The sequence below is a fragment of the Oryx dammah genome, unplaced genomic scaffold (assembly GCF_014754425.2).
Source record: "Oryx dammah isolate SB20612 unplaced genomic scaffold, SCBI_Odam_1.1 HiC_scaffold_4, whole genome shotgun sequence".
Lineage (NCBI taxonomy): Eukaryota > Metazoa > Chordata > Mammalia > Artiodactyla > Bovidae > Oryx > Oryx dammah.
This window is the reverse complement of record NW_024070188.1, coordinates 76384137-76456225: the sequence shown is the minus strand read 5'-3', so window position 1 is coordinate 76456225 and position 72089 is coordinate 76384137. Positions and strand designations below refer to the sequence as shown.

The 72089-nt window shown below is 39.3% G+C and overlaps 1 protein-coding gene and 1 pseudogene across 1 annotated transcript; one reads left to right on the top strand and one right to left on the bottom strand.

Moving 5' to 3' along the window:
- Positions 1–33930: 33930 nt before the first annotated feature.
- LOC120862629 (vasoactive intestinal peptide) lies at positions 33931–42886 on the bottom strand. The gene is made up of 7 exons (XM_040238714.1): positions 42609–42886; positions 41311–41425; positions 39409–39531; positions 38378–38482; positions 37490–37621; positions 36586–36674; positions 33931–34783 (listed from the first exon to the last, which is right to left on the bottom strand). Exons 2-6 carry the CDS (start codon positions 41415–41417, stop codon positions 36629–36631), a joined length of 513 nt encoding a protein of 170 aa, XP_040094648.1. The 5' UTR covers positions 41418–41425; positions 42609–42886; the 3' UTR covers positions 33931–34783; positions 36586–36628.
- Positions 42887–58300: 15414 nt separating this feature from the next.
- On the top strand, positions 58301–59214 carry LOC120862627 (annotated as a pseudogene).
- The last annotated feature ends 12875 nt before the right edge of the window (positions 59215–72089 follow it).

Here is a 72089-nt window from a genome sequence, read left to right as displayed (position 1 = left end):
GCTCATGTTTTTTTTTCTATACTGATGCCTTCTTCAAGGCATCAGTAGCATTTATTAAAATCCATCCAGTTCTACAGCCTTGAGTTACTTCTCTCTTGAAGTTCTCAAATGCTAGAGACATTTGACCAACTAGTGTACAGACTTCCATCTACTTCCTACCCCATTTCACCATTGGTGGAAGTATTAGCAACCCCTCTGCTATAGCATGATAGCACTCTCAAAGTCTGCCTTCCACCAGGAACAATGCCCTGATGGCCATCTGGCCAGGGCTTGCTCTGCATCCAGAATTCCATTCTTAGAGCCTGCTTCCCAGGTTCGCTTCTGATACTAGTTATCTTTGGTAGAGTTTCTTCAAATCAAACCTCGTGAGAGGGATTCTTGTGAGGGTGATGTGCCAAGGAGAGCTCTAGGAGAAGGGGGTGAGGAAAGCAGAATGGGAAGAAAGCTAAACAATGTGGTCAGCTTGGCAGAAAATGGACCTCAGTCTATCTGCTCTCATGAAGGGCTCTAACATAGAAATGATAACCCAGCATTTGCTGATCCTTAACACAAAGAAAGTGGCTTTTTGTCTTCTTGGATCAATCAGTCATTAACCTCTGACCTCTATCAGAGGTCATTAACCTCTATTTCAGAGGTAAATCAGTCATTAACATCTGAAATACCAAAGGAACATTTCATGCAAAGATGGGTACAAGGAAGAACAGAAATGGTATGGACCTAACAGAAGCAGAAGATATTAAGAAGAGGTGGCAAGCATACACAGAAGAACTGTACAAAAAAGATCTTCATGACCCAGATAATCATGCTGGTGTGATCACTCAGCTAGAGCAAGACATCCTGGATGCGAAGTCAACTGGGCCTTAGGAAGCATCACTATGAACAAAGCTAATGGAGGTGATGGAATTCCAGGGGAGCTATTTCAAATCCTAAAAGATGATGCTGTGAAAGTGCTGCACTCAATATGCCAGCAAATTTGGAAAACTCAGCAGTGGCTACAGGACTGGAAAATGTCAGTTCTAATCCCAATCCCAAAGAAAGGCAGTGATCAAACTACTGCACAATTGCACTCATCTCACATGCTAGCAAAGTAATGCTCAAAATTCTCCAAGCCAGGCTTCAGCAATACATGAACTGTGAACTTCCAAGCTGGATTTTAAAAAGGCAAAGGAACCAGATATCAAATTTCCAACATCTGTTGGATCAGAGAAAAAGCAAAAGAGTTCCAGAAAACATCCACATCTGCTTTATTGATTACACCAAAGCCTTAGACTGTGTATCACAACAAACTTTGGAAAGTTCTTCAAGAGATGGGAATACCAGGCCACCTTACTTGCCTCCTGAGAAATCTGTATGCAGGTCAAAAAGCAGCAGTTAGAACTGGATGTGGAACAACAGACTGGTTCCAAATAGGAAAAGGAGTACATCAAGGCTGTATATTGTCACCCTGCTTATTTAACTTATATTCAGAGTACATCATGAGAAATGCTGAGATGGATGAAGCAAAAACTGGAATCAAGATTGCCAAAAGAGATATCAATAACCTTAGATATGCAGATGACACCACCCTTATGGTAGAAAGTGAAGAGGAACTGAAGACCCTCTTGATGAAAGTGGAAGAGGAGAGTGAAAAAGTTGGTTTAAAACTCAACATTCAGAAAACTAAGATCATAGCATCTGGTACCATCACTTCATGGCAAATAGATGGGGAAGCAATGGAAACAATGACAGATTTTATTTTCTTGGGCTCCAAAATCACTGTAGATGGTGACTGAAGCCATGAAATAAAAAGAGGCTTGCCCCTTGGGAGAAAAGCTATGACCAACCTAAATAGCACATTAGAAAGCAGAGACATTACTTTGTCAACAAAGGCCTATGTAGTCAAAGCTATGGTTTTGTGTGAGGGTTGGACTATACAGAAAGCTGATCACCTAAAATTGATGCTTTTGAACTGTGGTGTTGGAGAAGACTCTTGAGAGTCCCTTGGACAAGCAAGGAAATCAAACCAGTCAGTCCTAAAGGAAATTAGTCCTGAATATTCATTGGAAGGACTGTTGCTGAAACTGAAGCTCCAATACTTTGGCCACCTGATGCAAAGAAGTGATTCATTGGAAAAGACACTGACGCTGGGAAAGATTGAAGGCAGGAGGAGAAGGGGATGACAGAGGATGAGATGGTTGGATGGTATCACTGACTTGATGGACATGAGTTTTAGCAAGCTTGAGGAGTTGGTGATGGACAGGGAAGCCTGCTGTCCTTGCTGCAGTCCATGGGGTTGCAAAGAGTTGGACATGACTGGACTGAACCTCTGACTTTCCTTTAAGAACTGGACTTTAACAGGCAGCACCCATTCAACCAAGGGCAATTAGCAGACAAAAGATACAACCATAAGGTCAGAAGTCAGCCCTCACAGTGCCTGGGCAATGGGTGACTGTGGTGATCTGGGTGGGTCCCTGTAACATTTGTACCGATTCCACATTGCCAACACCAGGCTACTTCAATCTTCCTTGATTTCCCCCAGCTCATAACTCCCTCACACCTACAGTTCGTTCTTCACAGGGGATTGAATTGGGGCATTCCAATGTGCTTATCAATAATTTTCAGAGAAGGCAATGGCACCCCACTCCAGTATTCTTGCTTGGAAAATCCCATGGATGGAGGAGCCTGGTGGGCTGCAGTCCATGGGATTGCGAAGTCGGACACGACTGAGCAACTTCACTTTCACTTTTCACTCTCATGCATTGGAGAAGGAAATGGCAACCCACTCCAGTGTTCTTGCCTGGAGAATCCCAGGGACGGGGGAGCCTGGTGGGCTGCCGTCTCTGGGGTCACACAGAGTTGGACATGACTGAAGCGACTTAGCAGCAGCAGCAGCAGTAGCATCAATAATTTTATATATGATAATTTGTCTGCCCAACTCTATGTCTTGGCACTTGAAAGATAAGAGTTGATTTTTCTCATGCTTTAAGTCACGGTGTTGGACTCTTGCCTGAAAATAATAAGCACGAGGTGATTAGTGGAGTTGCAGTCTATGGAGTATTAGTTACTATTAATACTATACTTCTAAGTTTATAATAAATACTTTACCGATCAAAGACCAACAGAAACTGAGTGAAATTGAAAAAATTGAAAATTAAAAATCAATAGGAAAATAAGAAAGAATAATAGAAATTCTCTATTGATAGTGAAAGTGAAAGTTGCTCAGTCATGTCCAACTCTTTGCAACCCCATGGACTATACAGACTATGGAATTCTCTAGGCCAGAATACTGGAGTGGATAGCTGCTCCCTTCTCCAGGGGACCTTCCCAGCCCCTGGATTGAACCTAGGTCTCCCGCATTACAGGCAGATTCTTTATCAGTTGAGCCACAAAGAACAATCAATAATTTCAGGCAGAAGTTAAAACATTTGAACAACTGACACAGAAAACCATCTGGCGTTCTCCACTAGGTAAACTGTGAGAGAGAAAGAATTTGAGATTTTACATTTTAAAAAAATCTAAAAATGTCATAAGGACTTCCCTGGTGGTCCAGTGGTTAAGAATTGGCTTTGCAAGGCGAGACACAGGTTGGATCTTTGATAGGTCCCACATACCACAGCATAGATCTTAGAGCCACAGCTAAGACCTAGCACAGCCAAATAAATAAAGAAACAAATATTAAACAAAAATAAACACATGGTACATTTTATAATTGCTTAAGTTTGCTTAGTACAAGCATAAAATGGATTGTTTTTCTTGCAGTGAACAAAAGATAGGAAAGTAATCAGAAGTGATTAATTATATTTTCATAGAAAGCAAATAAACTGGATGATGATCTAGAATATATGAGGCAATTGGGATAGAGAATGGAATGTTCCAGAAGACTCAGACTGACACACCTGGAAACTAAAAGCAGTGGCTATTATGCAATACCATAGAAAAGGAAAGATTCCAAATACAATCACGTAATTCATGAGTGTTTCCCACCTGACCTTTTAAACAGCTAAATATTTTAGACAGTGACACAAATCTTTAGTGAGACTCAAATGCATTATTTAGGTGGGCAGGTGTTTGTTTCTGTAATCATTTCAAAACCTTTCAGTGTACAATCAAAGAAAACATGTTTAGTTCACAAAGAACAGTTTTAATTACTGTGACCACAGTATAATGACATAAAGTTTTATTTAATTATTGTTTCTCCAAGGCCCAGCTCCCACAGATTTCTGTCTGTCCTCTAGACAAGAAATGTAAGTGAAAATAGCAAGTGTCATTTTATTTAAGTATCTCTAAGATAGTGGGCAAAGAAACAGCACCCCTTTTAAAACCACAAAGCAAAACAACACTGTCGGTAAAATTACACACCATGTTGGCAAAGTACACAGCATAGCTTCAATAATGTAGGTCCCAGGAGATCAGAAGAGCCATCTTCGACACATGAAGAGCTAAGCTGCATGGGAGAGGTCAGCTTCAGGAGGCAGTGGGACCCATCACCCCCAAGGTACCACCCTACTTTGAAAGGATTGAGCGGTGATCACATAGGAGATATTTTCCAGGATTTCCAAGAAAATGCTGGAGGCAAGACTCTGCACACAATCTTTAGAGATCCAGAGATTTCATAGGTAGAGAGTACACCATTTAAGATTTTCTGCTTGGGAACTACATACCGCAACTCGTGTGATTCAACAGAAAAGAAACACACTGGAGCAATCAGCACAGGGGTGGGGGGGTTGGAGGCCCCCATATTCAAGGGGAAACAGGATATCTGAGCAAGAACCAGTGTAGCTGTGGGCACCTATAGATAGATAGTCCGGTCTCAGAACTGCTGCCTCTATAGTTTTCAACTCTACCTTCAAGCCTCTTCTCAATCTGTTAGTGACATAAATTCCAGGAAAAACAACTCATTAGTCTAATGTCAGTCACTTGCTCAGTCTTTGGCTGAGGAACAGCCATGTATCTTGACTGACAGACTGCAGTTAGTAAGACAATAAAATAGACTGTGTTCAATGGAGTAAAGATAATTCTCCCAAAGGGAAATCAGAGTGTTGTTCTAATATCAGGCATATTTTGGTGTGTGAGAGAGGAAAGGTGTTAGAATCACTGAAGTTTAGTTGATTATTTGTACACATAAATTGAAATGGGAGACCAAGGGAAAATAGTGATAGATTAGAGTCTGCAGTGACCAAAGAAAGGGGAAGGAGGTCAATGTCAAAGAGGAGAGGAGAGGAAAGGCAAAACAAATTGTAAGTGGAAGAAAAAGATAGAACTAGAAACCAATTTTATAAGCTCCTGAATGCAAATGTGATGTCTTTGAGGACAGAGACTGTTTTATTTATATTTATTTTCACAGTTTACCACCCACCCTGCCAATTATATAGTAGATGGATGTTCTACAAAGGTTTGCTGAATTAATGGTGAACCAGTGAGTAAGGATTGAATATATGAGCAAATGGATGGACAGATGGACAAATCGAAGACTGGTGGAATAATACTGTTAATTTGGAAAAATCAAATAATCTGCCAATAGACACAGACAGGTATTAAGCTAGGTTGCTCCTGTTAGAACAGAGATTCAATAATTCAGGTAAGGCCATTAGGTGAGCTTCCAGGCTTCTTATGACCCACAACTAAATTCCAAAAAATTCTGTAGGTTCAATTCTCTGCATTCAGAAAGCACATTTGGTCAGTCTCAAACAACCTGTGTTGTGGAAAGTTCATGATTTTCATGCCACAGCTTTGAAAAATGGCCCAAAACACACTTGAAATCCTTTCATTTTCTAAAATCATCAACACTTGGTGTCTAGCTACTCTGTTTGTTGTTTTCCCCAGGAGGTTTTCTAGAATGAGAGCTAGAATGACCGTATCAGTTCAGTTCAGTCCCTCAGTCATGTCCCACTCTTTGTGACTCTATGGACTGCAGCACGCCAGTATTCCCTGTCCATCACCAACTCCTGGAGCTTAATCAAACTCATGTCCATTGAGTCGGTGATGCCATCCAACCATCTCATCCTCTGTAATCCCCTTCTCCTCCTGCCTTCAATCTTTCCCAGCGTCACTCCAAATCTTTGTTGTGATGAGACAAAGAACCGAGGAACATACACTCGCGTGACACCAGCATTGTGGTCTTTCCCAATGAGTCAGTTCTTTAAATCAGGTAGCTAAAGTATTGGAGCTTCAGCATCAGTCCTTCCAATGAATGCTTAGGACTGATTTCCTTTAGAATTGACTGGTTGGATCTCCTTGAAGTTCAAGTCAAGCGTCTTCTCCAACACCACAGTTCAAAAGCATCAATTCTTTGGTGCTTAGCTTTCTTTATAGTCCAACTCTCACATCCATGCATGACTACTGCAAAAAGCATAACTTTGTCTAGGCAGAATTTTGTTGGCAAAGTAATGTCTCTGCTTTTTAATATGCTGTCTATGATCAACCTAGCTTTTCTTCCAAGGAGCAAGCATCTTTTAATTTCATAGCTGCAGTCACTATCTGCAGTGATTTTGGAGCCCAGGTAAATAAAGTCTTCTACTGTTTCCACTGTTTCCCCATCTATTTGCCATGAAATGATGGGACTGGATGCCATGATCTTAATTTTCTGAATGTTGAGTTTTAAACCAACTTTTTCACTCTCCTCTTGCACTTTCATCAAGAGGCTCTTTAGTTCTTCTTCACTTTCTGCCATAGGGTGGTGTCATCTGCATATCTGAGGTTATTGATATTTCTCCCAGCAACCTTGATTCCAGTTTTTGCTTCATCCATCCCAGCATTTCACATGATGTACCCTGCATAGAAGTTAAATAAGCAGGGTGACAATATACAGCCTTGACATACTCCTTTCCCGATTTGAAACCAGTCTATGTTCCGTGTCTAGTTCTAACTGTTGCTTCTTGACCTGGATACAGATTTCTCAGGAGGCAGGTGAGGAGGTCTGATATTCCCATCTTTTGAAGAATTTTCCACAGTTTGTTGTGATCCACACAGTCAAAGGCTTTGGCGTAGTCAATAAAGCAGAAGCAGATGTTTTTCTGGCGCTCTCTTGCTTTTTGGATGAACGTTTTCAAATTGTACCTGAATCTCGATTGAAAATGGGAAATAATAAGTTGATCCAACTCCACAGAAATCTTGATAAAATTGCCACAATTCAGCAAGGATCATGATTATATATTAAAGGTTCTAGACTTCCTATTTCAGGAAAGGAAAAGGGAAAGACTGTGTTTCTCTGATGGTTTAGATGGTAAAGAATCTGCCTGCAATTCAGGAGACCTGGGTTCAAACCCTGGATTGGGAAGATCTCCTGGAGGAGAAGATGGCAACCCACTTGAGTATTCTTGCCTGGAAAATCCTATGGACAGAAGAGCCTGGTGGGCTACAGTGCATAGAGTCATAAAAAGTCAGCCACAGCTGAGCTACAATTCTTTCACTTTTCTCAGTAACCTAATCCCATGTAATCAAAATCTGGGGAGTGAGTTTATATGAGTTTTAGTCTTGGAGCATAGTTTTGCTTGTTAACTTATGGACATTTTTATCTCTTCCTCAGCTTGTGGTGCTTACTTAATGTGATATTTTCAGACAGACAAGCTAGAAGTTTGGTATGTTTTCAACAGAATGTACGTAATCTTTTTTTAGTATCCAGTTGTAAATATTCTTTCACTTGTATTCAGGAAAGTTTTACATCTGACTTTTAAGTAAGGTTAAGGGGAATACTGTGAGCATTAAGATCACAGTAAACAAAACGATAATGATAAAAAAGCTACTATTACTGCATGCCCATTATATGCCAGGCGCTGTGCTCAGTGCTCTATGTAAGGACTGAGGCTCTGCAAAACTTTCAATTCTTGAGGCTCCTATGTTCCAAGCATCAGTCTGTAATCTCGAAAAGGTGACATTGAATAATTGCTCCAAATATTTGTATTTCTCTGTACTATTGCAGGCTTTGGTTCAGCACATGGTACGGGTCACATGTATACCATTACAAGAACCTCACAATGCTTTTCAAAAATATAACTTGAAATCATCTTCTTGACCTGAAGTAATGGACTAGGCTTAACATTTCAGTATTGGTAATCTGCCTTTTAGGAGTGTCAGAAAGCCAGATCATATAGATGCAACAGGATGGTAGAGAAGCCTCAGAGCCAAAGTGGAAAATGGAAACTAGAGGAGAAAGTCTGACTGTGACTTTTATGCAAAAGGTCACATCCCTGGTTAGGAATTTAACTTTGCCACGTGTGTGATAATAATTCAGCCTTTTAAGGCTGACATTACTCTCTCTCTCTCTGATTTGTTTTTGTTGTATATGCTGTAGCATACAGGGAACTGTTTGTATGTATAAAATTTGCATATCTATATGTATAAAATCTGTGTCTCCTGCAGTGGAAGTTTTAACCACTGGACTGCCAAGGAAGTCCCTCTATCTATTAGTGAGACGTTTTGGAGAAGTTTTATAAGAGAGGAAAGCAAGTTAAAGGGCATCCTGTTGCTAGAGAGACAGAGAAGTTGGTTCTAGGTGTGGATGCTCCAAACTGCACCTCTGGATAACAGATGAAGCCGCAGAACATGGGGGATTCTTTGTTATGGGTCTTGGCATTCTTCGGCCACATTAAATCCTTAACAAGACTAGTCCATTACTTCATGGAGCGACCACTCTTAATGCTGCTCACAGGCCTCTGTCTCATTTCCTCTCGGGCTGTGTTTGCTCTGACAATGTCTTCTGCAGCCACCTTAGACTTGTTTTCTTCTCCTTTTATTCCTCTTTTCCAGCCCTCCTCCAGCTCTATTCTCAGAGCCTTTCCAGTGGTCCATGATTCATCCTAGTTTTCTGTGCTCTCTGAGTCTTACTTGTCTTTCTGGTCTCAGCTCAAATTTCACATATGGAGGGAATTCTTCTTTGCCACCGAGACTATGTGCAATCCCCCTGTTACAGATTCCTAGAGCGCAATATGTCTTTATGGATAGAAATTGCCTTACTTATAACTTACATTTATATCAGTGATTATCTCTTGTCTGTTTTCTCCCTGTACCTCAAGCCCATGTTCCCCATTCTCTACACAGGCTCAAGGCATAGGATAGGTATTTGAGGAAAAATTGTTCAGTAAATGAATGATCAATTACATGTCTCTCAGAAGGGTGATTTCTTGGCTTCCCCTGTGGCTCAGATGGTAAAGAATCTGCCTGTAATGAGGGAGACCTGGATTTGATCCCTCAGTTGGGAAGATCCCCCAGAGAAGGGCGTGGCAACCCACTCCAGTATTCTTACCTGGATAATCCCCATGGACAGAGGTGCCTGGTGGTCTATGGTCCACTGTGTCTCAATCAAAAAATGGGCCAAAGAACTAAACAGACATTTCTCCAAAGAAGACATACAGATGGCTAACAAATACATGAATAGATGCTCAACATCACTCATCAGAGAAATGCAAATCAAAACCACAATGAGGTACCATTTCATGCCAGTCAGAATGGCTGCAATCCAAAAGTCTACAAGCAATAAATGCTGGAGAGGGTGTGGAGAAAAGGGAACCCTCTTACACTGTTGGTGGGAATGCAAACTAGTACAGCCACTATGGAGAACAGTGTGGAGATTCCTTAAAAAACTGGAAATAGAACTGCCATAAGGCAGTTCATAAGACCCAGGAATCCCACTGCTGGGCATACACACCAAGGAAACCAGAATTGAAAGAGACACGTGTACCCCAATGTTCATCACAGTACTATTTATAATAGCCAGGACTTGGAAGCCACCTAGATGTCCATCAGCAGACAAATAGATAAGAAAGCTGTGGTACATATACACAATGGAGGATTACTCAGCCATTAAAAAGAATACATTTGAATCAGTTCTAATCAGGTGGATGAAACTGGAGCCGATTATACAGAGTGAAGTAAGCCAGAAAGAAAAACACCAATACAGTATACTAACGCATATATACGGAATTTAGAAAGATGGTAACGATAACCCTGTATGCGAGACAGCAAAAGAGATACAGATGTATAGAACAGTCTTTTGGACTCTGTGGGAGAGGGAGAGGGTGAGATGATTTGGGAGAATGGCATTGAAACATGTATACTATCATATAAGAAACGAATCGCCAGTCCAGGTTCGATGCATGATACTGGATGCTGGGGGCTGGTGCACTGGGATGACCCAGAGGGGTGGCACAGGGAGGGAGGAGGGAGGGGAGTTCAGGATGGGGAACACGTGTACACCCATGGCGGATTCATGTTGATGTATGGCAAAAGCAATGCAATATTGTTAAGTAATTAGCCTCCGATTAAAATAAATAAATTTAAATTTAAAAAAAAAGAATTGGACATGACTGAGTGACTAAGGACAAGCACAGCACACAAAACAGTGAAGAGAAATGAAGAGACATGAGGGCTTTATGTAAATTACTTGTGATTACTAACTGACCAAGACAACCTTCATGTTTTTTCAGTATGACTAAATTTTAGACAGATTTCTTCCTGACTGTGCGCTCTAAAACTCCCTTTCCTCAGTTTTCATTTCAAATTACCTATTTTGCCTTCTGCCTCCACCACTTTAAAATGTAGACAGATCTTTTAGCCTCTGACCAGTTTTACAACCCAGGAATGGGTTTAAACCCAAAGTTCAATAAGGACCTGGGAGTCATTCCTTTGCAATGCCATCATGGAAGGGCACAGTGCCTCAGTTTCCTAATCTCAGTGGAAAACTAGGAGCCAAACTTTGATGAGCATCTATTAGCAAACGTAGATGGCCTACTTACATTGATCAGTCTCCTAAAGTCCTGCAGTCTTTTTCCGCCAGCTCACTACAGCGCTCAAGACTCTCCCACCTTCTGTTTCCGCAGAGTTCAGTCTCTCTCCCCTATTGCCATGGTCTTAAATAAAGTTTCCCAGGCCTGTTTAATTCTATTTTGTGCAGTTTTTCTTTGACATGATATGATTGAGCATCCGTTTGGCAGGATCATTGGCAGAAGATAATATTCTACTTTGAATCCCAAAAGAATGATTGTGTGCCATTAGCTTTGTAGACTTTCTATGACCAAAGCTGAGAAGTTGGCCAAACTACCTTCCATCCACCCCTTGAACATGAAAGATCTTCAAATGCTAGGGTTGTTTAAGGGATGGCTTTGCCTATAAAAAGACAAACAAAAGATTAATTCACTAAACTTACATCTAAAAATACAATGTTCTGATTTTTAAAAATGTTTTACTCCCTTAGATATTTTGGGGTTTAGCTGTGTCCTACTACCTACGGCCTTTCCTTGTTCTCCAAATGCCTTTATACTGCTTGGAATTTTAACATCTATAACTAATTTCACTGAAATGTTTTTACTAAATGGGTCAATCACTTAGTCCATCTTAATGAAATGTTAAATTGCTTGTCTTCATTGGAGCATATCTTTCAAAATGGCTTGGTTAGCAGGACAAATCTAATGCTTGACTCATCCTTGTTAGATAACTGGATGCTGGAAGTGCTTTTTAAAAATGGGAAGCCAGATCTTCCAAGAGAAGGAAAAGTCTTTTAGGAAAGTTTTAACTGTAGAAATCAGGAAGTTTGGGCAGAGAATTGAAGCACTGGATGTGGGCAATCAGACAGATTCGTGGAAGGGCTAAGTAGGTGGGTGGTTTGCATTAAAGACATTTACTAATACGTGTATTTTGCTCCTTTCGTCCCTTCCCTTCCTTTCTTCTTTCTTTTCTCTCACAAGGGTATTTACTGAACAACTATGCCAGATACTTTTCTAGGCCCTGGGGATACAAAAGTGAACAAAACAGATTAAACAAGGAATTCTACTATCATAGAGCTTACATTTTAATGTAACAATCCTTTCTTTTCTAGAATATGGTTTCAGAGACAGAATCAAATCTTTTCGTGGGTCTGACAATTCAATTTAATTCCCAGGAATGAGTTTAAACCCAGGATTTAGTAAGGACCTGGGAGCCCTTCCTTTGAAATGTAATCATGGAGGGAAACAGTGGCTCAATTTCCCAGTCTCTGTGCAAAGGTAGGAGTCCAGCAGATCTTCCCAACTCAAGGATTGAACCTGTGTCTCCTATGTTTCCTGCACCGCAGGCACATTCTTTACTGCTGAGCCACTGGGATGATTTAATTTAGTTCCAGACCAAATGAAAAACAAATGACGTCAGTATATCAGCTCAGTGCTGGGCCTGAAGACTTCCATTAAATTTCCCCAGATTTTATTTAAGCATTCATTATCACTCATGAAGACATATCTCTAAATCCTAGGGATGAATTAAGAGAGTATATTAAAAAATAGGATAATGTTTCAGATCATGGGATTTTAAGTAAAGTTCAAAATTACCCCTATTACATTCTGCCCTGTGACCCAGAAGAGAAAGAGTGTCCCTACTAGGGCAACTCTATGAAGAACCTAACATTCAATTGCTTCACAATTTAAATTGTGGTTTCAGCTTGGCTTGTGCTGCCTACTGAAAATAAAAACCATCCCAAGAGCATCCTATTTTCTTATCTTCTTGGGCTCTGTACCATATCTCAATTGTACATGAATTACATGAAGCCTTCCTACAGTAATTCAACTAAAATCACATAAGTTCCTAACATTAAATTTTTATGTTGGAAACATAATTGTTCGCTGGCGTGGAGAGTGTATTGGAAATTTTAGTGAGTGCATTGCTAGGCATGAATGTAATTAACCAATTCCATGAGCATTTGAGAGTATAATTACTTATGATCTTCAACATTTATTCTCCTCTTAGGGATCATTATGTTTTCCTTTGTGAGCAACTTTATAACTTGTGTATCTGTAAAGGACTGAAGATATTCAAGTAAGTTTATACTTAATTCCATTCAAAATATCTATATTATATTCATTCTCACCTTTACAAAGATACAAATGAGGATTATGTGAAACTAGTCACCAGAAAAAAAAAATTAAGTATAAACATTTAAAAATAAGTTTGACTTCAAATGATACATGATAGTTTTACAAGCATAAACTATAAAATATATATGTTACATAAAATGTAAAAATACTAACTTTTCTATAGGTAATTGTTACTGTTATTCATTCACTAATTAGCTACTTATTTTTTTTTAATATTTTAGAATGTATTGATTTTGGGGCTAAGCACTGTGCATTCCCCAAAGAAAATCTCCTTTTCGAACAGGAAAGATAACATAATTTGTATGCAGCCAGAAGAGGAGATTAATGAATATATGTGGAATCTAGGAAAATAGCACAGATGAACCTATTTGTAGGGCTGGAATTGAGACGCAAACATAGAGAATGGATGTGTGGACACACTGTAGGGGGAGAAGGGGCGAGATAATTAGGGAGATTGGGGTTGATTCACGTGCACTGTTATATATAAAATAGATGGCTAGTAGGAACCTGCTGTGTAGTGCAGGGAGCTTGACTTGGTGCTCCGTGATGACCTAGAGAGGTAGAAAAGGCGCAAGGGGAAGGGAGGGCCAAGAGGGAGGGGATATATGTATGCATGTAGCAGATTCACATCGTTGTACAGCAGAAACTAAAACATTGTAACGCAACTATACCCCAATTTTTTAAAGTAGATTTAAATATACAAGGATTCTAAGGGAGTAAAGTTAAAGAGTATCTGAACTTAACATGTATCATTATTAGTTCTTTCCAGCTGAAACTATTGCAAATACTGCTGCTATACATTCATGTACAAATGTGTAGCGGGACATGTATAAGAGCTTATTGTTATTGTCTTTTTTGTTCTAAGGCCTACAATATGAAGTTGAATAAAACAATGATTTTGAACATCTCGAATATGTTCCTAATTTTAAAAGAGGTTATTCTAATGCTTTCCCATTGAGAATGATGTAGCGTAGGCTTGGGGTTATAACCTTTACCAAGTTACATGTTTCTATTTTGCTAAATTTTTTAAAATCATAAATAGGTACTGGAACTTATCAGATGTTTATAGTTGCCTCTTATCATATGGTTTTAGCTGCTTTAACTTGTTAATGTGATGAATAGCATCCTTAGGTTAATATTAAAACATTCTTACATTTCTGGGATAAACCCAGCTTAATTGATTTGTGTTATCTTCTTAAACCCAAATGAATGTATTTTGCTAATATTTGGTTTGGGATTTTTCATCTGTATTCATGAATGACATGGCTTATAGTGTTCCCTTTTCCATATGTGTTGTTTTTGCTTTTGCTTTTTTTTTTAATCGAGTTTTGTTATCAAAAGCTATGACTTCATAGAATAAGTTTAATAGTGGATCATTTTTAAATTTTCTGGAAATTGGTTTAAGATTGGACTGATCTGTCTCTTGAAACTTTGATTGAATTCAAATATATAAGACACTGGGTCTGGGGTTTCCTTTATGAAATTATGTTTGTCTTACTCATCTGGGCTTGCCACAACAAATACCATAGAACAGGTGGCTTAAACAACAGAAATGTGTTTCATTACAGTTCTCTAGACTAGAAACCCGAATCAACTGGCCACATGTCCAGTGAGCACCTGGCTTGTACATGACCTTCTTGTTGGGTCCTCACATGGCAGGGAAAAGAGAGAGCAATCTTTCTGTATTCCTTCTTAAAAGGTCACTAATCCCATCATGAAGCCACCAAACCTCACAACCCCATGTAACCCTAGTTTCCTCTGAAGGATCCCATCCCCAAATATCACCACACTGGGAACTAGGGCTTAAACATATGAATTTGAATGTGACACACTCAGTCCACAGCAATGTTAACTTTTAAAAAATTTTATTTAATAGTTGCAAAGGTTATTTATTCTTCTAATCCTACCTAAATATATTTTGATAAAATCATATTTTTGTAGAAGTGTGTCCATTGCGCTTATAATTTCTAATTTATTGACATAGAAGTTACTCTCCCTATTTTATTCTTTTATTTTTAATCACTTTTCTATATACAATTTATCCTTTTCATGCCTAAAATTTTGTATGTGACTTTGATCTTATTTCTTCTTTTCTGGATTAGCACAACTAGAGGTTTCTTAACATTTCATTAATATTTTCAAATAACAAGAAAGATTACACAGCTCTTATAGACCTTTATTATTTTCTTATTTTCTACTTTATTGATTTCTGCTACTGCCTTTATTTTTTTCCCAATATAGTTTATTCTAAGGATATTTTTCAAACATTATGAATAAAACATAAAAGATTCATTGAAAGAGATATTAAGTAAATTATTCTATCATTTTTATTGGTTTTCTTACTTTCACACTAATTTAGAGGAGAATAGAAAGATGACTCTCTTCTGGGTGTATACTTATATTAGTTGTTAATTTCTTGCCTTTCACTTCCAAAAACAGTGTATATTGCTCTGCTTGAGATACTGGGGTTGGAGGGCACTGGAAGGAATACTGCAGAAGGAAGATATTTTTTCCCTGGATGAGGTGTGGTTTCTTTCCTTTGGTCACTGTAGTGTTAGGCTAAGCCTGTATGATACCCAGTGGAGTTCACCTCCAGCCAGTTTCAGCAGCATCCCCTGTGGGCATTTCCCAGCCTCCCCAGTAGGTTACTTCCCAGGATTTCTTGTGGGCATTTCTCAGTGTCCCCTGTGATGACTTCTCGGTGAGTCCTGCATGTACTCCAGCCTGACTTCCAAGAAAGTGAACTTCCAAGTCAGAGGTTCATAAGCTTCACTTAGAGCAGGCTAATCTGAGATAACAAGGCAAACCTCTTGTATGTGGAAAGGTAGCCATTCCATTCACACTGCTGAGATCACTCTAAGAACAGTGGGATCAATTGATCTATGTCAGGGTACAGTAAGAAACTAGGTGGTAAGCTGTGATCCCACAACTTTCTCTTTCCCACAAACCCCTGCCCATCTGAGCCATGCCCAATTTCACCTCTTCTTGGCTATGAAGACCCAGAAGTTTAGATATAGTTTGTAGACTATGACCTTTCTAGTCAACAGATGTGGGAAATAATTTACATAATCCAATACTCTTGAGAAGTGTCTCAGAGTGTTAAGGACATGTAGGAAGACTAGCAGTGGCTCTGAGAATCCAATTATCACCACAATTTTCCCAAGCCCTTTAAATTTTCTAATTTCCCCTCTTGTTGGACCACAAGTTTTACGATTTTGTTGTTTTTTTTTTTAAACTGTCATTAAATGTCTGAGAAGATCAACAAAGAAAAAGTTTTTATAGTAGCAATAGAAATAGATACGCAGTTCTAAACATATAAATTTAACTAATTTCTACTTTATTTCATTGGATTAGGGAATTTGAAATTTGTTTTGGCTCTGGTATGCTATGCTACTACTGAGAACACTGGGTTTTGACTATAATAAAGCATATATTTAGAACATTTAATGTTCTATTCATTACAGATATCTAATAACATTTCTTTATGTTGACTCTAGTAATAATTTATGAATTAAAATAATCTCATTAAAATTATTTAGAGAAGGATTAGCTCATATTGAATAATCCCAAATTCTGAAACTATTTTCTATGCTCTGACTCACAGTTAGAATTGGGATTGGATTTCTTTTATCTGAAATGAATTATGTTTCACACATGAATTACTTTCACTAATAATTTTCTTTTCCCTAAATCCTATTCTATGAAATCTTCACCAGCATTTTGAGCATAAGTGAGGAATAGCTGAAGAAATATGGGAAATGGAAGCATGGAATAGAGATCTATTTGTGTGGACCCTTGTAGCTATGTTTCAGAGAAAAATAAACACTGAGAGTCAATATTCCCTGTGTTTTAGTTAAACTGAAACAGGAAGGGCTATTTCTGGTTCTGCTGGCCTGTGGGTAGAAATTGTAAGCAAAGAATCTTTGCAAGTTGTTGTGGGAGCAGGAGTAAATTGTTGACCCGAGTTGAAGGTCGGCTCTTGGGGCCATTCAACCTCCTTCTGAGCAGAAGTGCCAGCCTCATGCTGACAAATGGACCAGAGAAAGGTCACTGGGCCGAGAGAGACCAAATACAAGCCCTGAGCTGGGCAGCTCTTGAGCTACAGAGCAGCCCTTGGGAAGGAGCCCTATGCAAACAGTCTCCCACCTTAGTACCCTCAGCGTTTGATTCCTGGAAAAGTTCATCTTGCTTCTCAGCTTGCCTGCAGATGTAGACGTGCATGACAGTTCCTGAGCATTCATTTCACTATCCTGAAGCTAAAATTATTTTTAGGAATCCAGAAGGTAAAGATGATATCCTCAGGACTCCTTGAGTCAGTGGGGGTAAGCTGGACTCTGCTCTTTCTTATAAGAACTCAAAACTTTAAACTGGGAATAATGAAGTGTGCTTCATTGCTCAGTCGTGTCTGACTCTTTGTGACCCCACAGAGTGTAGCCCACCAGGCTACATTCCATGGGGATTCTCCAGGCAAGAACAGTGGCGTGGGTTGCCATGCCCTCCTCTCAGGGATCTTCCCAACCCAGGGATCAAACTCAGGTCTCCTGCATAGCAGGTGGATTCTTTACTGTCTGAGCCACAGGAAAGCCCAAATAATAAAGTAGGCAGTTTATTATTATTTATGCAGCAACCCCTGATTCACATGCTCAGTTTCAGTGTGGGCACTTAGGTTGCTCTGGTGTGAAGTTTACTGTGATTCTGTAACACGCTCTGGCTCTTAGTTACATTCTGATACTCTTCATTTTCGTAGTCCTAGACCAACGCTTCATTGTCAGACCCAAGAATGAGTTCCTGGGTGCCAATGAGGATATATAGTGATATCAGAAGTTATAGAGAAGAGAGGTCCCTGAAACACTCATCTTTACACCCCAGAGCCACCCAAACACATAGACTAGTATTTACCCTGCTAGAAAACCAGGACATGTTATTTGCTAGTCACCCATCTCTTTAGAGTCATGTTTTCTTTCTCATAATATGGACTCAAGAAGTGGCATTAATCAGCAGTTTTGCTTATCACAAACACATGAGTGATGACACTGACTTCCTGGTTTATTCAAGGTAATGTGTGGAAAGTGTTGGTCACTTGTCTCGATGAACATTATCCATTGAGACAAGTCTCTCCTATTTAGCCTCTGTCACTGAGAGCCATGGGATACTGCACAAATATGCTGCTTCTGCTTTACTGTTTGTTCAGCTACATCTATCACCATTGATAGGTGTGCATTACTCCCCAAAAGAAAGTGGGAACAGTGACATAAACTCGAATTTACCTTTTCACCTACGATTCATTAAGTTAATATGATCCATGTAAAATTTGGGAAATAAGATACTCATATTTCATTTTAAAAAACCATTATGTAGTATCATCATAATGCTTTAAAATAAGATTACTATAGTAGCCCCTTCATGGAAGCCAACTTTTGCTATTACCTTTTTATTTACCATTTTTCTTCTACTTTACAGGTATATATATTTTTAATTTATGTATTTTAACTGGAGGATAATTTCTTTACAATATTGTGTTGATGCAGGTATATTTCCTTACCAGCTACTTAACAAGAACTGAGATCTTAAAATAGGAATTTTCTCAGTTGTATTCATTGCCCTTATTTTCACTACCTGCATACAATTTCAAACTTACCCATCTCTGATAAATTCTCTTTTTTTGGGAATATATTTACCCCTCCAAACCTCTATTCCATTCTCTACTCATCTACAAAGACACAGCTAAAGTTCTTCATCTATGTAAAGTGTCAAGGTAAGAAGGAAATGTCTTCCAGGTATTAATAAAAACTAAGAATAATGACATAGTTATTTTCCCAGGAGTAAATTATAACTTTATATGCAATGGCAACTTCTAGCTTGAAGATGCTATGTTTTGTAACTGGAAAGATAAATAGAATGTAAATTAGGAAATCTATTTTAATAAGTGTCACCTGTGTGTAAGGTCCAATGGAAAGAAAATCTAAGAGACAAAAAGAAAGCTTGGGAGATCTATGTGAATATTCTGTCACTGGAACAAATGAGATTAATGTGTAGGTAAGGCAAGCAGGAGGAGCTTCCCTGTTGCCTCAGCAGTAAAGAATCTGTAGGCAATCCAGAAGACGTGTGTTTGATACCTGGGTGGGGAAGATCCCCTGGAGGAGGGCATGGCAACCCACTCCAATATTCTTGCCTGGAGAATACCATGGACAGAGGAAACTGGCAGGCTACAGTCCATAGGGTCATAAAGAGTCAGACACAACTGAAGCAACTGAGCACGCACGCTCACTCGCAAGGCAAGCAGGAGAGCAAGATGCCCAAGTAAATGAATCCACAAGTCTATAGAGAACAGAAGAGCAAAGGGAAAAGGAACAAAATAGTGAAACCAGGGCGAATTTCCAAGAAAGAAGAAAAAAAGAAAAAGCACAATTGTGTGGCAGAAAAATGAAAGATGTTAAAGTATGAAAGAAGATGAATCTTGCAACCGACTTGCAATTACAGAAGGCAAAAGAGAAAGACACAGGAAATGTTTTCTCTCTCATAGTCAGGGAGAGAAAGCTGTTAACAAAGGACAGTCAAAAGGCAGATGCTTTTTATGTGTCTTTCCCTCTCTCTCCTTTCAAACAATTGCAGCTGCTATCGGTTAACCAGAGGGGGTACCATCTGAGTGTGGAATATCAGACAAGAATAGGCAAATAAATAATTGGAGTGTCTTTTTCTAAAAATTTAGTTCTACTAAAATTTGCAGCTCCAAGTGTTCTCAGGAATTCACAGATATTATTATAGACATTTTAGTCTTCATGTCCTTGAGATCTCCTGTCAGCATAGTTTCTAAAACCCAGAAACAGAATGTGCATGTTTGTGCTATTATTATTCAGTTCAGTTCAGTCGCTCAGTCGTGTCCGACTCTCTGCGACCCCATGAATCGCAGCACACCAGGCCTCCCTGTCCATCACCATCTCCCGGAGTTCGCTCAGACTCATGTCCATCGAGTCTGTGATACCATCCAGCCATCTCATCCTCGGTCGTCCCTTTCTCCTCCTGCCCCCAATCCCTCTCAGCATCAGAGTCTTTTCCAATGAGTCAACTCTTCGCATGAGGTGGTCAAAGTACTGGAGTTTCAGCTTTAGCATCAGTCCTTCCAAAGAAATCCCAGGGTTGATCTCCTTCAGAATGGACTGGTTGGATCTCCTTGCTATAGAGTATTTTACATACAATAGTATGTAGTAATGTTAACAGTAATTAATGTTATATTGTTTTAATATTGATAGTATAGTATATACTATGGTATATAGTAATATGAGGGCGGTTAGCTGGTAAAGAATCTGCTTGCAATGCAGGAGACCTGGGTTCGATCTCTGGGTTGGCAAGATACCCTCGAGAAGGGAAAGACTACCCATTCCAGTATTCTAGCTTGGAGAATTCCATGGACTTAATAGTCCATGGGTTACAAAGAGTCAGACATGACTGAGTGGCTTTTGCTTTCACTTTCATAGTAATATAATAGTAATGTATACTTTTTTACATAAAAATTTATGGAAGAAAATTTTTACATAAAAATTTATGGAAGAAAATATGTGACCTTGCTTACTAGACTAAATCAGTTCAGTTCAGTTCAGTTGCTCAATCATGTTCAACTCTTTGCAACCCCATGAACCACGGCACTCCAGGCTTCCCTGTCCATCACCAATTCCTGGAGTCCACCCAAACCCATGTCCATTGAGTCGGTGATGCCATCCAACCATCTCATCCTCTGTCGTCCCCTTCTCCTGCCTTCAATCTTTCCCAGAATCAGGGTCTTTCCAAATGAGTCAGCTCTTTGCATCAGGTGGCCAAAGTATTGGAGCTTCAGTTTCATCAGTCCTTCCAATGAACATCCAGGACTGATCTCCTTTAGGATGGACTGGTTGGATCTAGACTGAATAGATTCACTTTAACTCTTACAGGGTTTTAGAAAACTAGTTTTTTGAAATTTATCACACCCAGAAGTTATAATATATGCATATAATATAAACATGCCTAAGATGCTTATCATTATCAGTGAAAATGTGATACCATTTAGAAAAGAATATAGTCCTAAATTGACAAATTCAACATGCTAATTAGACATCATGGGACAGTGAACAGAATATACAGCATGCATTCACTGATAAATAAAATAGGCGTGTTGTTGGACCTCACAGGAAGTACAATCAAGGGACGGTAAAAATGAGTTTTCTGATTTTTTAAAAAATTATTTTCTCCTTTCTTCTCCATTCCCTTTTTCTAAAACTTCTATTTTATCAGATGCAAGTACTTCTTTTGACTATCTAAGACTCTTTTATTTTTTAATTTCTAAATTTAACCCTCACATTTTAGGCAATTTGCTTGATTTTGACCTATAACTCTTTAATTCAGACAGTTTTATAGTTCAAGAGGTTTTTCTTCTCTGTTCCTTCATCAGGTTCTTATATTATGCATGTAGTATTTTCCTAATTCTCTCTTAGACTTTATCGTTTCTTCTCTGATGTTATTTTCTTTCATGTTCAATTTTTAACTTGGGTGTTTTCTGCTTCAAGTTTTCCTTAAGTGCCTGGAGAGACCTGGTTGTTCACTCATATTCAAGATTTATAACAGCACCTTCTCTCATTAACTTAAGTCCTGTTTGGATAAGTGATTAAAAAACTAAAGGGAGAAAAAGCAAGAGGAGTAGTAGCTCAAAAGTCTGAATTGTGTTGCTGTGAGTGGATGAAGCTCTTTGAAGGCAGGTTTCTTTATAGGCTGAACTGGGCTGGATGCAACTCTGAGTGGCCCAGAAGGAACAAATCTTAATTTGGGGGCATCATCTCCCACATGAACCATGCTAGTTCTCCCCATCCAGTTTTTATTTTCAATTTTCTAAAGTGAATAACCTGCAAATTTTCTTCCTTCAAGGCATCTAGTCGTTTCAATATTCTGTAGCAAGCATAAGTTGGAGTAGGAAATGGCATCCCACTCCAGTATTTTTGCCTGAGAAATTCCATGGATAGAGGAGCCTGGCAGGCTACAGTCCATGGGGTTGCAAAGAGTCAGACATGACTGAGCATGCATGCATGCATGCAGCAAGCATGGTGGTCAGCAATCCTGAGTATAAACCTCCTATATATATGCATTGGTGCCAGTCCATGCACAATTTTGCCCTCAGTTGTAATGTTTCCAAATTTCTGAAGATATTAATCTTTCATGTGCAGGAAAGATCAACTAGAATTGGACAGGAATTCTTTAAGAAATTCCCAAATTTTAAGTTGTTTCTTATTTTTCACAATAGTTAGATATTTCTAAAATAATAATAAATAATCATAATAACAAAAATGAAGTTTTTTTAGGATAAGATCACACTAAAAGTTTCAGAGGTTTTCTATAACAAAGACAACATAATAATAAAGACACAGTTTGTTATTATTATATGTTGATATATTGTGACAAAATGATACGTTTCAATCATATTGAAAATTGTTTTTTTTTTCCTAATAGACATTTGGTTATAGAAAACATAAGAAAGATGCTCCACAGTGTTTCTTGCTCTTGCTTTTGACTTGCCAATAGTGGTATATGGACTCAGTTATGTTCTCCTAACCAGTCCTGTTAGAACTAACACACAAAGAAGATGTCCTTTTCATTCTAGGGGACTGGAATGCAAAAGTAGGAAGGCAAGAAACACCTGGAGTAACAGGCCAATTTGGCCTTGGAATGCGGAATGAAGCAGGGCAAAGGCTAATAGAGTTTTGCCAAGAAAACGCACTGGTCATAGCAAACACCCTCTTCCAACAACACAAGAGAAGACTCTACACATGGACATCACCAGATGGTCAACACTGAAATCAGATTGATTATATTCTTTGCAGCCAAAGATGGAGAACCTCTATACAGTCAACAAAAACAAGACCAGGAGCTGACTGTGGCTCAGATCATGAACTCCTTATTGCCAAATTCAGACTTAAATTGAAGAAAGTAGGGAAAACCACTAGACCATTCAGGTATGAACTAAATCAAATTTAAGGGCCTAGATCTGATAGATAGAGTGCCTGGTGAACTATGGATGGAGGTTCGTGACATTGTACAGGAGACAGGGATCAAGACCATCCCCATGGAAAAGACATTCAAAAAAGCAAAATGGCTGTCTGAGGAGGCCTTACAAATAGCTGTGAAAAGAAGAGAAGCAAAAAGCAAAGGAGAAAAGGAAAGATATAAGCATCTGAATGCAGAGTTCCAAAGAATAGCAAGAAGAGATAAAAAAGCCTTCCTCAGTGATCAATGCAAAGAAATGGAGGAAAACAACAGAACAGGAAAGATTAGAGATCTCTTCAACAAAATTAGAGATACCAAGGGAACATTTCATGCAAAGATGGGCTCGATAAAGGACAGAAATGGTATGGACCTAACAGAAGCAGAAGATATTAAGAAGAGGTGGCAAGAATACATGGAAGAACTGTACAAAAAAGATCTTCACGATCAAAATAATCACGATGGTATGATGACTCACCTAGAGCCAGACATCCTGGAATGTGAAGTCAAGTGGGCCTTAGAAAGCATCACTACGAACAAAACTAGTGGAGATGCTGGAATTCCAGTTGAGCTGTTTCAAATCCTGAAAGATGATGCTGTGAAAGTGCTGCACTCACTATGCCAGCAAATTTAGAAAATTCAGCAGTGGCCACAGGACTGGAAAAGGTCAGTTTTCATTCCAATCCCAAAAAAAGGCAATGCCAAAGAATGCTCAAACTACCGCATAATTGCACTCGTCTCACATGCTAGTAATGTTCAAAATTCTCCAAGCCAGGCTTCAGCAGTACATGAACGGTGAACTTCCAGATGTTCAAGCTGGTTGTAGAAAAGGCAGAGGAACCAGAGATCAAATTGCCAACATCTGCTGGATCATGGAAAAAGCAAGAGAGTTCCAGAAAAACATCTATTTCTGGTTTCTTGACTATGCCAAAGCCTTTGACTCTGTGGACTGCAGCAAACTGTGGAAAATTCTAAGAGAGATGGGAATACTAGACCACCTGACCTGCCTCTTGAGAAACCTATATGCAGGGCAGGAAGCAACAGTTAGAACTGGACATGGAACAACAGACTGGTTCCAAATAGGAAAAGGAGTACGTCAAGGCTGTATATTGTCAGCTGCTTATTTAACTTATAAGCAGAGTACATCATGAGAAACGCTAGGCTGGAAGAAGCACAAGCTGGAATCAAGATTGCCAGGAGAAATATCAATAACCTCAGATATGCAGATGACACCACCCTTATGGCAGAAAGTGAAGAGGAACTAAAAAGCCTCTTGATGAAAGTGAAAGAGCAGAGTGAAAAAGTTGGCTTAAAGCTCAACATTCAGAAAACGAAGATCATGGCATCTGGTCCCATCACTTCATGGGAAATAGATGGGGAAACAGTGGAAACAGTGACAGACTTTATTTTGGGGGGCTCCAAAATCACTACAGATGGTGACTGCAGCCATGAAATTAAAAGACGCTCACTCCTTGGAAGGAAAGTTATGACCAACCTCGATAGCATATTCAAAAGCAGAGACATTACTTTGCCAACCAAGGTCCGTCTAGTCAAGGCTATAGTTTTTCCAGTGTTCATGTATGGATGAGAAAGTTGGACTGTGAAGAAAGCTGAGTGTCTAAGAATTGATGCTTTTGAACTGTGGTGCTGGAGGAGACGCTTGAGAATCCCTTGGACTGCAAGGAGATCCAACCAGTCCATTCTAAAGGAGATCAGCCCTGGGATTTCTTTGGAAGGACTGATGCTAAAGCTGAAACTCCAATACTTTGGCCACCTCATGTGAAGAGTTAACTCATTGGAAAAGACTCTGATGCTGGGAGGGATTGGGGGCAGGAGGAGAAGGGGACGACTGAGGCTGAGATGGCTGGATGGCATCACTGACTCGATGGACGTGAGTCTGAGGAAATCCGGGAGTTGGTGATGGACAAGGAGGCCTGGCGTGCTGTGATTCGTGGGGTCACAGAGAGTCAGACACAAATGAGCGACTGAACTGAACTGAACTGAACCAGTCCTGGGTGTTCATTGGAAGGACTGATGCTAAGGCTGAAACTCCAATACCTTGGCCACCTCATGTTTTAATTGTGCATTATCAACATTAATTTATAAATATAAGCAGGACAAAAATGAAAGTTTCTCTGCTCCCCAAGTCAACCACCAGCTTCAAAGCCATGGTAAGGATTCCATGCAAAGATCAAGCACTGAATTCAGTGTTGTTTAATATACTGAAAGTCCTTTTTATTTTTATTTTTATTTTTTTTAAATTTATTTATTTATTTTTAATTTTTACTTTACAATTCTGTATTGGTTTTGGCATAGATTGACATGAATCCACCACAGGTGTACATGCGTTCCCAAACATGAGCCCCCCTCCCACCCCCCTCCCCACAACATCTCTCTGGGTCATCCCCGCGCGTCAGCCCCAAGCGTGTCATATCCTGCATCAGACATAGACTGGCATTTCGACTCTTACATGATATTATACATGTTTCAATGCCATTCTCCCAAATCATCACACCCTCTACCTCTCCCTCTGAGTCCAAAAGTCCGCTATACACATCTGTGTCTTTTTTGCTGTCCTGCACACAGGGTCATCATTGCCATCTTCCTAAGTTCCATATATATGTGTTAGTATACTGTATTGGTGTTTTTCTTTCTGGCTCACTTCACTCTGTATAATTGGCTCCAGTTTCATCCATCTCAGCAGAACTGATTCAAATGTATTCTTTTTAATGGCTGAGTAATATTCCATTGTGTATATGTACCACAGCTTTCTTATCCATTCATCTACTGATGGACATCTAGGTTGTTTCCATGTCCTGGCTATTATAAACAGTGCTGCAATGAACATTGGGGTACATGTGTCTCTTTCAATTCTGGTTTCCTCTGTGTGTATGCCCAACAGTGGGATTGCTGGGTCATAAGGCAGTTCTATTTGCAATTTTTTAAGGAATCTCCACACTGTTCTCCATAGTGGCTGTACTAGTTTGCATTCCCACCAACAGTGTAGGAGGGTTCCCTTCTCTCCACATCCTCTCCAGCATTTATTGCTTGCAGATTTTTGGATCGCAGACATTCTGACTGGTGTGAAGTGGTACCTCATTGTGGTTTTGATTTGCATTTCTCTAATAATGAGTGATGTTGAGCATCTTTTCATGTGTTTGTTGGCCATCCGTATGTCTTCTTTGGAGAAATGTCTATTTAGTTCTTTGGCCCATTTTTTGATTGGGTCGTTTATTTTTCTGGAATTGAGCTGTCCTTTTTAAATCAAGAGATAACTCCTTTAGAGATTGTCTTCTTAGAAACTTTTGCAATAAAAACTGTTTGTATCATTTCAAGAGCAATAAACTGGTATGTTCAATGATAGGCATTTTCCACCCTGGCTTATCTTTTGAAACACAGCATAACCCAGAACCCCTAGAGATTTCAGCTCTATGCGACTACTCAGGAAAGTATTAGTTTGCAACAGCAAAGAACATGCAGGGAACAGAGAGAGAAGGAAGGGAAGGAACAGTTGGAAAGTGAGACTTGAATAGAGAAATAAAATAGCATAGGCTGCTTGGAATGGGACTAGTGATCGCTGGTGAAATCCTTGTGACCTGTAGCAAGTTCTGTCCAAGTCCAGAAAGAGATCAAGTACCAAAGAGAGAGCTGGAATACAAAAGGGAAAAGGGAGGCAAAGGTAATGTTCTCAGATAACGCCCATCTGAGACATCATCATATCATCCATGTGTTGAAGATGATATAAGGAAGAGTACAGGGCAGTTCCAGGAACGTTTCAGCAAAGAACTAACTGAGGCTGGGTTTTAGGGCCAGGCTTCTGAAAAGGCAAGAATTGAGGAAAATCTGAGTATACACAAGGCGCCAGCAGGGTGGGACCATAAAGGGAGATAGTGCTCCACCCTCACGGAAAAGCTGCGGTTCAGCACGGCTGCTAAAACACAGAGGGGCCAGGTATCCTCCATGCTTCTTGAGCAAAAGAGAAGCAGAATACTATGTCTGGAAAAGCCTCACTGGCGAGGTAAGCTCTCTGGCTTCTTACCTGTCTGGCCCCTGAGATCCTTTAGGAGGCCAGGGCAGCCTCTACAGAGATGGGACTGAGACTGCAGGGGGCTTTGAGGGAATCCATGTACTATGCATTGAATTTTGCCAATTTCAGTACTGGGTGCGAAAGAGTAAGATGAAGAAAGCATCTGAGGTCTAGTCCCTGCTCTGCCACTAAATAATTCTGGTATATTGGAAAAATCACTTAGTCTTTCTGGGGTCTTAAGGAAGACCCATTAAGGGGTCAGTGTTTCAGAGGGTTTCTATAACAAAAACAACATAATAGATTAATGACCCATTAGGAGCCTGCATGGAATATTTCCACATGAGCTTCCAGGGCTAAGAGCCTGCTTCTCCTTTATGTTTTAGCTCCCTCATCTAAAAAAATGGGTTGAAGATACATGCCTTCTAGACTTGATATGATTTAACAATGTGAAGTCCTTAGAAAAGTCCCTGCTGTTAGCTATCTCTACCATTTCCTTTCGTCTCTCATTACCACCACTCTAGCTCAAATCCTTATCATCTCTCTGTCGGATAACTTTAATGGGGAATCCGCCTGCCAATGCAAGAGATGCAAGAGACAAGGGTTCAATCACTGGGTCAGAAAAATCCCCTGGAGTAGGGAGTGGCAACCCACTCCAGTATTCTTGCCTGGAAAATTGCATGCGTAAAAGAACATGGAGAATTACAGTCAATGGGGCTGCAAAGAGTCAGACATGACTGAGCACAATAACAATGAGCTCCATACCATTTCCCCATTTGCAGTGACCCCAACCAGGACTCAACAACTAGAGTGGGGCTTCTTAAAGACCAATCAAGGAGCTTCCTAAAATTCCAGGCGTGGACCTGTAACATTCAGGGAATTCTCTGAATGCACACAAAGAGTGTGTATTTCTGAGAAAAGCTCTTTAACTTTTATTAAACTTTCAAAATAATTTCAAAACAAGAGAAGTTACCGCAATGAGAAACCTACACACTGCATCTAGAGAATAGCCCTGGCTCATTGCAACCAGCAATGAAGACCCAACGCAACCAAAGTAAATATAAAAATTTTTTAAGAAAATTATTTGACCTCTTTTTTCCCCCACCAAGTTTCTCCTCTTTTCTTTGCTCCTCTATGCAGGAAAACAACTCTAGGAGTTATAGATATTCACAGTTTAGACCCTTCCTCCCTATTCTCTTGGGCCCTTCTGACCTGAACTTTCACCTCCATCAATGAACCAGGACTATTATTGTGAAGGTCACTGGTGACAGTTCTCTATTGGCTTCTCATCTCATCCAAAATAAAAGCCAAAGTTTTGCAATGACCTATAGTGTCCTCTGTGGGTTGGTTCCTCGTAACCACTCTGTTTCTTTCATCTCTCTTAACCATTCTGTCCACTTCTGCCAAATTGGCCTCCTCTCTGTTCCTCACTGTATTAGGATTGCTCTTCATGCCAGGGCTTTTGCACCTGGAATTCCTTCCTCTAGAATGCTCAAGCTATCACACAATTGCACTCATCTCACATGCTAGCAAAATAATGCTCAAAATTCTCCAAGCCAGGCTTCAGCAATATGTGAACCGTGAACTTCCAGATGTTCAAGCTGGTTTTAGAAAAGGCAGAGGAACCAGAGAAATTGCCAACATCCGATGGATCATTGAAAGAGCAAAAGAGTTCCAGAAAAACATCTATTTCTGCTTTCTTGACTATGCCAAAGCCTTTGACTCTGTGGACTGCAGCAAACTGTGGAAAAGTCTTAAAGAGATGGGGATACCAGACCACCTGACCTGCCTCTTGAGAAACCTATATGCAGGGCAGGAAGCAACAGTTAGAACTGGATGTGGAAAAACAGACTGGTTTCAACCGAAAAAGGAATATGTCAAGGCTGTATGTATATTGTCACCCTGCTTATTTAAATTATATGCAGAGTACAGCATGAAAAACGCTGGGCTGGATGAAGCACAAGCTGGAATCAAGATTGCCAGGAGAAATATCAATCACCTCAGATATGCAGATGACACCACTCTTATGGCAGAAAGTGAAGAAGAACTAAAGAGCCTCTTGATGAAAGTGAAAGAGGAGAGTGAAAAAGTTGCCTTAAAACTCACCATTCAGAAAACTAAGATCATAGCATCTGGTCTCATCACTTCATGGGAAATAGATGGGGAAACAGTGGAAACAGTGACAGACTTTATTTTGGGGGGGCTCCAAAATCATGGCAGATGGTGACTGCAGCCATGAAATTAAAAGATGCTTACTCCTTAGAAGGAAAGTTATGACCAACCTAGACAGCATATTAAAAAGCAGAGACATCACTTTGCCAACAAAGGTCTGCCTCGTCAAGGCTAGGGTTTTTCCAGTAGTCATGTATGGATGTGAGAGATGGACTATAAAGAAAGCTGAGTGTCGAAGAATTGATGCTTTTGAACTGTGGTGTTGGAGAAGACTCTTGAGAGTCTCTTGGACTGCAAGGAGATCCAACCAGTCCATCCTAAAGGAGATCAGTCCTGAGTGTTCATTGGAAGGACTGATGTTGAAGCTGAAACTCCAATACTTTGGCCACCTGATGCTAAGAACTGACTCATTGGAAAAGACCCTGATGCTGGGAAAGATTGAAGGCAGGAGGAGAAGGGGACAGCAGAGGATGAGATGGTTGGATGGCATCACAGACTCAATGGACATGAGTTTGAGTAAACTCCAGGAGTTGGTGATGGACAGGGAGACCTGGCGTGCTGTGGTCTATGGGGTCACAAAGAGTCAGACACGACTGAGAGACTGAACTGAACTGAACTGAACTGAGGATGATCTTCTCATAGAAACTCACAGCTGATTTCCTCACTTCTCTAAGGGTGTATCTCAAATTTCTGTAAGAATTTCTGTAAGAATTTCTTTCTGTAAGAATTTCTCTGGGAATCTCAAGTGAAGTTTTAAACTTCTTCTTGAATACTTCATATTCTCGTTCCCTGCATTACTTTTTTCTCCTCAGCATATATTATTTTCTAACATAACATGTACTTTATTTACCTATTTGATTATCAGATCTTTTGCTTAATAGAATGTAAGCTCCATGGGAGCAAGAATTTATGTCTGTTTTTTTCACTGTTAAATTATCAGAATCAAGAACAGTGGTGGGCACGTAGCAGATTCCTTAGATATATTTGCTTAAGAAATCGATAAATGAATCTTATTTTACATAATAACAGCATTTAAATCTGTTAAGGGTGCTTTCTTCCTTGAACCATTTTCTTCACTTGTTTTCCGGAATTACTCTATTCTTTTTGCTATTTTACTAGTGTTAATCAAAAGGTATGTGTGGGTCCAGCTACATCCCACTCAAAAGCCAATAAATAGGCCAGGTTGGAGGGAAGGAAAGTTTGCTTATTTCAGATGCTGGCAATTGGTGGGGGAGGTGACAGATACCTGTTCAAAGGCTGACTCCCCCACAATGACAAGCAGGGGGTGAGAGCTTTAACAGACAGATCGGAGGAGAGGTTCTCCATGCAGAAACAGCACAAGCATGTCCAAGTCATCTTTGAATTAATCATCAGTGGTCGTACCAGCATCATCATGGCTGTTTTATGTACAGCTAAACTTCACTCCCAAGATCCATTTATTCCCATTTCTTTGCAGCCAGTTCTCGGAATGCTGGCAGCTCATGTCCTGATACAGTCTGATCATCATGTAGTTAACTTCTCCACCTGGTGTTTTGGTGTCTATGAGACAGCTCACAGGATATGGCTCAGAGTATTACCCACAGCCCTCGAGAAAGCAAAGGGTCCTTGACTGTGCTTCATGACTACATTATCATGACTTCACCTCCTCTGACTGTTTTCCTTTGTTTCCACATTTCTCACTTCTCTGATTAAACTTATTCTTTGACTAAAGTTTTCCACAAACAAAAGGCAGGCAGGGGACATGGTCTGTCTGTGTGTGGTGGGAGGCAAGAACCATACGGTCCATTTCACTAGCTTTTCTTTTTAGTCCTTTTCACCCCATTTATTCCTCAATAACCCAAACTATTATTGTTGGCAATCTCACCGCTATGGTCCAATTGTTGTGTGTTCAGTCATGTCTGACTCTTTGTGACCCCATAGACTATAGCCTCCAGGCTCCTCTGTCTATGAAAATTTCCAGGCAAGAATACTGGAGCGGGTTGCCATTTCCTACTCCAGGGGATCTTCCCGACCCAGGGATTGAACCCGCATATCCCACAGCTCCTGCAGCGGCAGGCAGATTCTTTACCACTGAGCCACCTGGGAAGCCCATGGGTTCAACTGTGTCCCCCCAAATCCATATGTTGCAGTCCTAATCACCAGAGCCTCAGAAAGAGAACTTACTGAGATTGGTTTTTACAGAAGTAGCCAAATTAAAGTGAGTTCATTGGGAAGGATTCCAATCCCATATGACTGGTGTCTTCACAAAAAAAGGGAAATTTGGAGACACACAACACATAAGGAGAACCCCATGGGAAGATCAAGCCAGAGATGGAGGTAACACTTCCACAAGCAGAGATTGCCAGCAAACCACCAGAAGCCAGGAAAGAGGATTCAGTTCTCCATCACGGTGCTTAGAAGGAACCAACTCCACTAACAGTTTGAACCCTGACTTCTAGCCTCTGGAAACAATACCCTTCTGCTGCTTGAGGCTCTCTGTATGTGGTGCTTTGTGATGCCAGCCCCAGTGAATGAATACACTCAGGGGTTTCAGGTATTGAGATTCTTCTCTAGCCACATTCAGTCCCTGGGTAATCTCACTCTTTTGTGTCTTTAAATCCCATCTACACACTGAAGACTCTCAGTAATTTATCTCCAACCCAGTGTCCCCTCAACTCCTCACACTTTTCCCCAACTCTACACAACATCAGATTTAACCCATCCAAAACAGACTTCATCTTCCCCAGGAACCCCCTTACCCATAGTGTTCTTCATCTCACTTAATGGAAACCTCATCCTTCAAGTTGCTCAAGTCATTTACCTTGGAATCATTCTGGATTTTTCTCTTTCATATCTTCCATTTATCAGTGAAAAGCTTGATTCTCCTTTTGAAATGTGTTCAGACCACTTCTCACCACCTGCCCTGCTGGTGCCCTGGTAGCCATATTGTCTCTCCCATGATTCATAGCAGCAGTCTCCTCATGTGTCCCCATCTTCCATCCTTGGCCCCCTTTCACCCTCTTCCCAGTACAGCAGTCAGACTGATCATGACAACATGCATTTTGGCAAATCCAAAATTCTGCATTGATTCTTCCTCTCACTCCTCAAGCCCTTAACAGTGGCCCGTGAGGCCTCACAAGTCATGTCCGACTCTTTTCGACCCCATGGACTGTACCCTCGCAGGCTCCTCTGTCCATGGGGATTCTCCAGGCAAGAGTACTGGCTTAGGTTGCCATTCCCTCCTCCAGGAGATCTTCCCAACTCAGGGATCGAACCCAGGTCTCCCACATCGCAGGCAGATCTTTACCAACTGAGCCACCAGGGAAGCGTCACAAGCTCTAGTCCTTGGTAACACCTTGACCTTGTCTCCTCCTCAGCCCTTGTCCAGCTCATCCTGTTCGGGGCATCCTGCCTTCCTTGCTGTTCAGGTGTGCCAGACTGTTCCCTCACTTGCTCTTGATCTTGCTTCTGCCTAGAGCACTCATCTCCCAGATATCCTCCTGGTACATCACAGTCATTTAGCAAATGTCTCTTGAAGGAATAGGGAGTCAGTTGAGAAGATTCATATTAATGAGATAAAATCAAAACTCTTTAGGGAACTCCCTGGCAGCCCAGTGTTTAGGACTCCACGTTTTCACTGCCAAGGGCCTGAGTTTGATCCCTGGTCAGGGAACTAAGATTCCACATGCTGTGTGGCATGGCCAAAAAAAAAAAAAAACATAAATAAAATAAAACTCTAGATTCACATTCAAATTGCACTTTAATGATGCCCAACTTTGATCTTTATAAGCTTCTTGTGTGCAAATAGCATCTAGAAGTTTTCTGTTTTCACTGCAGTGAGCGTTTTGCATAGAAAAGCCACTTAACAAAGACCTATAATTTGTGAAATCAGATATGAAGGAAAGGTACAGTTAGTCCAATTCATTTCAATTTGTATAAACTATTTTCCAATTACTAGTAATTTTAGACTAGTCTCTCCTCATGTAGCCATTTGTTCTAATTGTAGCAAATGAAACTGAGCAAGGTTCTGCCTGTAATGATGATGACTATTCATTAATAGTTAGGGGCTACCTGATTCTACCTAACTTGATTTTCCTTGTCATTTCTTTAAGCCTTTTTGGTGAGAATTTAAGATGCGTAGGCTGGGATTTTAAAAAATCCCTGCATGGACCTATTCATTTTTTTAAATCATTTTTTGGGGCCTTTATAGTTATCATTGTTGTTGCTGTTTAGTAGCTCAGTCGTGTCTGACTCTTTGCAACCCCATGGACTATAACCCACCGGCTTCCCTGTCCACGGAATTCTCCAGGCAAGAATACTGGAGTGGATTACCATGCCCTCCTCCAGGGAGGAGGAGTTATAGTTTTAGAGTTTATAGAGTTACAGAGGAGGGATTTATAGCTATAGAACCTTGGTTTTTCACTGAACACATGATCTTCCAGAAAAAAAGAAAATTTCCAGCCTCTTTTGCAAATGACTAGGACTGTAACACTATGTTCTACTCAAGGGAATGTTAATGTAAGATATCAGTTAAGAGAGAATCAGCATGCACTCTTTTTTCCCTTTTCTTCTAGGTCTCTTCCTCCATCCTGCTGCCTAAAATGCAGGTGTGATGGCTGGAACTCTAGCTGCAATTTTGGATAATGAGGAAAAGGGCTATGTCCTAGAAAATGAGGGGTGAGCTAGAAGGGGTTTAGATTACTGAGGGACTCATGGAGCAAAACCATCATGCTAACCCTTGACATTTTACTTCTGCCCTTGTATTAGAAAGAAATTTCTCTCTTGCTTAAGTCATAGTTATTTTAGAACACACCCAAAGTCAAATATAATTCTATCCTAAACATCACAAGAACTATTTAGTTCCTGGAACTTTGGAGCTACAACAAATTACTGCAAAGAATTAAAACAGTATAAAGAATCAAAACAACAGAAAGTGCCTGCAATGATAATCAAAGGTCTTTATTTTCTATATTTAATTTCTTACAATCATTTTGGAAAAATAGTTGTTTCTCCAAATGTACTTTCACGGAAGAAAGCTGATATGACCTAAGCATTATCTGAGAGACAATGGAAAAAATATTTATCACTGAAAAACAAGTGTTCTGTTCAGTTTACACGTTACACATACTTAACACAAGCATAAAGGAAAAGTTCAGTGTCAGAAATAGAGGCCATTCTCCTTAACTGAAACATTCGATCAGAAGAGTATTTGGCAATTAGAGATTCAAATTTGAAAGATTTAAAAATCTCATTCAAAATAAATGCTGCCTAAGAACACGGAAACACACAACATTTTCTGAAAATCTTTATTTTAAAGAATTTTTTTTAATCTTTGCTTTTGGTATTCTCTTAGATACTCTGAAGTTTATTTAACACAGCATTCTATCTGCTCAACATTCAAATTTAGATGTGCTAATTATCTCCTCCACTCTTCTGCATAGTTAAGTATGTCCTATAAATAAACACATCAATTTTGCTTGATTACTATCCTTCCAAAAAGCCTCATATAATTGGAATTAACCTAGTATTTACTTATCATTAAATATATTTTTATTAGAAAGGATACACAGCACATGAAATCACAGAATTCTCATGAGTTAAAGACAAATTTCAGAACTCACAAATAATATTTACAGTGTAAACATCACAGTTATTACATCAGAGTAAAATAAATCACAACATTCACAACACAATGTATTTTATTTGGTTTTGATATTGAAGTAGTTTTCTTGAATTACTTATGTAGAACTCAAAATAAAATTACTTCACTTATTGTTTTCCTTCAAGAATTCTGAAAAAGAAAGAATTGGTGTTTTAAGCATAAAATCATTTTTATTTACAGCCTCTGACTTTCATTTACTGATCCACTCATTTAATAAATGTTTATCTTTGCACTTGATCAGCAGTTTTTGAGAGGGGATCACATTTTGGAATATCAAGAGGGAGTCTTCCAAAGAACTTATCATTGGGAAGGGAGCCAGAATGTGAAGGGGTTCTTTAAACTAGTCACAAATAATTACTTATTTGTAACTTTCCCAATTGGCTGAACAGCAAAACTTCCTGTTAAAAGAATTTGCCCAATGTTGCCCATTCAAAATAGCAAAAAATGGAGGATGGAATCTCATAAAGGGACAGAGTAATGGATCCTCTGTTATATTGTAGTGCCTATTGTATTTCTTAATTTAATGGAAAAGTCTTATTTGATAAACTTCTTTGAGAATCTGTAAGTTACTCTCTTTTTTGAGCATTCGAGGAGTTTGTTTCTCTGAAATGTCTGTGCATGATGAGGAAAGAGCAGCTGCAGCACCCTTGACCACATATCTCTCTTACAGGGATCATTTGTTGTTGTTGTTTTGTTTTGTTTTGTTTTTTTAATTTATTTAATTGGAGGCTAATTACTTTACAATATTGTATTGGTTTTGCCATACATCAACACGAATCCACACGTGTTCCCCATCCTGAACCCCCCCTCCCTCTTCCCTCTCTGTACCATCCCTCTGGGTCATCCCAGTGCACCAGCCCCAAGCATCCTGTATCCTGCATTGAACCTGGACTGGCGATTCATTTCTTATATGATAGTATATATGTTTCAATGCCATTCTCCCAAATCATCCCACCCTCTCCCTCTCCCACAGGGATCTTTCATGCTACAGTAGCAGAGTTGAACAGATGTTACAGAAACTATAGAATACACAAAACCAAAAGTTTGTCCTCAGAGTCCTTTAGAGAAAAATTGTGACAACTTGATATAGTGATGCTAAAAAATTTCTTTAAAGACTTGCCAAGCATTATAAAAATATTTTCTGAGCTACTATAAACATTAATGTAACTCAGGAAAGATATGCCTTGTGTCCATGTTCACACAAAACAATTTTGATAACAACCTTGTCAACTTAGCAAAGAAAAAAAAATCTATTTGTGTTTTCTCTACTCCAAAAATGTTTTACAGTGGATATTACTAGAGTCGTAGTACCTACACTCACTTTATAGATAAAATAAGCTAAATTTGACTTTTACTCCATGAAGTTTATTATGTTTCAAGAACTACAATATCTGCTGTTCACCTGAAGCTATCACAACTTTGTTAATCGGCTATACCCCAATGCAAAATAAAATGTTAAAAAAATAAAAAGAAACATAATGAGACCCAGGTGTCTTGGTATTTTCACAGTAACAAGCCACACTGTAATTTGGTAGTATTTCCTTATACTTAAATGAGATGCTAACAGTCAATTGTGAGACTGGACTTTAATAAAAGCAACATGGCTTTACTATCAAAGAGAAAGCCAGTTTTCTCAGTAGTGTGATTCAGTCTCTTTTTTCAATATTTCTTCAAAATGACAGGAATGCATCTGAGCAAAGTAGGAGGTAGTGAACTGTTTACTCATTGTGAACTGTCTCTTTCACACTATCAGAACACTGTAAGAACAGTTTCAAGGTCCACTAAGCTGTGATCCACTTAGGTAGAAGCGTCCCTTCTTAAATAAGGTCTCACTGGGAGAACATTATGATGTTTTTTTACCAAGTGAGTCCTACCTACTTAAATACTGAGATGATTCCTACTAGCATATAAGAACACACAGATATACTCACCACTGGGAAGTTGTCAGCAGCTTTGCTCCAAAGAGCTTTCTCATCACTTTTCTAACTCTTCAAGAAAGTCAGGAGACTCTCCTTCACTGCTGCAGACCAGAAAGAGAGAACTGTGCTTGTGAAGACTCTTGGATGAGAAAGCTTCTAAGGAAAAGGTGAAGAATGGCCTAGACTGCACAGGGTGCTCAGTTAAGTGCTCTGGGGGCTAAACACTTCTGTTTCAGGTGAGCCATTACCTTTGACTGGCTCTTCAGTCCTAAATTGTCTAAAAGCTTTCTTAAAGAATTATAATCTGGTGGGCAAAGAGATCCATCTTGCTTGATCTCACCCAAACAGAATTGTCTTGTGTACTCCCCATCTAAACAAAAATAACTCTAATAAAAGAGAGAAAGGATCTCATTTCCTATAAATTGTGTTCCAATATTTACATACCATGGAAAGACACAGGTTTTACTGAATCCAAGAAGACAAAATAATTCATGGTTTAATTTGGTAAAATATAGATAATTGAATTTGCAGGTAAAAAGGGAATTCCACATGGTAACAAATTGCTAGTTGACTGTCCTTCACGTGTTTTAAAAAGCAGCACTTTTGATAAAACCTTTTCCTAGACCCAGATTAGATGTCTCTACGGTCATCATTTTTAACCCTGGAGGCACATTAGCATCAACTGGGGAACTGAAAAAATACCACAGCCACATGCCTAGGGACACTAATTTCCTGGCATTTGGTTTTGGGTTAGGATCAGACATCAGTATTTTTTATATTCTCCAGGGTAATCTAATGTTAGCTAAGGTTGAGAATTACTGCTTCAAAGGTAGAGAGGGAGATATGTTTCCATATGCAACTACTATTTTGAAATTCAGTTATAATTTCTAATGTTAGCAAATTCTCATTTCTTTACCTTCGCTTTCCATTTAGAATTGAATTCAAGTATTTCTTCACAGCCATTTGTTTTCTAAGGCGTGTGTAGTTGTCAGTGAAGACAGCATCTGAGTGGCGTTTGATTGGTCCCTGGTCTTCTGAGATGCTATTGCTAAGAAACATGAGGATAAGGAAGTCAAATAATAATTTTCTGGAGTCAGATAAAAAGGAATTCTAACACCCAGCTCATTTTCTATCACAAAAAAACTCTCTAAGCCTAAGGATGGGGGAGCATGAAATAATCCAATGTACTTTGACCTTTACTAGTGTTCCTTTAGACATTCTGTCCTAACTGAGCAAATAACTTATTAAAAAAAAAGAGGGACTAATTGAAATTGTGTTCTTCCATTGAAAGAAAGAGTTCTTTAAAAGTAAACGCTTCTTGAAAACATGAATGAATGCCTCTTCATGAAGAGATGCCAATTTAAGTAATGCCATATAAAATTCAGTTATTAACCATTTAAAGACAAAATCTTCCAATGCTTAGTTTGAGCAGGAAGTAAAATACAAACACTATATGTTAACGCTATATTTTACTGCTAGCCTTAAAATTTGCTTCAGTTTAGAATATGTCTTATTTTGTTTTTACTGTGTCTAGTTTACTTTGTTTGCCAATTTATAAATGATTATTATTTAAGAAAAATAAGTGTGTCTGGAGCCTATGAATATGACATTACTAGGAAACCTTATTTTCTTAATCCATGGGTCTAGTATATTTATAGAAGTATATAAACTATTTTATAATGAAATTAAACATTATTAAGAGTTATCAGTTTTGAATAAAATAAATAAGTTGCTTACAGTGAAGATATAATTGTCTAATTTAATAACCATAACATGCTTTTTAATAGTAATAAATTCTCTTTACCTAACTCGTTTTCCAATAAGGGACTCAAGGTACTTTTTGGCAGAAAGTTGACCCAAGAGTCTACTATAGTCACTGGTAAAAACTCCATCGGCATGTCTGACATTTCTGAAACAAAGAAAAAATGATAGCCATTATTTTATAAATAGTTTGCTAAAAGATTATTTTGGCTCAATAAATAAGAAGGAAACATCAACTTATTTGATAGCTTCTCATTCAAACTTAAGTCCGAAAGGAAGTTTTTAAACAACTGAATAAATAATATATCCTAGTGACTTATTTCCAGCCCCAAATTTTGAAAAATTGAAGAAATTAGGTTTTTAAGGAGCATTTCTCAATATTAATGCTCCCTGGTAGAATCTGTAAAACTAATTCTTTTCTAAGAAATATTAGTGGGAAGATATATTTATTTTCTATTTATTCGTGGTGATTTATTTCTTCTACTCTGAATAAAGATATATGCAAGGGGAAATTATTTTGATTTTAGCAAACCTTATTATCTCTTTTGCTATTTCTTCTGCCAAAAGGTTGTAAACAAAATCTCTTAAGATAGAAAGACTCTAAAAGTATATCAACCAAATTTTCCATCCAAATTAAAAATACTTCATGCTTTGCCTTCTGGATAGTTACTCTGTCTATACTGGAATGTTGCTCTGGATAATATTCTATGAAATGAATAGCTTTTATTATTAGACACCCTTTCTTTACATAGAAGTGAAACTCTAACCTTAGAACTTTTTCTATCATGGAATCTCAAATGCTGTAGTTTTACTACTGTTGGCATAATTTCTGAGGTTAAAAATGTATGCAACATAATATAGGTGGATGACTTGCTTAGCTTGGCCTGTTACAATCTCTACAAGTAAAAATTATGCAAGCATCAAGAGTTTCAATAAATCAGGCTGAATGAAGCCACAACACATGGAAACTCATAGTGCAATGCTATGAGAATAGCTTCATGGTGACACAAAAATAAAATGTTTAGATTTCAAAAAAGTATTTGCTAAAATAAAACTCAATAAAAATGAACTCACCTTGATACATCATAATAAGGTGTGTCATTTTCAGCTAGTGCATCTTGTAAAATGTCAGTATCTGCTTTTAATGAAACTTGATCAGGTTCATTTGCTCCTTCAAATGGTATTCTGTCCCCCATCCTGGTAGGAAAAGATACAGTAAAGTAAAATGCATTCCTTTCTCAAAAGCTGGTACTTACAGTTCTACAGTCATTTGAGATGAGATACTCAAAATCTTAGGAAATACACCCAATCATAATACATGGATGGCAAAACTGAATTAACGCTTCTATAGTTTATGAAAGTGTAAATAGTAAAATTCTTGTTTATCCCATAAAACAGATGCCATACAACTTTTACTAGCTGTGTGTAACAGAAGTTAGAGCTACTTAGCTCAGTCTTTCAGAACATTAAGCAAAGTACACTTCCTTGGCAATAAGTATCTTCACTTTGCAAAGTACACAGGTAGAAAGATCTTACACAAAATAGAAACCTCAGAAATTTTTTTATATTCAATATGAAAATTGCAAGCAATTCACATATTTCTTGATGGCCAGTATCATGTGTCTCAACATTTCTCAAGATCTGAGTATTAACTATTTTTCTTTCTCCGAGTCCATAAATTTTATTTCAAAGATTCACTTTGGTGTGGTGCATTTCTATATATTGACCAAGTCCAAAGACTCTCTCCATCTCTGAATAGTCATTCAAACTCAGTGAATTTTGTTTTCAATTTTATGTAGTAGCACAATTTTAATGAAGGATATACAATGCTTTACTGGAAGGCCAAGAATAGTCCTGCCTATACATGGACTTTGTGGGTATATGCACATTTTGAACACCAGCACAGTTAAAATCATGTGTGTGCATGTCTTCGCTGTTACCCTATTAAGAACTGTGCTTGCTGCTGTGCACCTGGGTATCTTTGGGTGAGGCAATTCTTGGTAGTCAGGAGCAAGCAGCCCTCTTTAAGAGTGAAGTTTAGCAATTAATGTAAGCTTCAGCATTCTTGAGATTATTCATCTCTTTTGATATAACTATTCTGATAGATTAGTTCTATTTAATTATCAAAGCAACATACAATCTGGCTTTAAGCAAATTTCACAGAAAACCATTAACAGCTAAGAGATTATTCATTCCATTGAGCATATGCTTACCTTGAACAAAGAATTGGAAATGAGAAAATAAGCAAAGACATGTAAACTGGAAAGAAAAATAAAGCTAATGCAGTTTCCTTTTACTGTTTCCTTCTTTAGCATAAATTTATTTCAAATAAAGCTTTAAAGGTGAGTTGTATTATATGAATTTGAAATATGAAAGGCAATGTAGAGAGCAGTAAAACGAAGAATTTGTGGTTAAAAACTAAGCACCTTAAAATTCACTCACTGGGGAAGGGTAACTCAGTAGATTAATTATCTCACAATTTTTAACACTGACAAATTGATTCTGCCTAGATAGTCTGTCCAACATGATTTTATACATATTCCACTAATCAACTGTTCGTGATTATTTGCTGATTGATCTCGAAAAATGAACTCACATGAAGTGGGCAACTAGACACCTATTTTTCTATCAGAAACTGAACTGAACTGAGGTGGCAATGGAGAAGAGCTAATTACTCAACTGAAACTGGTTTGAATGAAAGGAAATCCAAGATCTCTTCTGCCTTGTTTGGAAATGTGATCCTTCTTACCCATAAAACTAGTCATCGACACTGTCTTTCTGGCCCTGAGAGTGAATTCCAAAACTCAGAACAACCATGTTGCCCTGAAGTTGAAAAAACTTGCTTAACAAGTCAACCAACAGATTTGAATAACTAATACATAGTTTACAAAATTGAGCTGTCTGAAATAACATATCAGAAATCCCCAATTACGTGGAGGAAGAATGTTCAACTGTCTGAATTGAAAGAGAGCCTACCTCAGAGCCGAAGGTGCTCCAAAAAGAGGCCATGCCAAGGTCTGGGAGAAGAGCACGCTGAACAGTGTCAGGAACACAAGAAGCTGGGACTTACTTCTTGTTTCCATCGCAGGACCTGGAAGGGGAGACAATCACAGCTGTAAGTTTTTCCAACCACAGCTGTGCCCGAAAGGTGACTCTGTGTGTCTAGCAGTAATTCCTGAGGACTCATGAAGAGTTTAGAAAAAACGATTTACATCTTACAGAAAGTGTTAAACTGCAGTATGATTACTTTTTAAATCAAGAAGGTTTTTGGGTGTGTGAACAGTGCTTGAATAGAGATTAGGATCCTTTTAACTTCTGCCTATCTCTAGCTAGGCACAAGATAATTGAATGCAATACTTTTACAGCACTGGAAGCAACCATAAGGGCAATTTTCTTATAACAGAGTTGTAACATCCATGTTTAGTATATTTTCTAACTATGAAGCAGCTTCAAGAAACTGACGTTTCTTCTTCTACTCTAAGTTTTTAGTACCTGAGTGATGGAAAAGTGGAGTGTCATCTATTTAATAATTTGTGTATATAGATTCAGGTCAGTAAAATTATTTTGTATATACATTTTTCCTCTTTTAATTATAGATTTTACTGGAAGCTTAATCTCCTTAAGGAGTTTGTGTCTGAACAAACTAATTCAATTAATAGTGTAAATTAACACCAAAAAATCACTGAGGCTCATATTACCACCAAAATAATTTCTGCCATAAAGGGAAAAATATAACAAATGCAAAGCTTGTATATTTTTACATCGAATTTACTTACACATTTCATTTGTAAATAGAGTGCAGATAGAAACTTCAGAATTTGGTGCCTGTTTCTTGTGCTGTTTGTAAGACAGCATTTAAACTCAGAAGAAAATAAATGTTTTGTAAGTTCACATAATTAAAAATGAAATGGAAAGAACAGCACTAAGTAACAAGTTGAAATTTTCAATACATTTGTACCCACTGAACTTTCAGTTAAAAATTTATAAACAAGCCAAAAAAAAAAAAACCCCTACTTGAAGGCATTATTTTAAAGTTGGCATTGAGTGAAAAAACAGAGTAAAGCATTTCCAACTAAAGGATTCAGAAAACCCATTCATATGTGAGAAGTTGAGGCATGTCTATACTTACCAGGTGACTTAAACTTGCGTTTTTATTGTTGTAAAGAAGGAACACTGTAAAGTTATTTTTCAAGAGAAATAAAAACTCAGTATATCCTGAGAAAAGTTCCAGAGTCAGGGGGAGAAAAAATAAGAAAGGTAAAGTTTTCACTTACTTTGCCAAGCAGTGTTCTTTGAGAGCTTTCTGTTCTTGAGAGCTGTCTCAGGTGCTGAAGTCCTGGGAGTCGACAGTCTTCACGAGTTCTCTTGCCCTTATAGCTGAACCAGAACTTGGTGCTGGCTGAGGTTGGCTACTATTGCCAGCAACTGCTTCTCACTCTACCCTGACCAGCATTTCAAGCCCATCATTTTATAGGGCTTATGCGTTGGGCTGAGCAATCACACAGCTCTCGGAAAGACGTCACAGTAGTACTCTCATGGGATGAATAGGACTTGAGGTTCTTATTAAATTGTCATTACGCTTGATTTATATAAATTTAGAGTGAGTAACTTCAAGATGTAAGATATAAAGAGGAAATTTACTTTTCTTTAAACAGAAAAAGGTACTGAGCTTCATGTGAAATATTTTAATCTCTAATTAGTAGTAATGAAATAAAAGACTGATTAGTATTATGCCCAGGGCCACTTAGCAGCAGCAGCAGGGCCACTGGGAATGCCTCTAGAAAATAAGAATTTTATGTGTAGGAACAGATGCAGAAAGCAACAAATACTTAGGCTCATGGGCTTTCCAATGTATAATTCTCCTTTATTACAAGTCGTCAATTGCCCTAAAGCCTTTTTAGTTTTATACTATTCATATAGACTCTGACTTAATCTTTTCTGAGATTTAATTGTAAAACCACCATAAATAGATTTCCATATTCTTTCTATTATTACATTTTCCTTTATTGAAGCTAATCGCTGGGTAAATTTTCAAAAAGCCTCTAAGATAGTGTAGTATGAAGACTATTGCATAGAATAGTAGCAGTACTGCTGTTTCATATTGGTAGAAAATGTCATCATTCCTAATGCATTTTCACATACAAGATCTCAATGATCCAAAAAAACTTAATAAATTATCATACTAGATAGCCCCAAAGGGTCATTTTTTCTTTCTTTTTAAAAGTCACACTCATCAATTTTTTAAGTTCTTGCGCCATGTGGAATGTTATGTGTCCCTGAACATATACCAACATCCATAGCAGTTTATAACATTTCCAACTCAGTCACTCGACAGGTGATTTCAAAGAACTGGTTGGAAAGCCTTTATGGAGTACTTTGACAAATACTTAATTTCTATTTGTGGGTTTCTAATTCAAAGTAGCCTAGCATACATTCAATCAGAGTTTAAGGTAAAAAATACAGAAGCCTGAACAACTTCATCATAGACAACAAAGTAAAATGCTATCCTTCCTTTTACTTAAAAAAATGGCCGGGATATGTATTTTTACATCTTTCTTTGTAAGTTCCTGAGGGAACGGGTAACAGCTCTTAAGCCTCCTTTCCTTCTACTTTATGACTTCAGTATCTATTTGCTTCATTCAAATCTAGTAAAAGAATATCCTGCTATGCCTCATCATATTTTCTAACCCAGTTACAAGAAAAATTAAATGAATTAAATTTCAAAATGTCTGGAAATTTGTTTCCCAGTTGACAGCTCTGACTTAAGCCAGAGTTCCTGTGGCTTAATTCCAGGAAATCTTTTTTTACTTGATGGTTACAAGCTAGAGGTTGACATTATTCTCATATGGAATCTTTTTATCTTTAGCTTTTCGTCACCTAATTCCCAGGGAAGCAATTTTACTTAAGAACAGCAACAGCAAAATATGTTGATTGAGAGTCACAGGAAATCCAATGCTGAAGGTAAGCAGAAAAAACCTAAAAGTAAGACATAAAAGTTTATTTATTATTTGGCCTAAGCAAGCACTTAGCTTTCACACAGAGTACCCACAGTAGGTTTTCCAATGGTGAAGACAGTCTCTCTAATTATAACAATAAATTATAATAATAAAACACAAAATAGAATTAATTCAACCTTAATACCTCTGAATAAAAGTAAACTAAATCAAAGAACTGCATTTTCTCCTATGAATTCCAACTAATAAAAAGCAAAACTGAATTTCAAAATGGGATCATAGCACCATCTGCAGGCTCATAAGTCTTAAATCACAGATTTTTTAAAAATGTGTGGGTTTTTTTTTTTTTCCTTCTCTTTTCTTTAAGGAAATAGATGTAAACCAGAGGTCTTTTATCCAGCTAAATTATGGAATTTTCCAGAAAAATAACCATGTGAAAAAATACTGTAGCTGAGTTCATCCTGAGCACTTTGTTACAATAAAATTGAATAAACACAAAACTACAAATACGAATTTACTGTTTGAATCTGCTTTCCCCCCTACCTTGGCATATCTTTCCACAATGTTCCCACATCTCTAGCAGAACTTATTTCCTACCTAAGACTTTTCATGAAAATGATATTATAAAAAGAACAATAGGCACACACAGATTCATTTCAGTGCCTGAAAGTACATTTTTAAAGGGCTGAAAAATATTAAAAGAAGAAAAATGCTTTGTTACACTTGAAAATTATATGAAACAAAATTTCAGTGCTCATCAATGAAGTTTTATTGGAACACGGAAATGCTTGTCAAATATGTATTATCTGTGGCTGCTTTTGTGATACAATGGCCAAGCTCCATAGTTGTGACAGAGACTGTATAGCCTGCAAGACCTAAAATGTTTACTATTTGACCCTTCACAAATAAGCTTTGTGGACATCTGGCCTAGAGCCTCCTGTTAAGGAAGATATTTAAAAAGTTGTGTTAAACTTAGCATTCTTAAATCCTTTAGATTTCAATAACTTGTACTGGGAAATATATGCATGTATATTATATATACATACATATATATACTTTTAATATACACTATGGATAATATGGCTTCTCTGGTGGTTCAGATGGTAAAGAATCTGCCTGTAATGCAGGAGACCTGGGTTCGACCCCTGGGTTGGAAAGATCTCCCAGATAAGGGAACGGTTACCCACTCCAGTATTCTGGCCTGGAGAATTCCATGGACAGAGGAGCCTGGCAGGCTACAGTCCATGGGTTGCAAAGAGTCACACACAACTGAGTGACTTTCACTTTCACTTTCTTGGATAATATGTTTGTATGTAAATGCCTATGTGTTATATGCATAATATATGCATATATCGAATGCCTCCCTCTACTGAATACTCTCCCGTTGCCCCTTTGTATCTGTTCTCTGCTCTACTAAGCTCTGTGGTCCTCTGGCTTCTGGTTGGACTTGGCGAAAGGGAGGCACTAGTAGAAAACTAAGAGACTGAAGACTAGAGAAAGAAATGTTCTGAATATTTATTCTCCATAAGCCATGGTTTGGAAGAGACTACATTCCTCTCTCAAGACCCAGAATCTGCACAGTGGCCCCTCTCCTGCAGCCCTGCAGGTGCCAAAAGCTCAGGGACTGAAGCTATTCCATGGGTCCTTTGCCACCTCATTAGTTCTCAACATATTTACTAAATTTTCCTCAATCCTTATTAAACTCTACCATATCTTCATGAAACTCTGTTCATCTAACCTTTGGAGAGAGCCACGCGTGTCCTGCTCAGACCGTATCTCAACCTCACACTTCAAAGAGTAACTGGAGACATTGAAATTTAAGGATTCAATAGCTGCAGAAAATAAAATCTGTCACTGTTTCCACTTTTTCAGTGACATATTTTATTTCCTTGGACTCCAAAATCACTGCAGATAGTGACTGCAGCTCCAAATCTAAAAGAGGCTTGCTCCTTGGAAAAAAAGCTATGACAAATCTAGACAACATATTAAAAGCAGAGACTTTCACTTGGTCAACAAAGGTCTGTATAGTCAAAGCGATGGCTTTTCCAGTAGTCATGTACAGATGCGAGAGTTGGACTATAAAGAAGACTGAGTGTCAAAGAATAGAGACTTTCACACTGTGGTGCTAGAGAAGAATCTTGAGAGTCCCTGGATAGCAAGGAGATTAAACCAGTCAATCCTAAAAGAAATCAATCTTGACTATTCATCGGAAGGACTGATGCTGAAGCTGAAGCTCCAATACTTTAGCCAGCTGATGGAAATTAACTCATTGGAAAAGACCCTGATGCCGGGCAAGACTGAGGGTGGGAGGAGAAGGGGGAGACAGAGGATGAGATGGTTGGATGGGATCACTGACTCCATGACATGAGTTTAAGTAAACTCCAGGAGACAGTGAAAGACAGGGAAGCCTGGTGTGCTGCAGTCCATGGGGTCTCAAAAAGTTGGATTATGACCGAGCAACTGAACAACAACAAAACTTTAGAAAGCTTTCTTGTTTTTAAAGTTCTAATATATTAAATTTAAGTTGAGAGAATCCTTCGAATAATCAATGTGGACGCTTATAGGAAGGTCACTCTAGCCCTGAGCATGTCTGCCGGACTGGTGAACAATTAGTTTTTGAAGGTTGTGAAACACAAATAAACAAGAAGCCCTTTCAGACCCTTGTTGTTACTCAGGTCCCTCCAGGAAAAGAGGCTGGCTCTATTGTGACACATATCAGGAAGAAAGGTCATTGTACTGCCAGAAGCCAAACACCAACCCCTGATGGGGTCTCTGGTGAGCAGCGCAGTGGTCCTGGGAAGGACATCTGAGGCCATCACAGCCTCCACCTCCCAGGGCTCCTGGCGCCTGGTCCTCAGGAAATAGACTCTCACTGTCTAGGAAGCAGGAGATGTGGCTATTTGATAAACTTTATTTTTTAGTTAATCATCATTCTAATATCCTGTATCTGTAGTCATTTCTCTGTACTTCCCAGGCTGAGAGACTGATGTTCTGATTTCTGACTCATAAAACCATAATTTTTAGGTAAAAAGAATGTAAGATAGTGTTTTATCTTATCTGTCAGTTTGTTTTGAGAGATTGTTGGGCTTCGATATCCAAAAGAGGCATCAGTTTCTGTTTCATTTAGGGACACAGAGTTGAAAAGCCAAACTCTGTTTCCTATCTTAGCTCTCAAGGGGAGCAAAGATCAGTGGAAAATATAGACACTGGGCACACAATTATAAGGTTTATGAAAGGCAGAGCAGATATTTCTGAGAGCATGATATCAAAGCAGAGATTTACTGAGGGCATGAGCTTTGGCTTAAAAACTAAAGGAGAAAAAGAGGGATGAACATTCCATGTATAAAAGCAAAACAATAACACATTTTAGAAGAGCTGGAGGTATGACATACATGAGAAATTGATATGGAACTTCATCTTAAGGAAAAGGAGCGCCAATAGGTTGGGGGATGATATGAGCTTCTATTTGCTTTGTCTGCTATAACAGATAACTTACTGGATATAGAAAGACCAGAATGTCAGTCTGCTGAGACTAGTGTTCTAGTTCCAGAGGATACTGAAGCAGATTTTCTATCCCAAAGAAGAAAGGAAGAAACAGAGTCCTTGGGATCTAATAAGGAGAGAAACTGCTTTAATCATTTATAAAACTAAGAGTTAGAAATTGGATCCTCTCATCAATTGTAGCTTCTTCTAAGAGATAGTAGGTTTCAAATGTATAAGGACTTCTGTCTTTACAAAGATTCCCCCAAAGTCAATTCATCCAGGAATTGTGATTTAGAGTGTAAAAAATGGCCAGGGTCTTTCAAAAATCTCCTTCTCGACATTGTTATGTGACTCAAAAGACATGAGTTTGTGCAAACACCAGGAGAAGACGGAGGACAGAGAAACCCGGCATGCGGCAGTCCATGGGGTCGAAAAGAGTTGGACACGACTTACCACCTGAACAACAAACAACTTTTGTTAATCCAAGTGGCATCAGTTAAATAGCTGGCTTAAGTTACTAAGCTGATACAGGTATGGAGAAGCTAAATGCTTTATAAAGCCAAATTGAGAAAAATATATCTTAGCTTTGCCTAAATAGCTTTAATCTTGCATATTTCCCTCATTCTTAGAAACCAATTTGGAGGACCTAGAAAATGTCAGTAGTTTGAAAAATAGTAATTAAATAAACAGCAAGATAATTAGAATAAATTAAACAAGACAGTCACTAAGTGTGGAGAATCTTAAACTAGAGAAATATCAAGTGTATCACAGAAACTATACAATATTAGATAGTCTAAAGCTAAAGCTAATGCTTCTGAGTTGGAGGATAATTGCCTGCTTGCTTGTCTCCTTTTCTGGGGTAAGAGAGGTGAAAGTGAAGATGGTGGGTGGATTATTAGAAAGGAAAGATATAGGAAACAGAAAATCTTTTATTTTTATTTTTATTTTAAATTTTTATTTTTACTTTATTTTACTTTACAATACTGTATTGGTTTTGCCATACATTGACATGAATCCACCACGGGTGTACATGCGTTCCCAAACATGAAACCCCCTCCCACCTCCTTCCCCATAACATCTCTCTGGGTCATCCCCGTGCACCAGCCCCAAGCATCCTGTATCCTGCATCGGACATAGACTGGCGATTCATTTCTTACATGATAGTATACAAGTTTCAATGCCATTCTCCCAAATCATCCCACCATCTCCCTCTCCCTCAGAGTCCAAAAGTCCGCTCTACACATCTGTGTCTCTTTTGCTGTCTCGCATACAGGGTCATCAAATTTTTTTTTAACTCTCCTGACAGCATTAACCTATAAAGAGTTTTCAAAATTAACCTTGCATCCCTAAAACTATTCTTCTAAAGAAGGTGTTTATGGCTAACGGAAAATATATCTGTAAATCAGAGATGACTAAATATGCTTTCATTTTTATACAAAGTACTAGCTTTTCAAAGATGAAGAACATTTGTCGTTTTCTTCCATCCCAGTAAGACACCTCAATCTGAAAATGATTTTCTCTGAGAGAAGCCCAGTCGTTTAAAATAACTAAACTTCAGCTTCTTTTGAAGCAGCGTAGTTTACTGAAATGTCTCACACATTAGCGCAAAATGCTAAACACATCATAAAATGGTGACTGAATTTGCCTCTTTCTTTCTTTCTCTCTCTTGTTTGTTTTTGGCTGCTCTGGGTCTTCATTACGGTGTGGGAGACTTTCTAGCTGTGGCATGCAGGCGGAGTTGCCCAGGACATGTAGAATCTTAGTTCCCTGACCAGGGATCAAATCAACATCCCCTGCATTGGAAGGCGGTGGATTCTTAATCACTGGACCACCAAGGAAGTCCCTGCTTATCGCTTTCTTTTTGGTTTGTTTTGTTTTTTAAACATATACTGTGTAGTGGGCTTCCCTGGTAGCTCAGACAGTAAAGAATCTGCCGGCAATGCAGGAGACCTGGGTTCGATCCCTGGGTTGGGAAGATTGCCCTGGAGGAGGGCATGGCAACCGATGTCAGTATTCTTGCCTGGAGAATCCCCATGGACAGAGGAGCCTGGCAGGCTACAGTCCGTGAGGTCACAAAGAGTTGGACATGACTGAGCAACTAAGCACGGCACAGCACATACAATCTAATAGGAGACATTGTATTAAATACAATATCATTTGATCCAAACAATACTATGAGTGAAGTGTTATTTTCTCCATTTTCAGCAGGGAAAAGAAAATGCCATCTAGAGGAATTAATTAATTGGCACAATATTGTCCTATTAATGAGTGAAGGACTCAGTATTTAAAAGATAGGAAGTCTACTAGTGACTAATGAAATCCTGAAAAACTCTAATGAAAACCCTGGAATTTGTCAAGGAATTTTCAAATATTTATGAAATAAAAATCACAAGATTAAGGAAAGAATGAAAAATATTTATAATCCCATTACACAATGACTATTTCCATTTCTTTCACATTTTTATACATATATGTTTTTAGTTGTTGAATGTATAACAGTTGTTAAGTATATGTCTATAACTTAGTATTTTGCTATCCTTTCTTGATGCTTAGTCAGATGTTTTCATGAGTTTACAAATTTTTAGAACTTCATAATATTTTTATAATATTGCACTGCATTGATATGGTGGTGCTAGTGGTAAAGAATCTACCTGCCAGTGCAGGAGATGCAAGAGATGCCGGTTCGATCCCTGGGTTGGGAAGATTCCCCTGGAGGAGGAAATGGCAGCCAGCTCCAGTATTCTTGTCTGGAAAATGCCATGGACAGGGCTATAGTCCATGGGGTCTCAGAGTCAGACACAACTAAGCAACTGGGCACACACAGACATCCCCCTTAAGATAGCATCTCTAGGAGGTGGGAGAGGTGGGTTCTTCCCCATATTTTCTTATATTCTCTTTTAAACAAAGACACGCTGGATATCTTCATGAATATATATAGCTCTTTTGCTTTCCTTAAATAGCTTCACTGGGATACAACCCTGGAGTAGAATTGCTGTGTCAACTCTGGTGTAAACAGTCATACAGCTGGCTGGAGAAATTTGAAAGGATGAAGAATAAACCATTTAAGTGGATGCTCTTAATTACATACAAATGCAACAATACTTCCTACACTTAAACAGCAGCTGACTAAAAGGAGATGCCCAGCTATTCTGCTAGCAGCTCTCAACTTCTCCCAGCCGTGCAACCTTAAACAGAATGATCACTGTATAACTGCTCTTGAAGAACATGCTTGCACGCTCAGTCATGTCGGACTCTTCTTCCCGACCCCATGGACTGTGGCTTGCCAGGCCCTTCTGTCCATGGAATTTTCCACGCAAGAATACTGGCTGCTACTACCAAGTCACTTCAGTCGTGTCCGACTCTGTAAGTGGGTTGCTATTTGCTGCTCCAGGGGATTTTCCCTATTATCTTGTTCTTTAATAATTGAATAGCATTTTGAGTGCAATAGATATGTTGATCCTCTTCTAGACAAACACGGCAGAAAGGCATATTCTTTAATAAGTAAATAGCGTGACGGTATTTGTCTATTGTATCACGTCTCTCGTGTCTCCTGCATTGACAGGAGGATTATTTTACCACTAGTGCCACCTGAGAAGTCTCATATATTTTGTATATTTTATGTATTAAGAAAAATATATTAGAATATGAAAGTGAAAGTGAAGTCGCTTAGTCTTGTCCGACTCTTTGTGACCCCATGGACTGTAGCCAACCAGGCTCCTCTGTCCATGGGATTTTTCAGGCAATAGTACTGGAGTGGATTGCCATTTCCTTCTCCAAGGGATCTTCCCAACCCAGGGATCGAACTTGGGTCTCCCACATTGTAGACAAACGCTTTTCCATCTGAGCCACCAGGGAAGTCCATATTAGAATATACACACATATATTTACTATGCTTATATAATATATAAATTATATAAACATAATATACATTATTTATATTAAATATAAAATAATTATATTTTATATTAAGAAAAATGTTAAGACTATATTTATATAGCTTCAATATATATGCAGTCTTAAGGACTTGGCTAGATTACAAATATAAAAATTTATTATGCATCTTTTGTGTGTGAGAACAGCTTAAGATTTCATATATATTTTATATATGAATATACATAAATGAAAATATATATTGACTATATATCTTTATCAGGGCTTCCCTGGTGGCTCAGACAGTAAAGAGTCTGCCTGCAATGTGGGAGACCCAGATTCTGTCCCTGGGTTGGGAAGATCCCCTGGAGAAGGAAATGGCAACCCACTCCAGTATTCTTGCCTGGAAAATCCCATGGACGGAGAGCCTGGCAGTCTACAGTTCATGGGGTTGCAAAGAGTCAGACATGACTGAGTGACTTCACTATCATAATACATAAAATATATATGAAAATTTAAGTTGTATCCACACACAAAATACACAATAAATATTTATACTTATGATTGAAACAAGATCTTAGGAAACTTCTGGCCTGACTGGCTATTGTTAGAAACAAAACTTTTAATTTCTTTAAAGCTAACAATACCATTCAGAAAGGTATCTCATTCATTTACAGAGGAATACATTTTGCAAGCAATTTCCGTTAGTATATTGTTCCAGGAAACTGCATCACTCAAAGCCAGACTGTCTATGGATGATTTATTCAACATTTCTTTCGTAATATCCAAGATAAGCTCCTGATTACACCAGCTTTAAAAATATTCATGTTATGCTTATCAACACACTGACTGAACTTTTTTTTCATTTCATTTGGAGTATATGCAAAATAATTTTCTATAAAAATCTTTATCTTTCTTGAAAATACGCTTGGCCTTACCTCTGAGCGTATATGAAGCAGATTTCTCTTCCAATCAGTCCTAAATCAGCGCCTCAGATTTTATAAGAGGTCAAGTCAGTGGTGCTAGTGGTAAAGAATTTGCTTGCCAATAGAGGAGATATAAGAGACATGAGTTCGATCCCTGGGTCAGGAAGATCCCTTGAAGGAAAGACTAGCAACCCATTCCAGTATTCTTGCCTGGAAAATCCCATGAGCAGAGAAGCCTGGTGGACTACAGTCTATATGGTTGCAAAAAGTCGGACACGACTGAAGCGACTTAGCATTCATGCACAAGTCTGCTATATTGAACTGACTTGTAGGACACATGTTTTCTTTTTTTAGGGGACATGCAGAATTTTTTCCATTCTGAGAAGTAGAGAGCACAATCTCAAAACTCATTATCATATATATTTTTGAAAAGCTCATTAAGAAAAAGGTGTCCATGGACTTCCTTGGTGGTCGAGTGGCTGTCTGCCTTCTAATGCAGGGAAAGTGGGTTCAATCCCTGGTCAGAGAACTAAGATCCCATATACTTCTCGGCAACTAAGCCCACACACCACAGCTACTGAGCCTGCAGGCCTCAAGTTAGATTCAACCTATTCAAAAATAAGAAAATAAATAAAATTTTTTTAATTTTTATTTTTACTTAATTTTACTTTACAATACTGTATTGGTTTTTGCCATACATTGACATGAATCCACCACGGGTGTACATGAGTTCCCAAACATGAACCCCCCTCCCACCTCCCACCCCATATCATCTCTCTGGATCATCCCGGTGCACCAGCCCCAAGCATCCTGTATCCTGTACTGAACATAGACAGGTGATTCGTTTCTTACATGATAGTATACATGTTTCAGTGCCATTCTCCCAAATCATCCCACCCTCTCCCTCTCCCTCTCCCTCAGAGTCCAAAAGTCTGTTCTGTACATCTGTGTCTCTTTTGCTGTCTCACATACAGGGGCATCATTACCATCTTTCTAAATTCCATATATATGTGTTAGTATACTGTATTGGTATTTTTCTTTCTGGCTTACTTCACTCTATATAATCGGCTCCAGTTTCATCCATCTCATCAAAACTGATTCAAATGTATTCTTTTTAATGGCCGAGTAATACTCCATTGTGTATATGTACCACAGCTTTCTTATCCATTCATCTGCTGATGGACATCTAGTTTGTTTCCATGTCCTGGCTATTATAAACAGTGCTGCAATGAACACTGGGGTACATGTGTCTCTTTCAATTCTGGTTTCCTCAGTGTGTATGCCCAGCAGTGGGATTGCTGGGTCATATGGCAGTTCTATTTGCAATTTTTTAAGGAATCTCCGAAAAAGATATCCATAATGGATATACAGTATCTTTACTTTTGTAAATCAGTGGTTCTCAGTCTTTCCTGGAACAAAGATCCTTCTGATAAAAGTTACAAATCTTGTCCTCAGAAAAATGCATTCATGCCCACTCACACCCACTTATGTACACAACTTACAGGATCCCTAGAACTTTTCTTTTAATGTTTATTGATCAACTCCCTTTGGGCTTCTGAAACTGGTTAAAAAGATTAGTTCCAGATACTCCAACATCTCTCAAGATCTCTAAGATGCCATTTATCTGGATGATACTATGGCATTTCCCCTATGGTTTTATTTTAAGTGATTATTTTTTGTTATAAGGACAGTTGCCTAAATTAAGACACATTCTCATAAAACTCTGCAGTAGCTATCCTAAGCATATTGCTTAAGGCTTTGTTCATTTCATCACATAGATCCTATTTAGGATAAACTTCAAATCAGAAATTACTGTGCCTCTTCTTTGTGAATAATTTGCCTTTATTTTATGAGCACTCTGAATGATATGACTACTTATGTTTCTGTTTTTAAATTTTCATCTAGAAAGCTAAAAACCAAATCCATGGCCCTTTGCTGGTAAGTGTCTAGGATGTAAGGCTCTCTCATTTGAGCACTAATCTCATTACTGGCTCTATTTTATTTCCTTTTAGCCCTAACATTGTCATATACTTATTTATGTTACTTTGTTTAAAACCCTTTATAAAAATTTTATGACAGTAGAAAGAAGGAAGAAAAAAGACAAAACAAAGGAAAATGTAGAAAAGTTTTCTTAAATTAACTGTTATATTCCTTTATTTGCAATTTCTTTCAAAACAAGCAATTAATCAAATATTTAATTCTGATTTATATTTTATTTTTAAAAGGCATTAGAAAATTTAGGCAAAAAACAAAAAAATGGCAATAAGATGTTAATTTACATGTTGTAAAATCTCAGTTGCTAAAACATTTTTTAGTTAAGAAACATGTTTTAAAATTTTTATTATTGAAACAATCAAATGTATAGATGAGTAGAGAAAATTGTATCATGAACACTCCCTTATATATCCATTGCCTAGATTTTAAAATTTTGCCATATTTGCTTCTTTAGTTTTCTTCTGTTAAAAGTATTTTAGAGTCACTGACATACAAAGCACATAAAGACTCTTCATTCTACACAAAGTCAGTATGAAAATACAGACAAGTTTTTTGTTAGACAGAAAACAGAAATTCATATTAAATAACGAATCAAAAACAATGGCTCTAACACACCCAGGAGATATACATGTATCTGTAGGAAGCAGAAGAGTTTTCTGTAGAGAAACCACTTTCAGGAGACGATTAGGTAGACTTGGGTTTTGTTCTTATATCTGTCACTTGGCAAATGAGAAACCATCTTCAGGACATCTTATGTCATCCATCTTATGTATTGGTGTTGGTGCGATTGCAAATATAGCCTCATCATTACTGAAGACAACTGATGTCATGCTGGAGGAGTATCTATGGACCGGATATATTTATAAATCATCAGAACCACTCACGGCAAGTACATTGTCTATGTTGTACATTGTCAAATGGCATTGACTGGATAAATCCGCTTGGTATTCTTTTCTTTCAGCCTTGGACACTTGACAACAAGCTTCTACTGTACCCCAGGGCTCAGCGGGAAGTGGTCATCAGTCACTTGGCCTTCTAAAGAGCTGAATACATAATTCTGCTTGTTTGAAAATGCTCAAAGCAGTGAGCCTGGTACTTCGGGTTGGACATCCAGCACTGTCGCACGGAATCCATGTTCTGTGAGCCCACGTTAATACTTTACTGCCCGCCTGCTCACAGTCAGCCATCTGCAGACAGAGAGAAGGTTCTAGCACTGTAAGGCGTTCTGGGGTTCCACGGATTAACTGTCTGTTCCCAATGCCCAGTGACCACCACCGTCACTTCTGGACAGAATTCACCGCACCTGATGGGGCATCATGCGTTCCAACAAGATTTTCTTGATCAGTGTTGGAATCATGCATTTTCAGTCGAGGGTTTAGTCCTCCACTCAAAGAGTGTTTTGGATCATTGAACACACATCCCAGACAGCTCTGGATGCTGGTACTTGAGCCGAACAACCAGAACATCGCAGAGATGCATCGCTGAATCCCGGGAGGAGACAAGCAGGAGCTGGTCTTGGGAAACTTCACCAAGGAGACATCATCCTTAGTGGGTGGTTCAGACTGAACTCATGAGCTTCTCTCAGAAGTGACTTCACCGCCATCTCCTCCCGACTTCCTTCAGACGTTAAGGTTTTCACCTTTTAGCGTGCATCTCTGAAATGGAAACATCTGTTTCTACAAAATCACAATAACATTTTCACACCTATTAAAATTTATAATAATCTCCTAGTGTCACACTAAAACTAATGTCACCAAATGTGTGTGTGTGTTATCTGTGTGTTAGTCGCTCAGTCATGTCTGACTCTTTATGACCCCATGGACTGTAGCCTGCCAGACTCCTGTGTCCATGGAATTCTCCAGGCAAGAATACTGGAGTAGGTTGCCATTCCCTTCTCCAGGGGATCTTCCTGACCCAGGGATCGAACCCAGGTCTTCTGCATTGCAGACAGTTTCTTTATCTTCTGAGCCACCAGGGACATCCATACAGACTCTATATTCAAATTACCCAGTTATCCAAATACCTTTTATAACTGCCCCAAATTCTTAATTGTAGACTATATGAGGTAAGCTACTCAAAGTTCCTCTTCACTTCCATTTAACCATTTTGTTCACCTCTAAATGCCAATATATCTGGGTATCTCTAAATGGTTAAGAAAAACAAAATGATGAAATTGATTGTATTGTGGTCCCATTCAACAGTAAGAATTAGCTCAAGACTCTTTAAGTCATTAATAAAAATTATCCTCTAGGAAAATTTCAATTTTGAATATTACTACAAAATAAGATGTCATTTATTATGAATTTTCCAAAGGTTCTAAATATTAATTAAAATTGATATGCATTGGCTTTTAAATATAGGCTAAATGTACCAAAAACCTTACTTATGTATAGCAGTTTTAACTTTGAAATAAAGAGAAACTTGTCAGTTTTTTTAATGCTAAATATTGTCACCCCTTTAACATTTGATAATGCTCTCTGACTCCCTTTTAAAAAACTAGATTCGATCCTAATAACTTATACTGTTCCTTGTATATTTTCTGCTCCTATTGAAGATAGTCATATTCTTCATGCATTTTTAAAATGTTAGATATAAATTTCTTTTTAAAAATTTCTTTGAGGAGCATTATCTCATAAGCATTGCCTAATTTTATAAAGCAGCTGTAGATCAGGGATCTGGCCTATGTTGTTTTATTTTTAAAAGCAAATTTCCAGTAAATGCAGTTTTCAGTTTACACTTATGAAGTCAAAATGTCAAGATGACTCAAAAACAATACGTTAAATTGCAAGTGAACTTTACAGATTTGATTTGGTAAAGATAGCAGGAGATTCAGTGAGGCCAGACCCTGCATCTACAATACAACAGGCCTGAGTGAGCAGTCAGAGATCATTCAGGAAGATAACGTCAAAAGGCCAGACCCACACCATTTATGCAAATACCTTGGGGGGGAATTAACCTAATAGGATGAAACATTTTCCTCAAAAAAAAAAAAAAAAAGATGTCAAAGCATGTGAGGAATGTTACTAAAGTGTCTCATCTAATGAGAAATTCAGAGGAAAAAACTATGGAAAAGCACACACTTCAAGGTAGGACTCAGAATAATAATAATAAAAAAAATCCCTGCACACAAGTCTCATCACCTACTTCTACAACTGGATGGCTGTGTGTCCTTCCAGTGAGGTGAACAGAAATGTCTAAACATAAAAACTGAAATTATCTCAAGCAGCACCTTTGATCTTGATGTTTATTACACATGAGCATCTCCTCATTCAAAGACCTTTGGGGAAAGGGATTGAACTATAGAATTCTATGGTTGTCCAGAAGAAATAGGTTAAATGAAATTGTGGATTTAGGAGGCAAGTTGGAGGACTGAAAGAGAACCTTGGGAAAATGGTCCAGATTTTGAATACAATGTGATACAATGTGATGGTCTTTTAGCCAACAATAGGCATTGCATATTCTTATTTATTTATTTATTTATTTTATCGTGGTGAAAGTCTCATAATGTTTTATACTAAAGAATCTGCCTGCAATGCAGAAGTCCCCGGTTTGATTCCTGGGAAAATCTGCTGGAGAAGGAATAGGCTGCCCACTCCAGTATTCTTGGGCTTCCCTGATGGCTCAGCTGGAAAAGAATCTGCCTGCAATGTGGGAGACCTGGGTTTGATCCCTGGGTTGGGAAGATCCCTTGCAGATGGGAAAGGCTACCTATTCCAGTAGTCTGGCCTGGAGACGAGCATGGGAGAGCCAGCACTGGTGGAAGGCCAGAGTCAGCTCACAAGCCCCCACCACAGCTCCCGGAGGAAAGCCGTGGCGGCTGCTCTGGTCCTCAATGGGGAATCCACCATGGGGCGCAGGAAAAAGAAGAGGAAAGAGTCCCGCCCAGAATCTATCATCATCTACCAGTCAGAGAGTGAGACACTGGATGAGGAGCCTGGGGGATCAGAAGGTGGGGATCAGCCTAAAGAGGAGGAGGGAGATGATTTCCTAGACTGTCCTGTGGATGATGGTGTGTGGAATGTGCCTGTGAACAGCCGCTATGTCACATTAACTGGGACCATCACCCCAGGAAACAAAAAGGGGCAGATGGTAGACATCCATGTCACATTGACAGAAAAGGAACTGCAGGAACTCACCAAGCCCAAGGCATCGTCAAGGGGAATGACGCCTGAAGGCAAAAGGCCTGCCAGCTGGGAGCAGACCGTGGGCTGCACGTGGCCCTCTGGATGTTGGTCTGCCTGCCTGTGGTTTTCCTCCTCTCCTCTGTGGTCTCTTTCTACTATGGCACCATCACTTGGTACAACATCTTTCTCGTGTACAACGAGGAGAGGACCTTCTGGCACAAGATCTCCTGTTGCCCCTGCCTCATCCTCTTCTATCCCATGCTCATCATGGCCATGGCCTCTTCCCTGGGCCTCTGCGTGGCTGTGGTCCAGCTCTCGTGGTCCTGGGAAGCCTGGTGGCAAGCTGCCCGGGACATGGAGAAAGGCTTCTGTGGTTGGCTATGCAGTAAGCTGGGTCTGGGAGACTGTTCTCCCTATAGCATTGTGGAGTTGCTTGAATCAGACAATATCTCAGGCAATCTGTCCAACAAGGATGCCACCCAGGACGTAGAAACATCCGCTGTCTAAATTCCCAATGACTTACTTCATTCTCTGGTCTTAGTAGCTGTTTATCATCCTCCAATTCCAGGATACTCCTTGTTTAAATTATTCCTTCTCTCCCCACTATACACTGTTCTTCTGGAAAATTTTAGCCCACACTTATCTGTCCTACTATCTTGTTGGTTTCCAGGAGGGCAGGAAACGGAAAAGCAATTTGTGCCCAAATAGTCCAGGCAATGGCACCCCACTCCAGTACTCTTGCCTGGAAAACCCCATGGATGGAGGAGCCTGGTAGGCTGCAGTCCATGGAGTCACTAAGACTCAGGCATGACTTGAGCAACTTCACTTTCACTTTTCACTTTCATGCATTGGAGAAGGAAATGGCAACCCACTCCAGTATTCTCGCCTGAAGAATCCCAGGGACGGAGGAGCCTAGTGGGCTGCCGTCTATGGGGTCGCACAAAGTCGGACACGACTGAAGCGACTTAGCAGCAGCAGGCCTGGAGAATCCCATGGACTGTGTAGTCCATGGGGTTGCAAAGAGTCAGACACAACTGGATGACTTTCACTCACTCACTCTCTCAACCATATTTAACTGTACAGTTCAGTGGCACTGCGTACATTCACACCGTGGTGCAGCTCTCATCATCATTCATCTCCTGAATTTTTCACTTTCCTAAACTGAAACTCTGTTCCCATTCAACATTAACTCCCCATTCTGTTTTTTTTTTTTTTAATTTATTGATTTTAATTGAAGGCTAATTACTTTACAACCTTGTGGTGGTTTTTGCCATACGTCGACATGAATCAGCCACGGGTGTACGTGTGTCCCCCTGTCCTGAACCCCTCTCCCACCTCCCTCCCCAGCCCATCCCTCTGGGTGGTCCCAGTGCACTGGCTTTGAGTGCCCTGCATCATGCATCGATCTTGGACTGGTCATCAATTTCACACATGGTAACATACATGTTTCAATGCTATTCTCTCAAATCATCCCACCCTTGCCTTCTCCCACAGAGTCCAAAAGTTTGTTCTTTAAATCTGTGTCTCTTTTGCTGTCTTGCATATAGGGTCGTCGTTACCATCTTTCTAAATTCCATATATATGCGTCAATACACAGTAGTGGTGTTTTTCTTTCTAACTTACTTCACGCCATTCTGTTTCAACTCACACGAGATTCATGGTTGAGAAAGGGTTGCCATTAAAATCAGTCAACTATTCCCAAAGGATGGTTAACTCTCATCTATCATTTCGTATCATAAGAAAAGCAGAGGCAGGGGCATCACTACAGTATTTGGGTGAAGAAATGATAAGCTGTTTCTAATTTTTAGAACCTATGACCTTAGATTTTTACAGCACTATTGTCTAAATTCTAAGATAAGCAGAAGCACTTTTGGAGTGAATGGAATGAAGACCTGTGAAAATTTTCTCTTGCATAAAAACGAAGAAGTTCAGTTCAGTTCAGTTGCTCAGCCATGTCCGACTCTTTGCGACCCTATGAATCGCAGCACGCCAGGCCTCCCTGTCCATCACCATCTCCCAGAGTTCACTCAGACTCACGTCCATCGAGTCCTTGATGCCATGCAGCCATCTCATCCTCTGTCGTCCCCTTCTCCTCCTGCCTCCAATCCCTCCCAGCATCAGTCTTTTCCAGTGAGTCAACTCTTCACATGAGGTGGCCAAAGTACTGGAGCTTCTGCTTTAGCATCAGTCCTTCCAAAGAAATCCCAGGACTGGTCTCCTTCAGAATGGACTGGTTGGATCTCCTTGCAGTCCAAGGGACTCTCAAGAGTCTTCTCCAACACCACAGTTCAAAAGCATCAATTCTTCGGCACCCAGCCTTCTTCACAGTCCAACTCTCACATCCATACATGACCACAGGAAAAACCATAGCCTTGACTAGACGGACCTTAGTCGGCAAAGTAATGTCTCTGATTTTGAATATGCTATCTAGGTTGGTCATAACTTTTCTTCCAAGGAGTAAGTGTCTTTTAATTTCATGGCTGCAATCACCATCTGCAGTGATTTTGGAGCTCAAAAAAATAAAGTCTGATTCTGTTTCTACTGTTTCCCCATCTATTTCCCATGAAGTGATGGGACCAGATGCCATGATCTTCGTTTTTTGAATGTTGAGCTTTAAGCCAACTTTTTCACTCTCCTCTTTCACTTTCATCAAGAGGCTTTTTAGCTCTTCATTTTCTGCCATAAGGGTGGTCATCTGCATATCTGAGGTGATTGATATTTCTCCTGGCAATCTTGATTCCAGCTTGTGTTTCTTCCAGTCTAGCGTTTCTCGTGATGTATTCTGCATAGAAGTTAAATAAGCAGGGTGACAATATACAGCCTTGATGTACTCCTTTTCCTATTTGGAACCAGTCTGTTGTTCCATGTCCAGTTCTAACTGTTGCTTCCTGACCTGCATACAGATTTCTCAAGAGGCAGGTTAGGTGGTCTGGTATTCCCATCTCTTTCAGAATTTTCCACAGTTTATTGTGATCCACAGTCAAAGACTTTGGCATAGTCAATAAAGCAGAAATAGATGTTTTTCTGGAATGCCCTTGCTTTTTCCATGATCCAGCAGATGTTGGCAATTTGATCTCTGGTTCCTCTGCCTTTTCTAAAACCAGCCTGAACATCAGGAAGTTCACGGTTCACGTATTGCTGAAGCCTGGCTTGGAGAATTTTGAGCATGACTTTACTAGCATGTGAGATGAGTGCAACTGTGCAGTAGTTTGAGCATTCTTTTGCATTGCCTTTCTTTGGAACTGGAATGAAAACTGACCTTTTCCAGTCCTGTGGCCACTGCTGAGTTTTCCAAATTTGCTGGCATAGTGAGTGCAGCACTTTCACAGCATCATCTTTCAGGATTTGAAACAGCTCAACTGGAATTCCATCACCTCCACTAGCTTTGTTCATAGTGATGCTTTCTAAGGCCCACTTGACTTCACATTCCAAGATGTCTGGCTCTAGATTAGTGATCACATCATCATGATTATCTGGGTCATGAAGATCTTTTTTGTACAGTTCTTCCATGTATTCTTGCCACCTCTTCTTAATATCTTCTGTTTCTGTTAGGTCCATACCATTTCTGTCCTTTATCGAGCCTGTCTCTGCATGAAATGTTCCCTTGGTATTTCTAATTTTCTTGAAGAGATCTCTAGTCTTTCCCATTCTGTTGTTTTCCTCTATTTCTTTGCATTGATCACTGAAGAAGGCTTTCTTATCTCTCCTTGCTATTCTTTGGAACTCTGCATTCAGATGCTTATATCTTCCTTTACTCCTTTGCTTTTCGCCTTCTTCTTTTCACAGCTATTTGTAAGGCATCCCCAGACAGCCATTTTGCTTTTTTGCATTTCTTTTCCATGGTGATGGTCTTGATCCCTGTCTCCTGTACAATGTCACGAACCTCCATCCATAGTTCACCAGGCACTCTATCTATCAGATCTAGGCCCTTAAATCTATTTTTCACTTCCACTGTATAATCATAAGGGATTTGATTTAGGTCATACCTGAATGGTCTAGTGGTTTTCCCTACTTTCTTCAATTTAAGTCTGAATTTGGCAATAAGGAGTTCATGATCTGAGCCACAGTCAGCTCCTGGTCTTGTTTTTGTTGACTGTATAGAGCTTCTCCATCTTTGTCTGCAAAGAATATAATCAATCTGATTTCGGTGTTGACCATCTGGTGATGTCCATGTGTAGAGTCTTCTCTTGTGTTGTTGGAAGAGGGTGTTTGCTATGACCAGTGTGTTTTCTTGGCAAAACTCTATTAGTCTTTGCCCTGCTTCATTCCACATTCCAAGGCCAAATTTGCCTGTTACTCCAGGTGTTTCTTGACTTCCTACTTTTGCATTCCAGTCCCCTATATTGAAAAGGACATCTTTTGGGGGTGTTAGTTCTAAAAGGTCTTGTAGGTCTTCATAAAACCGTTCAACTTGTTTCTTCAGCGTTACTGGTTGGGGCATAGACTTGGATAACTGTGATATTGAATGGTTTGCCTTGAAGACGAACAGAGATCATTCTGTCATTTTTGAGATTGCATCCAAATACTGCATTTCGGACTTTTTTGTTGACCATGATGGCTACTCCATTTCTTCTGAGGGATTCCTGCCCGCAGTAGTAGATAATAATAGTCATCTGAGTTAAATTCACCCATTCCAGTCCATTTTAGTTCACTGATTCCTAGAATGTCGACGTTCACCCTTGCCATCTCTTGTTTGACCACTTCCAATTTGCCTTGATTCATGGAGCTGACATTCCAGGTTCCTATGCAATATTGCTCCTTACAGCATCAGATCTTGCTTCTATCACCAGTCACATCCACAACTGGGTATTGTTTTTGCTTTGGCTCCATCCCTTCATTCTTTCTGAAATTATTTCGCCACTGATCTCCAGTAGCATATTGGTCACCTACTGACCTGGGGAGTTCTTCTTTTGGTATCCTATCATTTTGCCTTTTCATACTGTTCATGGGGTTGTCAAGGCAAGAATACTGAAGTGTCTTGCCATTCCCTTCTCCAGTGGACCACATTCTGTCAGACCTCTCCACCATGACCCGCCCGTCTTGGGTTGCCCTGCAGGCATGGCTTGGTTTCATTGAGTTAGACAAGGCTGTGGTCCTAATGTGATTAGACTGACTAGTTTTCTGTGAGTATGGTTTCAGTGTGTCTGCCCTCTGATGCCCTCCTGCACCACCTACCATCTTACTTGGGTTTCTCTTACCTTGGGCGTGGGGTATCTCTTCACAGCTGCTCCAGCAAAGCACAGCCGCTGCTCCTTACCTTGGACGAGGGGTATCTCCTTACCAACGCCATTCCTGACCTTCAACATGGGATAGCTCCTCTAGGCCTTCCTGTGCCTGCATAGCCACCGCTCCTCGGGTTGCTCCACCCTGTCGGCCCTGGCGTGTGTGGCTCCTCCCAGCTGCCGGCCATGGCCTCGGGCTCAGGGTGGCTCCTCAGGGTCACCGCCCCTGGCCTTGGACGCGGGGTAGCTCCTCTCAGTGGTTCCTGCGCCATCGCAGCCTGGCACTCTAGGCCGCTGCCCCTGACCTCAGACGTGGGGTAGCTCCTCTTGGCTGCGCTTAGCCTGCGCTTAGTGCGCCGGCTCACAGGTGCCTGAGCTTAACGAAGAAGACACGGATCAAAATTATGAACTTTTTCAGTGCTCTGGAAATTAGCTAAATACTTGCAACAACTCAAGGAGTATTTATTTAGGAAAAACAGCACAATCTTGGTAAGAACACTGAACTGTGTGGCATTTTTAACTTACCTACTCCCAGCCCCTTCTTGCCAATTCTGTCATAGCTTGAACATCAGCAGCCTTTGCAGCCACACTGGCGATGAAGATCAACAGCCTAACAGTCCCTGGAGAAGTCAAAGTGGGTTTTGTCAAAGAGTAAATAGAGCTGGACAGTAAAGTGGTAAAAGCAGATTTTATTCAGAAAAGCCATTAGCATTCTTTATTGAATACAATAAAGAATACTCACAATTTATAGTCAAGGAGCAGGGTAGGGTTCAGTGGGTGGAAAATTGCTAAGAGGAAACATCACAGTTAAGAGGGGAAACTGACTAGATTGGCCTATTGAGATTCTTAGTTAAGACAGGCCAGAAGACCAAACATTACCTGGAGGGTGGTGGAGGAGGAGGAACCTGATTAGATACCAACAGTGATCGAATATCAAGACTGGAGGAATATGGGTAAACTGCCTTATCAGAATTCTTGCTATAGTTGGACTATGCAAAGACAAAAACAGAAGCTCAAAAGTCAAAGTCTATTTGAGAAGATCACTGGGGGAAGCATGAGTAGAATTTAGGCAAGGAGAGAATCTTTGTCCATTTAGAGTTCAACAAAGCCCCATGTTTACAATTTGACCTGATGCTGCTGCTGCTAAGTCGTTTCAGTCATGTCCGACTCTGTACGACCCCATAGACGGCACCCCACCAGGCTCCACCATCCATGGGATTTTCCAGGCAAGAGTACTGGAGTGGGTTGCCATTGGCTTCTCTGACAATTTGACCTGACTGGCAGCTAACTCCCTGAAAAGTCCATCTACAAGGCATATCTTTATATTGCCTCATTCAGAGCACACTTAACTCTAACCCTAATGTTAGGGGCTCAGTCGTGTCTGACTCTTAGTGACCCTATAGACAATAGCCCACCAGCCTCCTCTGTCCATGTAATTCTCCAGGCAAGAATACTGGAGTGGATTGCCATTCTGTTCTCCAGGGGATCTTCCTGACCCAGGGATCAAACCTGGGTCTCATGCATTGCAGGCAGATTTGTTACCACCTGAGCCACCAGGGAAGCTCAACGCTAACCCTAACCCTAGCCCTAACCACTGTCTAACCCTTTGCCTCAGTTAGGGACCCCTCTGAAGGACCGTGCTAGCTCTGTCCACAAGACTGGCTGAGATTTGTATTGGAAAAACCACTCATTATCTTTCCACACTGTCCTGCTTCCCTGGCTCATTTATATTCTTCCTGAGATCCCCCATTCCAAATTTTTGCATACAGATCAGTATTTGAGTCTAATTTCCAATGATCTCAATTTAATTTGGAAGTATTAATGCCAGAAAGACAAGGAGTACTTGAACCAGTGAAATCATTAAGAAGAAAAGAGGGAATTAAACTAAAAGCACTAGTCAAATATTGATTGAAAGAGGGACATTTTCGCCACTTTTTTTTTTATAAGATCTATTTGATGTGGACTGTTTTTTAAAGGTCCTTGCTGAATTACAGTATTGCTTCTGTATTTTGTTTTTTTGGCCACGAAGTATATGAGATCTTAGCTCCCTGACCAGGGGCGGAACCTGCAACCTCTGCCTTGAAAGATGAAATCTTAACCATTGGACCAGCATGGAAATACCTTCATTTTGGTAAGTGGGGTGGAGGGCATAGGGACAGGTGGGAAAGGATAATTGAGAGTTATCATAAGGCCATGTCAAATGAAGAATGATTCCTCTAAGAAAATTAGGTAAGCAAAAAGGGACACATATGTTAGCCAAGCAAGTGAAACACTTGTCCAGTACAGGTGGAACTCAAGACCACAAAATAAATCTCAGAAAGAGCTGGAAACCAGAGGCCTAGAGAGCTGTGGGGAAACCAGGAAGGATTCCCGTTTCCTCTTGTCTTCCCACTTTAGGCATATCTCTCTGGTAGTCTGCTCTCCTTTTTGTCCTTCCACTTTGTTTATTCACCCTGGTCAGATTTATACAGGCTTCCCAGGCAGTGCCAGTGGTAAAGAACCTGTCTGCCAATGCAGGAGACACCAGAGATGTGGATTCGATCTCTGGGTTAGGAAGATCCCCTGAAGAAGGTAATGGCAACCCACTCCAGTATTCTTGCCTGGAGAATCCCGTGGACAGAGGAGCCTAGCAGGCTAAAGTCCTTGGGGTCCCATAGAATCAGACATGACTGAATAACCAACACTAACAGATTTCTACTATCCACTTCATCTTTTACTTCTCCACGACCTCTGATTCTAGGTCTTGCAATTTATTTGTAACCCCTGTTTAATACCTACTTTTCTGTAGGACACCAGGCTTTTCTGCTTGAGCATTTGCAGAACGTGACCTGTATCTGAGTTCAGAGATTTGGGTTTGTTTTCCCAGTACAGTGTACATAGCACAGTGTACAGTGAGAATTTTAACTTTCACTCACTCCCTCTCTAACTGTAAATTCAAATCCCAGCTCATCTCACTAATCAAATGATGATTGAGGAACCTCTAGGTCAAGAGCACATTTTTAGTCCAGTGGATACGTAGTGGGCTTGGATTGGGGAAAGTGGCTTGTTTTTATGCTGTCTAGTCAGTGGAGGCTTTGGTTTAATAATCATCAGGTCTTTGAGGAAGTAAGTTACAACATAAAATTTTATAGTAGCTAGGATTACTTTTCTAGGGCAGACGATTGTTTAATCCCCAAAGAGTATTTATATGGCCAAACTCCACTCCAGAAAAGTAAATTTCAAGGCCATTTTAGCCATTTTTATATCTTTATTTTGCAAAAGACCTGATCCATTGTGCATTTTTCACTAAGGTATTATTTTTCTAAATTAAACAGTAGAACATTCAATCCATACTAAAGCTTTTACTCACAGTTCATAATTTGTCTTTTAATGGGGTTTAAGAGCATCCTCTACTTAGGTAATGTTTAATCTTTTTTATTATTATTATTCTTAAAAAAAAGTTTTTCAGAGATTTCCACTTCCAGTCAAAATAGATAAAAGACATAAGATTAATCTTCTGACAACAAACAAGCTATAAAATTGAGCATATTTGGCTACAGGCAGTTTTTAAACAAATGAGGGAAGCCTGACAATCACTCCTTTTTTTTTTTTTGGCAAGTGTATTCCAGGGCAGGAAGAAGGAATGCTAAGCACAGCACACTGGTCTCACCAAGTTGAGGAGAGAGTTCATGGTTCAGGGGTGTCAAGGCAACTACAAGGCTCGGCACAGTTATTACACAGTAGGAACAAACTAGGTCAGAGATCTTTCTGACTTCAGGGTGGATGTGTGTAAGCTCAGTTGCTCAGTCTTGGCCAACTCTTTGTGATCCCATGGACTGTAGCCTATCAGGTTCCTCTGTCCATGGGGCTTTCCAGGCAAGAATACTGGAGTGGGTTTCCATTTCCTCTTCCAGGGGATCTTCTCGACACAGAGATTGAACTCCCATCTCCTGCAGCTGCTGCATTGTCAGGAGGATTCTTTAGTGCTGCGCCACTGGGGAAGCCCTAAAAGCTGAATAGGCTAGCAAATAAACCAGTCATAGTATATGCATTCAGCAGAATATTATTCATCTATTAAATAACAAACCCCTAAAAAAGGTAAAAAAAATTAAAAGTGAATCTTTGAAATATGCAACAACATGGATAAATTTCAAATACTTACCCTGAGAGAAAGAAACCAGAGGCAAAATAGCACCTATTGTGTGATTTCATTTGTAGAGAACTTGGAGACAAATAAACCTAATCCATAATGATAGGAAGTACATCTAAGTATGTTTAAGTGTTGGTTGCTTAGTCATGTCTGACTGTTTATGATCCCATGGACTGTAGCCCACCAGGCTTTTCTGTTCATGGGATTTTCCAGGCAAGAATACTGGAGTGGGATGCCATTCCCTTCTCCAGGGGATCTTCCCAACACAGGGATAGAACCCAGGTCTCCTGCATTGCAGACTGATGCTTTACCATCTGAGCCACCAGGGAAGCCGACGTATGTTTAAAGATGGTATTAGAAAATGAAGATTGATTGGGAAGGAGTATAAGAGAACATTTTGTGATGATGGAGCTGTTATCTCTCTCTCTCCCTTTTTTTTCCTTTTGGCCAAGCCCTGCATCATGCGGAACTTTAGCATCCCGACAGACCAGGGATCAATCTGGGGCCCACTACAGTGGAAGCACAGAGCCCTAACCACTGACCTCCAGGGAATTCCCAGTGTTATGTCTCCTGAATATTGTGACAATGTCTGTGTTGTGTGTGTGCTTAGTTGCTCAGTTGTGTCCAACTCTTTGTGACCCCATGGACTGTAGCCCACCAGTCTCCTCTGTCCATGGGGATTCTCCAGGCAAGAATACTGGAGTGGCTTGTTATGCCCTCCTCCAGGGGATCTTCCCAACCCAGGGATCGAACCCAGGTCTCACACATTGCAGGCAGAGTCTTTACCATCTGAGCCCCCAGGGAAGCCTAAGAATGCTGGAGTGGGTAGCCTATCTCTTCTCCATCGGATCTTCCTGACCCAGGAATTGAACAAGGGTCTCTTGCATTGCAGGCAAATTCTTTTTACCAGGTGAACTACCAGGGAAGCCCTTAACATGGGTGTCTACCTATTTCAAAATGGATCAGATTCAACACTTAAAATGCAATGAATCTAACTGTATATGAATTAAATCTCATAATGTTGACTCCAAGTATAAGTTGTAAATAGCAAGATTTATTTTTAAAAATTAAACTTCAAAATTAGAAAAAAATCTGATTACCGACTACCCAAACTCACTCAGAAAAATTATTTCCATGTAAATATTTTTTTAAATATTTTTCTATTTTTATTATATGCCTTTAATGGTTACATTTATTATTTATTTTAAACTTATTTTAAGATACATGAGAGAGATATTTTTCTCTTTCACCATCTAGTTTCCCAAAAACATTTCTGAATCAGTTTTTTCATTTATTAGAAATTCTACCCTCAACTTAAGTAATTTTCCATACATACTTTGTTCTATTTATGTATCATTTATTCTATTAAGTTGATTTGTACATTAATTTTCTTTTGATTTCTTTTTGTTGTTGAATGATTACTTTAGCTTTAAGAATATTTTAATATCTAATAGCTCAAATTCTTTCTCCTTACTCATCTTTGTCAGAGTCTTGATGACTTTGTCTCAGGTTTTACTTCCAACATGATTTCCATCTTCATCTAAGTTAAAATACAAACAAAAACAGATATAAAAAGCAAAGCATAAACACTTACAGAAGGATTCTGACTGAAATAGGTTGAATGTATTAATTAATTTAGATGTAAAATATCTTAAAATATTGAGGCTTCCTAGCTATAATTAAGGCATGTCCCTCGTATATATTCAAATATTTCTTTATATCCCTCAGTGTGTTTTTAGTTTGCTTTATGAAGACGTTTCTGGTACTTTTCTATTAATACTTGCTACCTATGTTTCAAGATAATTTATATCCTCCTTGGGATTATGGTTTTTAATGTTATGAAGTGATACTGTTTATTCTATTCACGTAAATTTTTCTGATGTTGATAGTAGGTACACTTTATTATATCTTTGCTTTTACTTTGTGTGTGTGTGTGTGTGTGTGTGTGTGTGTGTGTGTGTGTGTGTGTGCTGGGTCTTCATTTCAGCACCCTCTTCGTTGTGGCATCCGTGGGCTCTCTCTAGCCTTGTGGCCGAATGGCTCTAGGCATGGACTCAGTAGTTGAGCCACGTGGGCTTAGTTGCCCCAAAGCATGTGGGATCTCAGTTCCCCAGTCAGGGACAGAAGCTGTGTCCCCTGCATTGGAAGATAAATTCTTAACCACTGGACCACCAGGGAAGTCCCTGTCTCTACTTTCAGTTTTTCTGAATCACTTCATTTTAGGCAAGATTTACAGTTGGCTTACAGTTGGAATATTTTTATCCAATTAAAGCTATTCTTTTGTATATTTATCTCATTTGTGTTGATTTTGAAAAGAATAGATTTTATTTCAATAATACTTATGTAGATTTATTAAATTCATTTTGTTGATATTTTATTTCAAATCTGATATCTGACACTTTCACTTTCATTATTTCCTTTGTTTTCTATCATTTGTTATCTCTTCTGTTCTTTGCCTATTTTCTTAAAATAGATACTCTAATTTTACCAGCAGCTGCTAACAAAATTTCTCATAATACACTTATGCTGATATTTCTTAATTTATCAGCTTCAGAAATAAAGCAGTATATATTAAATTTCTGTTTTGCTAGAAACCTTTTCGGAGAGTGATTGTAGTCTCACTCAATTTGATCTATAGAAAAATGAGAATTTGCTAGAAAGCTATGATAGTATTCAGCTGAATCCAGGAAAGATTTCATTACTCTTGCCTTATGAAGGCAAGGAATGTATCCAGACTTCAGGAGCTACAAAAACTAAGGATTTCAAATCCATTGACTATGCCATTTTTTAATTACTGTCTGTGGATCAGTTTAATTTCTTTCCTATCACATGGCAAGAAAAATGCTTTTACATCTTACTTACAATTTTAACCATCTAAAAAGAGATACTGATCTCTCTCGGGATCCCTACCACAAAATCCTTTGCAAAGGACCACAGGATTGGTTTAATCAGATGCCTTTGAGACCAGTCAATGAGGTCACATTGGATGTGGTTATCGTTCCTGCTATAATCACATGGGTAGGTAGTCAGGGAAAGGAATTTGGTTTTCAGACTAGTAGAGGATTTGCCAGCCAAAAGAGCATGTCCTGTACTCTCACTATGAAAGAGAGACAACCTATCCCTTCTTTTGTTCCCAACACCCAGTAGCTAGTTGACATTGACATTGAATTCGCTCAGTCGTGTCCGACTCTTTGCGACCCCACGGACTGTAGCCTACCAGGCTCCTCTGTCCATGGGATTTTCCAGGCAAGAGTATTGAAGTGGGTTGCCATTTCCTTCTCCAGGAGATCTTCCCGACCCAGTAGCTAGTTAATTTTGGTAATTTCTAGCTTGATTTTTTTTTTCTTTCTTATGTGTAAATCAGATACTATTTGCACTAAAATTAGACACTTCTGTAGCTCTGCAGTTGTTTCTTTTTCTTGTGATTTTCATGCATTACTAGGGTTCTTTTTCTTAATTTCAGAAAGTTTATTTCTAGTTGTTTCAAGACTAGGCAATATATACATTCGACAAAATTCCAAATGAACCAATAAGACTGTCTACTGATATCAGAGAACAGACAGCCAGACAGGATGGGGAGGGAAGCGGAGATCAAAAGGGTGAAGCTTGTCAAAAAAGGCATAAACATCTAGTTGTGAAATACATAAACCCTGGAGATGTAATGTACCACATTGTGACTATAGTTAATTGTACTGTATTGTATATTTGAAAGTTGCTAAAAATAGATCATATACATCGTAAAGATGGATATATCCAACCAGTCAATCCTAAAGGAAATCAGTCCTGAATATTCATTGGAAGGACTGATGCTGAAGCTGAAACTCCAATACTTTGGCCACCTGATGCGAAGAACCGACTCATTGGAAAAGACCCTGATGCTGGGAAAGATTGAAGGCAGGAGAAGGGGACGACAGAGGATGAGACGGTTGGATGACATTACTGACACGATGGACATGGGTTTGAGTAAGCTCTGGGAGTTGGTGATGGACAGGGAGGCCTGGTGTGTGGCTGTCCATAGGGTCGCAAAGAGTCAGACACTACTGAGCGACTGG

Coding starts and splice junctions, on each gene's coding strand:
- LOC120862629 (XM_040238714.1), bottom strand. CDS start 41,417: ATGGAAACAAGAAGTAAGTCCCAGCTTCTTGTGTTCCTGACACTGTTC. Junction 39,532..41,310: donor GGAGCACCTTCGGCTCTGAG/GTAGGCTCTCTT, acceptor TTTTCCTACCAG/GATGGGGGACAGAATACCAT. Junction 37,622..38,377: donor CTTATTGGAAAACGAGTTAG/GTAAAGAGAATT, acceptor CATGTTTCTTAG/CAATAGCATCTCAGAAGACC.